The sequence below is a fragment of the Lissotriton vulgaris genome, chromosome 1_1 (genome assembly GCF_964263255.1).
Source record: "Lissotriton vulgaris chromosome 1_1, aLisVul1.2, whole genome shotgun sequence".
NCBI classification, from domain to species: domain Eukaryota; kingdom Metazoa; phylum Chordata; class Amphibia; order Caudata; family Salamandridae; genus Lissotriton; species Lissotriton vulgaris.
The window spans coordinates 1,979,357,189-1,979,429,277 of record NC_141685.1 but is presented as its reverse complement, the minus strand read 5'-3'; positions in this window follow the sequence as shown (position 1 = coordinate 1,979,429,277).

The window sequence follows — 72,089 nt, the reverse complement described above, 5'->3', positions numbered from 1 at the left end:
AAATAAAAAATAAAAAAAAGGATTCTAGGGGCATATTTATGAGCCCCTTGTTTGGCTGTTGTATCAATTTTTTGACACAAGTGCGGTGCAAATCACCAAATCATGTTTATGAGGTCAGGTAAAGTCACTTTGTGTGTCTTTGAATGACCTCATAGATATGGAGTAAGGAAAGGCAGCGCAAATCGCTGGGTTGCCCTACTCTGTGTTCGGAAGGTGTTCCATGGGCATTGAATGGGTGTTCTCAAGCCACACCCAAGGTTATTGATGCATCCCCAGATATGCAAGACACGTAAACCTGTGGATGAGCCAAAATCTTATGCCTCCCCAGGGATGGCGCAACAAGGAGAAACAACTTTATTTCTCCTTGTTATTTCCTCTTTCTATGTATGCTGCATTCTGCAGCACCCACACAGAAAGAGAAACAAGCCTTCCAGGATTCTTTTTGAGCAGATAGGTTCTCCTTTCTGCACAAAAACTATTGTGCGTGCAACATAGGCCCCCTTACACCATAGTGCAATGTTGCCTGCATTCGTGCTAGGCTGCTGAAACAAAGCCAATGTAGGAGGAAAGGAGAGGGATGAACCATATGCCAAAGATACGGCACATTCTTGCCTTTTACTTTGATGCAGGGTAGTGCAGCACAGTAACTTGCTGTGTTGCCCTGGACCTAATCTCCATAAATTTGTCTCCTAACTTGATATAATTCAGACTGCATCTAGGGCCATACTTATAGACTGGTTAGAGTTTCTCTTGCACCACGCAACATGGTACACGAGTAACGTAAACCTTAAGTCAGATTTTGTAAACCACCCAAAAACACTTTGCATGGCTCCGAGTGGCCTAAAAAATCTGGAGTAACGCAACGCAGTGCAGCGCACATCACTGCATTGCATTACTCTGCCCTGGGAAGGCAGTCTATGGTCATTGTTTGGGTGTTCGCCCATGGAAGGCTTTCACAGGAGAGGTGTAAAGAGGAGAAATAGTTTTATTTCTCCTCATTATTTCCTCTATCTGTGTGTGCTGTGCTGCACACATAGAAAGATGAATATGTCTCTCCGGATTGTTTTTGTACAGGAAGGTGTCCCTTCCTGTACAAAAACAATCCTGCATGCAATGCAGGAACCCTTGGGCCTCATTTATGAGGCTGTGCGTCACTTTTACGCCGCCGGTGCGTCACTTTTTGTGACGCACCAGTGGCGTAAAAATGAGCCTTGTTGCGCCATATTTACAAAGTGACGCATCTAGGTAGATGTGTCACTTTGTAAACCCCTGAGCCACATTATACCTGCACCAGGTATAATGTATGCAAGGGGGGCGTATTGACGCACGAAAGGTCGTAGAAGTGACGCAGTGATATCCATGAGATTTCACCGCGTCACTTCTAGGACGCCGTTGCGTCAAAATCTTGCGCGTGCCTCACAGCAGGCGTAAGACTGACGCAGGCCCTTTCACATGGGGCTTGCCCCATGTGAAAGGACGCATTGCTGGAGTTGCGTCACTTTTGTGACACACTCCAGCAATGCGTCACTTTTGTGATTACAGATACATCAGAAATACTGACGTATCTGTAAATCCTTGCGCAATGATGCGTCATATTGAAAATATGACGCATCATTGGGGTCGCAAGGAGGGCGCAATGAAAAGTGACGCATCGCTAACAGCGATGCGTCACTTTTCATAAATGAGGCCCCCTTTTGCCTATTTTGGCACTTGGCAGCCCATTCTGCTCCAGCGCAGGGAAAAAAGTCAGGAATGTGCTGTATGCCGTAAATACAGTGCATTCCTGCCCTTTCCCAGTGACGCAGTGCTATGCAGCAAGTCAAGGTGACTTGCTGAGCTGCACTGCTCCCCAATTTCATAAATATGCCCCTTAGTTGTTCAAAGAAAAGTATATATAACCATATATCATATTTCTATTTCACTTGGATCTATGATTAATTTCTCCTAATTTAGGGAGCTAAAGCAATACAGGATGTGTGACATTTAGCTGAATATGCACATTTTAATTATCACACATTTATTACATTCTTAGCTTGATTCTAAACTCATCTGTTTTAATCAGACCCTTTTACAACATCTCTAAAAGTAAAGAGCAAATTAATAAAAAAAATAACCATGGACATTACTTTCTTCCGTGAGGCTCGCTGCTATATGTTTTTATCTGTGTGCACACAGTACCATCTAGTGGTTGACATTTACAGATGCTCAATATTACGTGATAAGACAGTGGCAGCTGAAATATGTTAAATATATTTGTTATTTGTTTAGTATTTCCAGAAATGCCCTATCCACAGGAGATGTGCAACATTGTCAATACATCAAAACCATCGCCCGATGATACCAGTTTAACATTATGTTTTTTCATATGGATTTTTCCGCTACCTAGGAGGAAATGGCTTATTGTGTTATGTTGGTGTTTTATTTATAAGCAATGAACTTGTCTTTACAATATAAATATTGTAACCATATTCAAATGTTAAAATGTAGGGGCATATCATCAAGGCCCAGCGATAAAATTATCGCGGCTTTAGCCTCCGTTTTCGGGCGAAAAGTGGCAATCATTTTATCGCACTATCAGCAAAGACACACTAACGCATGTTCCTATGCCTCTGCACCGGTTTCCCTAACGCCCATCTTTGCAACGCCAATGATATGCAAAGTGAGCGTACCATGCTTAACTAACTTGGAGAATGTCGCTAACAGACATTTCTCCAATTATCAAGCTAATCGCTAACCTGTATAGCGACGAGAAAAGTAGGGTTAGCCGCGCTTATCGCAGGTTTGCTTACGCCTGCTTGTAAACTGACAAAGCCATTATAGTCTATGGGTGGTGAATCATAATGATGAGGCCACCCTGCCCTATTATCAACGTATCGCATGTCGCTGTGCGATTATCGCTGGATTTCCAGCGATAATCGCACATTTTGCAGCTATTGCTGGATTTATTATCTCATTGGAGATAAGCACTGCTGATAGCGCGCTATATATAGCGCCCTAAAATACACTGTTAAATGTTCAATTTATGGTTCAGATGGATTACTAGTTTCTTTGGTGGAGCTGTGCAGAGTGTACTGGATCTGTAAAAATCAATTTTTTCTTGGCTGTTTGTTGCTATAAATCTTTATTAAACCTCATACCAAATCAAACAACATTTGTAAAGCGCAACACTGTCACCCTTAGGGGTATCTGAGTGCTGTGTCTCCTTTGAAGAAGCAGGTCTTGAGTGTCTTTCTGAAATTGCCAGCGAGGGGGCTGTGTGGAGCTGAAGGGGCTGGTAGTTCCTGGTCTTGGCAGTGCTGTAAGAGAAGAAGCGGCCACAGCTGTGACTGCGGCAGATTGTGTGTGCAAAGAACAGTGCAGGTATCCAGATGTTTGGTGGAAGTTTAGTCGAAGGCTGATGTAGGCAGGTTTGAAGTAGTGAAAGGCTTTGTAGGTGTGTATGAGGATATTGAACTGGCATCTTTTCTGGATGGGGAGCCAGTGGAGTTCTCACAGGTGTGGGGCAATGTGGGTTTATTTAGGGAGGTGCAGGATGAGTCTGGCAGCAGCGTTCTGTATAGTCTGGTGACTTCTGAGGAGCTGGGTGGAGGTGCCGGCGTAGAGGGCATTGATGTAGTCGGGGCAGCTGGTCACGAGGGCCTGAGGGATGGTCTTTCTGGTGTTGGTTTGGATCCATCTGAAGATTTTGCAGAGCATGTGAAGTTTGTGGAAGCAGGAGGAGGCGACTGCTTTGTCTATCATTTCATGGTCAGCTGGCTGTCGAGGATGATGTCGCAGGTTGCGTGCATGGTCAATCTGTATGGTTGTGGGTCCAAGTTCTGCAGGCCAGCATCTGTGGTCCCATGCAGAGGTGTTCGTCCCAAAGATCAGTACTTCCGTCTTGTCACAGTTGTGTTGGAGGCAGTAGTATCTCATCCTTTTGGCTATGTTGGTTATGGCATTACAGAAGTTGTTTCTGGTGTTGGAGGGGTCTTCGGTGAGTGAGAGGACCCGTTCAGTGTCGTCTGCATAGGGGAGTATGTTGAGTCCATGAGATCTGAAGACATCTATAAGGGGGCCCTGTAGATGTTGAACAGGGTGGGGTTGAGGGATAATCCTTGTGGAACACCACATATGATGCCTGTCGGTGCTGAGGTGAAGTGAAGCAGTCGGATGCTCTGTGTGCATCCTGTAAGGAAGGAGGCGATCCTCTCTGGGGTGTCTTGCTGTAAGCCTATGTTGTAGAGTCTGTACATAAAGGTGTTGTGGGAGACAGTGTTGAATGCCGCGGAGAAGTCGAGGAGGATCAGGGTCACAGTTTCTCTGCAGTCGAGGAGTGTTCGGATGCCGCCTGTCTGTGCCTTATGTGATATAATACGTAACTTAAAGTAGAACTTTTATATGAGAGGCAGGTGCCCTTTTCCCATCTGGTCATCGTAAGGCATAACACCCACATCTTCAAATAGCACTGTACATGAAATTCCATAATCAACAACGGAGCTTACTCTGAGCCCCTAATATCAGAATTACAGTAATCCCAGGAAGGTTTCCTTCCATGGGGCCTTTTCCGCTCCGGGGCCTCCGTCGAGTATTCTCCCCGTGTTGCGCAGGTGAACCAAGCTATGCCCCGAAAAGTGATATGGCTGCTGCCCGCAATCCGTGGCGCATCTGCCAAGAAAAATGGTGGAGGCCCCGGCCACGCTGCTCCGGCAAATGGGACCAGCCGTTACTCTGTAATGACAAGAACGCAATACCCCTACGTAGTAGTGGCCCTCAAATAGGCAGCCCATGCTCAGACAGTGCCATGGAGGTGACTTTTCTTCATCCTCACGGACAGGGAAGTGGCTAAGGTGGCTGACTGCAGGCATGCAGTGCAGCCACCGAACCCAGATGCAGGGATACCAGGCAACAACAAAAAGAGAATTCCCCAGTGGCATGTGTGCAGCTAGGAGGGGCTGGCAGCCTGCAAGCGTGCAGCACCGTTGTTGCAGGTAGGGCGACTCTGCCTGAGGCCATCAAGGCAATGTGGGTGGGGATCCTTTCCTGTCACATGGGAAGCGTCTTGGACCACTGGGAATTATTCTGCACAATCTGGTACAACTCTTACTGCAATGGGCCCACTGCCTACAACGTCGTCCTCACTTTGGTTTCCTGGTAGGTTGCTGGGCAACACCAGGATCTTCCGGGCAGTGCATCGGCTGCCAGTAAATGCTGGGAATTCACCCGGGTCAGCTGCGCTGCCGCAAAGAGAGCTGCCCAGCACTGCATTGCTGGCAGTACAGTTTCCCTGGGGGCTTGTCCAGCATGCGGCCAAGTAAGCAGTGCCCGGCTGTAAATTACTGCAAGGCCACATACCAACAGCCGGAGAGACCACTTCCTGTGCCCCAGCTCTCCCCTTCCTTCCCTCAAACACACAAGGCAAATGCAGCACTGCACTTGCTAGTCCAGGGATGTCAGAACAGCACTTCCAAATGCTGGAATGGAAACTGACAGCTGAGTGGAAATCAAAAGCGCTCCTTAGGTGTTTTACTTTCCAAATGAAAGAAAGGAAGAACAGTCCAGTACCTTGCCTGCCCTGTTTGAAAATAATTATTGCAGGCTGTCCTACCCCACATCTATTAGGGCATGCGCTCCTCACACAGTTTCTCCAGCTGTCCTCCCAGGCAGGTTCTTTTCAAGCATAGCAAGTATCCTCCTTGAAGTCTTTTGCATCCCTGACACTTCCAACAGGAGGCAAGCACACACAAGTCCTTGGCAATTCTTCCCATGCAGGATACCACAGCAGGGCAAAAAGTGCCAGTCCTTTTCTTCCACCACAGACAGAAGCAGCAACAGCCAACCCACCTCCCACTCAGAAAAGGCAGTGCTCCTCACACAGTTCTTCCACTCTTCTTCTTGGCAGAGTCCTCTTGGTCCTTGAAGTGATTAATCTAAAGTCCTGGGGTTTTAGATGTAATACTTATACATCAAAATATCTTTGTTCTCGTTGTGGCAAGGGTCTCCGATCCCAGTCCAAACCAGTCCTGTCCTCCCTGGTGCAGCATGACCACAGGGGGCGGAGACAGCATTGTGCAAAAGGAAACACAGTCTATTCAGGGGAAGCAAAACTTCTCTCACCACTCTAAATGCAGACCCAGTCTATTTAGCCCTGCGATGAGTCACTCAGGCAAGGCAGGGCTCACCTCAACTCCCCCCCAGTGATTGTCTAGAATTAATGCACATCTCAGCTCCAGTCACTCACACACCAGATGCTGAATACACAAACATCCAGAGGCACACGGAATGGTAAAGTAAGCAAATGTCCTCTTTCTAAAAGTGGCAATTTTAAACAAAGGATTTTGAAACCACCTTTAACAAAAGCTGCGTTAATAAATTCTGAGCTTAGAGAGTCCAACCTCTATTTTACCATCTTGTCCCAATTGCAAGTTACACTTGTAAAAATGGTTCAGTGCAATCACAATTATAAGCCTATGGGACAGATAGTCTTTCAATAGTGAAAAATGAAATCCACAGTATTTCACTACCAGGACATCTCACACACGTCCTACCTTTCACACACACTGCACTCTGCCCATGGGGGTACCTTAGGCCTACCTTAGGGGTGCTTCACATGTAAGGAAAGGGCCAGATTTCAGCCTGGCAAGTGGTTGCACTTTCCACGACAACATAGTAGTTCACAACTGTGCACGCAGACGTTACCGTGGTAGGCCTGAGATACATTTACAGGGCTACTCATGTGGGTGGCACAATCAGTGCTCCAAGCCCACTAATAGCATTTGATTTACAGGACCTACCAGTAAATCAAATATGTCAATCATGGATAAGAAATCATTGTCACAATTAATACAGAGAATATAAGCACTTTAGCACTGATCAGCAGTGATAAAGAGCCCTGAATCCTATAGCCAAAAAAAACATGGTCAGAAAAATAGGAGTCAAAGGGCAAACTGTTTGGGGATGCACCTGTCAAAAGGGCCAGGTCTAACAGTGGTTGTTTTGTTTATTTAGGTAACCACTTTAAAGTCAAACCACACCACCATAGAATAACACACAATATACAGAATGATAGAGCTCTATCCTTTATGTCCATGTATTCCACAGGAGATACCTGTGGCACTCAGGGAACTTAATAGGTAAATAGAATAGTAATCTTTAAATAAATGGAAGTTATTGTGCGCCTATGGCAGGCAATGTGGTCCGGGGGACTGGAATAATCATCATCATTACACAAATGAAGGAGGCTAATATGTCTACTTTAAAGTGCACCACATTCAGGGATACCAGGAGGAAGTGAAATGATATACCTAAGAAAATTAATGCTGTTGTGTGGCTTTGTGTCTGTGGTTGATGAATGAATGGATGGATGCTAGATTAACCTAGGGAAAACAGAAAAAAATCATTTAAAATAAAATTAATTAAAAAAAGATTCAAATAAAATTTTTCCTAAATAAACTACAATTAAAAAATAACGAATTTACAAGCATTTAAAATCAATCAATCAATCAAAGCATTTGTATAGCGCGCTACTCACCCGGAGGGTCTCAAGGCGCTTGGGGTAGAGGGGTCCGCTACTGCTCGAACAGCCAGGTCTTGAGTTGCTTCCTGAAGGCGAGGTGCTCTTCGGTCAGGCGGAGGTGGGTGGGGAGGGAGTTCCACGTCTTGGCGGCCAGGTAGGAGAAGGATCTTCCTCCCGTTGTGGCTCTTCGGATGCGGGGGACGACGGCGAGGGCGTGGCTGGTCGATCGAAGCTGGCGGGTGGGAGTGTAGAAGTTCAGGCGGTCGTTGAGGTATCTTGGGCCTTGGTTGTGGAGAGCTTTGTGTGCTTGGGTGAGGAGTCAGAACGTGATTTTCTTGTTGACGGGGAGCCGGTGCAGGTTTCTCAGGTGTGCGGAGATGTGGCTGTGTCGGGGGATGTCCAGGATGAGTCGTGCTGAGGCGTTCTGAATGCGCTGGAGTCTTTTCTGGAGTTTTGCGGTGGTTCCGGCGTAGAGAGAGTTGCCATAGTCCAGTCGGCTGGTGATGAGGGCCTGGGTGCCCGTCTTCCTGGTTTCGTTGGGAATCCACCGGAAGATCTTACATAGCATGCGTAGGATGCTGAAGGATGACGAGGAAACGGCATTGACTTGTCTGGTCATGGAGAGGGAGGAGTCCAGGATGAAGCCCAGGGTGCGTGCGTGGTCTGTTGGTTTGGGTGCGCTGCCCAGGGCAGGGGGCCACCAGGAGTCGTCCCAGGTGGATGGCGACGATCCCAGGATGAGGACTTCCGTCTTATCTGAGTTCAGTTTCAGGCAGCTGTGCATCATCCACTCGGCTACGTCTTTCATCCCTTCGTGTAGGTTGGTTCTGGTGGTGGGAGGGTCGTTGGTGAGGGAGAGGATCAGCTAAGTGTCGTCGGCGTAGGAGATGATGTTGAGGTTGTGTTGGCGTGTGATGGCCGCGAGGGGGCTCATGTAGATGTTGAACAGCGTGGGGCTGAGTGAAGATCCTTGTGGTACGCCGCAGATGACTTCGGTGGCTTCTGATCTGAAGGGGGGAGGCGGACTCTCTGTGTTCTTCCGGTGAGGAAGGAGATGATCCATTCCAGTGCCTTCTCCTGGATTCCGATGTTGTTGAGGCGCTGCACTAGGGTGTGGTGGCAGACCGTGTCGAATGCCGCGGACAGGTCCAAGAGGATGAGGGCCGCTGTTTCCCCGTTGTCGAGCAGGGTTCGGATGTCGTCGGTGGCTGCAATGAGGGCGGTCTCGGCACTGTGGTAGGCCCGGAAGCCGGACTGCGAGTGGTCGAGAGATCCATTCGTCTCGAGGAAGGCGGCCAGCTGTCTGTTGACAGTCTTCTCGATGACTTTGGCCGGAAACGGAGCGAGATGGGGTGGTATTTTTTGAGGTCGGTGGGGTCCGCTGATGGTGTCTTCAGTAGGGCGCTGAGTTCGGCATGCTTCCAGCTCTCTGGGAAGGTTGCAGTGTCGAAAGAGGTGTTGATGATGTCCCGTAGATGGGGAGCGATGATGGAGTCGGCCTTGTTGAAGACGTGGTGAGGGCAGGGGTCGGTTGGTGATCCGGAGTGGATGGAGTTCATCGTGCGTATGGTGTCTTCGGTGTTGATCGGGGTCCAGGCCCGCCGAGTGGGGGTTGGGGGGCGCTGCTGCGGTCGGCTGTGTGCTGAAGCTCTTAGGTATGTCTGCGATCTTGCTGTGGAAGAACGAGGCGAGCGAGTTGCAGAGGTCTTGCAATGGGGTGATGTCGTTGTTTCCGGCGCTGGGGTTGGAGAGCTCTTTGACGATGTTGAAGAGTTCCTTGCTGTTGTGGGCGTTGTTGTCCAGTCGTTCCTTGAATGCGTTTTTCTTGGTGGCGTGGATAAGTTGGTGGTGTTTTCGAGTGGCGAACTTGAGGGAGGTCATGTTGTCTGGTGTCGGGTCTCTGCGCCAGGCTTTCTCGAGGGCTCGGCAGATCTTCTTGGAGCTCTTGAGTTCGTCGGTGAACCAGGATGCCTTCTTCTTGCCGGGTCTGCTGGGGGGGGTCTTCAGTGGAGCGAGGTCGTCTGCGCAGTTGCTGATCCACCTCGTGAGGTTGTTGGCGGCTTGGTTGAGGTTCACTGAGCTGGCGGGGGAGTTGTGGCTCAGGGATGCGGCGAGCTGGTCGGCTGTGATTTTGTTCCAGCTTCTGCGGGGACCCTGTTGCTGGTGGAGCGTGGTCCCTCTGAAGCTGAAGTGGACGCAGCTGTGGTCCATCCAGTGGAGTCCGGTGGCGTGGCTGAAGGAGATGTCCTTGCTGGAGGATGAATCGGGGTCGAGCGTGTGGCCGGCGTAGTGGGCGGGGGTGGTCACCAGTTGCTTGAGTCTGAGGTTGGAGAGGTTGTCTAGCAGGGTGGTGGTGTTGCGGTCGTTGTTGTTCTCTAGGTGGAATTTGAGGTCCCAGAGGAGGATGTAGTCAGTGGAGGGGAGGGCGTGCGGGCTGATGAAGTCGGCAAAGACTTCGCTGAATTGTGTGCGTGGTCCCGGGGGTCTGTAGATGAGGGTGCCTCTGAGGGTGGTCTTGGGGTCGGTGTGGATTTGGAAGTGCAGGTGTTCGGCGGCTGTGAGGGTGTCGGAGTTGGTCGTGATGCGAATGGTGTTCTTGTGGACGATGGCGATGCCTCCTCCAGTCTGGTTGACGCGGTCCTTCCGGGTGATCTTGTAACCGTCCGGGATGGCGATGGCGATGTCGGGTGCTGAGGAGGCGTTCATCCAGGTTTCCGTGAGGAAGGCGATGTCTGGAGATGTGGTGTCGAGGAGATTCCAGAGTTCCACGGCGTGTCTGTGGACGGGGCGGGTGTTGAGCAGGATGCACTTCAGGTGGTTGTATGTAAATAAAAATCAAAAACAAATTAAAATTATAAAAATTAAAATTATAAAATGTAAATTAACAAAATACGTCAAATAAAAATATTTAAATAAAGAATAAAAAAGAAAATAAAAAAACTAACAAAGATAAAATAAAATTCTAATTAAAATAAACCAATCATTGCTGATGTTTACATGGGAGGATGAGAAGAAATCTATTGAAGGTGGAAAATAAAATAAATGCAAAAAATGCATGTAATATATATAAGCACTGTTTATCAATATCACATTCTAATATACATACAACAATGATCCTCAATCATATTATTAAACTAATATCTCATCCATCCATGCAGAACCACATGGTCAATAACAACACTGAGCAATAAGGCATGGGGAACATGCAGGCCTATGACAAAAGCACATTGGCTGGCTACAGAAAATGTCTCGAGACACATGGTGAACAACTACAACAACCAGCAAGGCTGCGTAACCACAACACAGAACACATGAAGGCTTATACTGAAAACACTCTGGATGGTTAAACAAAATGGATGCTAGCCACATGGTCAAATAACAAGCAGGAGGCATGGAAAACAAAGAACACATGCAGGCCTATGGCAAAAGCATTCTGACTGGCTACACAAAATAGCCACCAGGCACATGGTTACAATAACAAGCAGGAGGCAAGGAAAACAAAGAACACATGCTGGCCTATGGCAAAATCACACTGTCTGCCTACACTAAATGGCCACCAGTCACATGGTCAAACAACAACAAGCAGAGGCATTGAAAACAAAGCACACATACAGGCCTATGGACACTGACTATACAAAAATAAATGGCCCCTGGCCACATGGCATGGGGAACAGAGACAAATGGTGGCCTATAGAAAACACACTCACACACATGCAAAACAAAGGAAGAAGGTATGGTAATTGGTAACACAGAAGAAAACAGCATTAATTCAGCAATGACAAAAAAACAAAATTAACTCAGCTAAAATTCTTAACAACCACGAAAATCCTTCAAAGGCTTCACATATATCACCCCTCCTATACACTGTTTGCAGAAATAAAAGGTAAATAGCCTCCAAAAAAATCAAATTTTGTAATTTAATTCAATGCCATCCACAGCCTAAATTATGTTTCAATTGAACAGACACCACAGAAACAGTTGTTTCATGCACCTCGGACTAGTAGGCCTTCTGGCTGGAAGGCCCATTGGCAGACTAGGTCACATAGTAAATTAGATGAATATTGCAAATGTATTAAAAATATGGATAAACTGTACTAAAGTATGCAACATTATTCCTGTACAAAGGAAGAAGAAAAATTACTTGTAAAAATAATAACCCGACCCTTACTGAAACTGCAGGCCACCACAATACATGTAAAAAATTGAATAAAAGTATAAATTAAAACCAGTTGCATGATCCCAATAAAACAAACAACACCCTTATACAACAGTATTTGAACTTACTTGTGAAATCTAAAATAAAAGTCCTTAAACCAATAGTATAAATGCAACAGACAAAATGCGAAGTGACCAGGAGATGGACAAAGCACTGGGCGGACCCTGTTGGAGTCTCTGGGGTATTGCCTTCCAATTGGAAAAAAGAAGTTTAAAAAAAGGCTTCCTCACAAAAAGAAAACAACTCCAATGGCCCGTTGGAGAAGAAAATCTACTTGAAAAGCCTCTCACCTGTTTCTCGAGCACAAAAGTGTTCATGATCGGCACTACATTGGCAGCATCGAAACCGTGCAAGCAAGGACGAAGTATCGTGTGTGCTTGCTAGCAGCCTGAATTAATTGTGGTGCTCACAAGCGAGCGGTGCAACAAATCTTGAGCATGCAAATGGAAAAAATGTCCGCTTCGCAACCGGGAAGGTGGTATTCAGGAACTCCACGCGCCTCCGTGAAGTGCGGATTGCCCGAATTCCACAAACTCCGTGAGAGAAGTGGAGTTCTACACCCAGGCGTAGTGAACATGTGGGGCTCACCAGAGCTTAGCATTGTTGGTCACTGTGGGTGGCAAGGACACAGCGTAAACTGACCCATTTGCACTCATGAAGAGCCTCAAACTTCAGGATTTCATCTTTTCTTGTAGACGAGGGCACTCTAATGCCAGCCACAAAATGTTTAAAGCAAATGTCCAGGAGAAGGTATTGTTCAGCGGGTGGAGCAGAAAGCTGTGTCAGAGGAGAAGTTGTCATCATCAGGGAACCACTGGATGACATATCAGTGAATCCCTCGACGATGGTGGGAAATAGCCCCAAGTGGGAGAAGCTAGAATTTCATTCTGAGGAGGTCATCGACATCTGTCGGGAACCTGTTGCCGTTGAGTCCAGTGAAGAATTTTACCTTTGGACTTAGACAAGTTTTTGTAAGGTGAAAACCTCCAGCGGGATAAAGCTTCTAGATGTAGTTGAGGAGGGATCCACAAAGATGGATACCAGCACTGGGAGGTCCAGCTGAACAGGATTTACCCCTGCAGAGAAGAACATAGTGATAATTACAGCAAAGTCGGGCCAACCAGCAATGCACCTTATGCAGGTTGGCTGACAGGTATATAATAATCTTCAGTTGGGTCTTCTGTCACTGTTTGGTGAAATGTATTCTAAGTCCTAACTTTTAGGCAGAAGCAGCACTTTTAACTCCGCTTTCCATGTCCATGGAGCTCACACAAGAGGCCAGAACACCAGTCCCTGGAGTCAGTTCTGGTGCTCCTGGCTTCAAGCCCCGGAGTACACCTCCCTGGGGCTATATAATTGATATGCAGGAGGGCACGCTGCCCTCCTGTAGCCCTGTGTGGGGGGGCTCGAGTCCCCCCACATGCCCTGGGGACTGCCACCTCGGGTGCTTTTCTAAAATATATGTGGGGGGCACATATATTTTAGTAACAGCCCCCGGGACCACCATCCCCCTGGGACATTTTTTTTTAAAATAAACCTGCCCTCCACATGCCCTGGGGACCTCCTGGGGTACTAAAATGCAAATGCAGGGTCCGTTATGGACCCCCGAGCCCGAGGGACCACCACCTCCCTGGAGCTTTCTAATTATAGGGAGGGGGGCACGCACCCCCCCCTCCTTGAGCCCTTGATGGCTCTGTGGAACGTCACCTGCCAGGGCCAGGTCCTGCAGTGTCCCGGGGTGCCCATCCTGGTACACTGCTGTTTGCTATGGCAAAGTAGGAGCACAGCTCCCACCCTGCCATTGCAAAATCTGCTGTGGATTTTGGAAGCGAGAGCAGGTTTCCTGCCCTCGCTTCCAAAATCCAAAGCAGATTGCTTTTCCACACTGGGAGCTGCATGCCAGCAGCTCCCCCTGTGGAAACTCAATTCTGTCTCCCGCAGGAGGCAGGGAGCCGGCAGGGATCGTGGGGGAATTGGGTCTCCACCCACAGTCGCCAACGAAGAGGCCAGATCCAGGGGATGAGGGCTGTATGGGGCACGTTTGCACTCTTGTCACCTCGGCCCCATCCCGTCCCTTCACCACTGTGCAAACTGACCCTCTGGCATGTTGTAAGTTGGGGGATTAAGTCCCCTTGAATCCTGAGGGTCCCTTGGGTCCAACTAGCCCACCAGGTACCTCCAGCAAATGTCACAGTGCCAGTTGCAGAGAGCTGTAAAAACAGGCTTGGCCTTGGACCCCCTCTTTGCAAAGCAGCTCTGTGGAACTTACTGGAGGTACCTGGTGGGCTAGTTGGACCCCAGGGACCCTCAGGATTCAAGGGGAATTAATCCCCCAACTTAAAACCCACCAGGGGGCGCGTTTGTACAGTGGTGAAGGGAGGGGCGGGTCTGATGAGACATGTATGTACTTATCCAATCACTCTGCCAAAACCCAAGCGCTTAAAAATTCACCATGCACTCTCCTTGTAGTACTCTAATCACACAGTCAGTACCTATACACTCATGCAATGACCCATGCACTAACTCATGCAATACCCTGAGCACTACCCATCCAGTCCAGCCATAGCCCTGTCACTACCCATGCACCCCTCAAATCACCCAATGAGCACAATGTACTTATCCAATCACTCCGCCAGAACTCAACCACTTACAAATTTACCATGAACTGTCCTTGCAGCACTCTAATCATTCAGTCACTATCCATGTACTCAGGCAATGACCCAGGTGCTAACACATGCACTTCTACAATCCCCTGAGCACTACTGATGCAGACCAGCCATCTCATTGTCACTACCCATGCACTCCTCCAATCACCCAGCCAGTAGTTATAAAATCACCATGCACTGTCCTTGCAGCACTCTAATCATCCAGTCACTACCCATGTACTCATGCAATGACCCAGGCACTAACTCATGGCAAACACAAAGGAGGTCATGCTAATGACAGGGGTACCCCAGCCCATAGTGTTCCCTAGTGTATGTAGGTGTTTACACTGTATTCTAAGTGTCTTTTAGCATAGCACTGGCTCTAGGCCTTGTTAGTCAGAGTCAGTTACCACCAGGACCCATCAGCAAAAAGTTGGTGTGACAGGAGGACTTTCTGCTCTTCTGTTGATTTTTTCTGCACATCTGTTGATTCTTCCTGTACTTTTCTTCCTCTTTCTAGAATTCTGTTGCCTCTTTCTGCATTTGTCTTGCTTCTTTCTTCACTTTTCTTCTTCTTTATTCTCATGTCCTACCTTTCTAGGCATAGTTAGAAATAAGCATTCAAAAATCCTTTCAAATTCACTGAAAAAACCATAGGTTTCAGGGACGTTACAGTTCAAAATTAGCATTTAAAAAACCTTTGAAATTCCCTGAAAAAACCATAGGTTTCAGGGACGTGATAGTTAAAAATTAGCATTTAAAAAACCTTAGAAATTCACTGAAAAAAACACAGGTTTCATGGACGTTATAGTTAGTTGGACATTCTGCAGTTATAGTTATTTCAGCTAACTGTAACTCGTGCCCCCCTCAATGCACTTCTGATGACGTCACATATTACATAATTCATGACATTGCCAGTGACATAACTGATTACATCTCAAATGGCATCACTGATTTCATCACTAATGACATCATCCACGTGATATTCTGATGCCCCTCCTCATACCCCAATATAACCTTTGATACACCCACTTTAAAATACAGACTACCATTTTTGAAACAATAGATACACCAATATCAGTTAGTACATACCCACGAACTAATTCCTAGGTCTACATGCACATCCACTCATTCACCCATACAGTCACTCATACATGCAGTCAACCATCAATACAGCATTATCATATGAACTCACATATCTATAAAGACACTCACACACCGCCACTCATCCATAGAGTTACTCACACACCTACTCAGTCATGCAAACGATCAATCACACTCCCATTTACTCACCTATACAATTATACACACACCACCTCACTTATTCAAACATATACTAACACATACTTACACTCTTATAAAATAACTAATACAAGCACAAACTGATCCATACAGCTACTCTCACAATCACTCAGTTTCACATATAGTCATTTATACACTCCAACACTTACGTATACGGCCTTTCACATATGCTGTTACTCACACATGTACCACTGAGGCATCCATTCGCTCACACCCATACATACACTCACCACCCATACAGCACTTCACAGATGCACTCTTGAACCCTTACACTCAGTGAATCATCCACTCACACATCTATGCACAGAGTCACAACCCCACCCACCCACAGAGACACCCAGGCACCCGTGCAAATACTCAGACAACCAATCAATAGCCCATATAGATCCTCAATAAGCTACTCACCAACCCATGCAACTTCTTACACACCAACTGACAAACTAAACTGTGTGAATGTCTGTATCAGTTACTAACTCATGCATAAAGTAAGACATATTTATTCACTCACATATACAGTCAGTCACGCACCTACTAAATCATCCATCCAGACACTTATACACCCATTTATTCTTCAATACACCATGGCATATACACACAACATATTTCACTTCACAGAAACACACATTCACTGAATGATGTCATTTGGGATGTCATCAGTGATGTCATCAGTGATGTCACTGATCATATCATAAATGATGTAATATGTGACATCATCAGCAGTGCATTGCGGGGGAGCGAGTTATAGTTAGCTGAACGAACTATAACCACAAAATTTCTCTGGTTTTGTACTAGTGAAATGTCCAACTAACTATAACGTCCCTGAAACCTGTGTTTTTTTCAGTGAATATATATATATATATATATATATATATATATATATATATATATATATATTCACTGAAAAAACCATAGGTTATAGGCCATATATAGTTAGGAATTTGCATTTACAAAACCTTGAAAATTCAATGAAAAAACCATTGGTTATAGAACATATATAGTTAGGAATTTGCATTTACAAAACCTTATTTTACTCGCATAAAACCATTGAAATTCCATATATAGTTAGATGCGCTAACTATATATCGCGCACCCGCAATCCACTGCTGATGATGTCACATATTACATCATTCATGACATGGTCAGTGACATCACTGATGACATCACTGATGACATCTCAAATGACATCACTGATGACATCACTGATGACATATCAAATGACATCACTGATGATATCATTCATGTGATAATACGATGAACCTCTTCAGACTCTAATATAACCTTAGATACAATCAGTGTAAACAGACACTCACAGACTGTCACTCATTCATGGAGTTACTCACACAACTAGTCAGTCATGCAAACAATCAATCACACCTCCATTTCCTCAACTATACAGTTATACAAACTTTACTTATTCAAACATATACTAACACATATTTTCTCTCTTATACAATCACTGATACAAGTTGTCAATGATCCATGCAACCACTGACACATTCACTAGCTCTTATACAGTTATTTATATATGTCAACTCTCACATGTACTGTGTTTTACATATGTACTTACTTTGACATGTAGCACTGAGATATCCATTCACTCACCAATACACTCATGCACACAGTCAACCACCCATACAGCTGTTTCCACATGCAATTTTGAACCCATACATCTAGTGAATCAGCTGTTCACACATCTATGCACAGAGTCACACACCTCCCAGCCACTCACACACATACTCAGTCTCCCATACAAATACTTGGGCAACCAATCAATAACCCATATAGTTACTCATATAGCTACTGATCAACACATGCAGCAGTTTACAGAACAACAGATATAATGATGCACAAATTAATACAGTTTAATCACTAACCCATGCACTCAGTGAGACACATTTAATCACTCCCTCATACAATCAGTCATGCACCTACTAAATCCTTCATTCAGACATTTATACATCCACTCATTCTTCAATATGTAAGACATATTTTAACTTTACAGAAACATACAGTCACTGGATGTTGTCATCAGTGATGTCATTTGAGATGTCATCAGTGATGTCATCAGTGATGTCACTGACCATGTCATGAATGATGTAATATGTGACATCATCAGCAGTGGATTGCGGGTGCGCGATATATAGTTAGCGCATCTAACTATATATGGAATTTCAATGGTTTTATGCGAGTAAAATAAGGTTTTGTAAATGCAAATTCCTAACTAAATATGTTCTATAACCAATGGTTTTTTCATTGAATTTTCAAGGTTTTGTAAATGCAAATTCCTAACTATATATGGCCTATAACCTATGGTTTTTTCAGTGAATTTCATTGGTTTTTTAATAGCAAATATCAAAAGCTGTAAAATGTCAAGTACGTGATAGGTAAAAACGTTTTCGTGTTTATGCACGCTGATGTGCTTTGAACGCTGCCCCCCTCCCCTCTTTTCTCTTAGTAGTACTCTCTCTTTGCAGATAGTGAAGAGTAGTTAACGCAGGCCTTTACCCCCGTTGTAATCCGTCCTGCCTGCTTGTCTCTCCATTTGATTGATTGTTATCCAAGCATTTACTGTTTTACAATTGATTCTCTTTGGTTCATTCTCTATTTACAAACAAGCACAAAGTCACAATACTCTGTTTAGTCTTTGCAGATAGTGAAAAATCGTGTAAAAAAATAAAAGTAATCGAGCAAAATCAGTAGGCCACTAATTGGATCTCTTTTTGACCTCGCTAAATTAGAAATATTAGGAACAACCCTTCATGAGAAATACGAAAATAGTGAGATGAACTGAGCTCCACACCATGAGGGATGCAAGACAGCTCGGCTCCGCCACCCACCCCGCCCAAAATAACGACAAACCCTATGCAAATATTAAAAATATAGACAACACACCAGCAAAGAAACAGGGTAAAACATTTTATTAAATAACTATTTACATAACTATTTTATACTTTTTATTGCCCGATCCGGCTAGCTCAATCGATCGAGCATGAAACTCATGCACTCTGATAGCAAGCGTTGCTACTGATGCTATACAGACCAAAACTGGTTTTCAGTTTGTACATTTTTCTAGATTTTTCCATCCAAGGTTGGTTGACTTTGTAGAACGATGGCTTCAGATTTTCAACATACGGTGTGGTGGCGCGGACTGGGAGGGGGCGCTTCGCTCCTGCCCCCTCCCCAAGTAAGATTTTCATACGTGAAAGTACGTTAATGGTTTTGGTCCCTGAGTTGCTTCAATGTCACTGCCATTCTCAAATGGCATAAGTTCTGGATGTTGGGTGCCATAGTTCAGAGTTCTGAGCAGCGCTTGTAACACTGTCTGAAGCTTATTTCCACCTACTGCAGCTTCACTATTCTCAAAGTAAGTGAGTGTCGTTTGTGGACCTGACTGCATTTGAAAACAATGTGATATGTTACCTTCCTAAACCGCTTGACGGAGGCCCCCGAGGGGCGGTGTGATGGCCATGGACTCGGAGAAGACGCTTGGCTCCGACCCCCTCCCCAAGTCTTATAGCACCGTGTAGCCTGAGATCGCCCCCGACATAGGCGGCCGGCTCCCGGGGTCCGGCGGAACTTTTTGCCTTTTGATGACTCTTCTATTCTGGACCTTGTCCCACAATCCGTTTGACCTGAAGACACGCTGTAGTGGGGCGCCCCTTTACCGTTTTAGTTGCCATTCCGCCCGCTTTTGCTACACTGTGCCTCTTCCGCCATTCAGCTGTTTACCGCCCGCTCTTGCAACTACAGCGTCTCGCTCACCATGTAGTTGAGTTGCTCCCGCTCTTGCGATGCAACGATAAGCGACTGCCACAGGACTCTCAAAATGGCGGCCGTCTCTTCAGATTTGGCCGTGGTCCACTAAAATGGCCCTGGGACACCTTGGAACTCGGACGCTTCCCTGATAGGGCTTGGGTCCCATTCTCGAAAGCGTCCCCTCAGCCGTGAAGATTCTACAAAAGTCTTGGGGGCCCCCGACTCCCGCAGGCTTCTGGTGGGGAGCGGCTGCCATGTTTGCTCGTGGAATGGCCACGACGGACCTACGAGATGGTAGTGCTCTCATGCTGACGCCAGCTTTAGTCTGAAACATCCAGAAACACTGTAGACTACCAATTCGATTCGTTCCGGTAGCGCCCCAACATGACCCGGTAGAGAAGAACTTGCCCTCCCCTCTTTGACTGATGGTTCTTGTTGCCTGTCCCCTCTGTTGTCATTTTACAGAACTTTTTGGACTGCGGAAAGGGGTTGTGTTCCGAACGCTGGTTGGTGGAGACATTTTGACTATATTCTTGACCTACGTTGTCGCGTAATGCGTTATATGACACGCCGCGTTAGCGCACCCAGAAGTAATCCGGGGCGCGGCGCGCAGCGCGTAACGTAAGCATAACAGGTCATGTGACTTGTTAATAAAACTTTTTATTGGTTCATTTTACTTTTGTTATTTTAATAATGAAAAGCTTGGTCATATGACCTAAAAAATACGCTTTTTATTGATTTCGAACTTTTTTTTTTAAAACATATATGTTATAATATTCCAGGCTAATGTACTTTCCCCGAAAATTTACAACTGTCCTGCAAGTAAAATATATTCCTTTTTCGAGAAAAAGGGCGTTTCTTCGTTCCATGACGGAGCCGTTGAGTAAAAGAGACTCGGCCTGCTGTCTTAGTCGCCGATACGCCTGATTATCAGATTCTTATCGATCACTTTATGTTGCAGGAGAGGAAAACACAACTGCCCTTGACCATTTATCTTTACTGCGTTCCTACATATTATACCTTTTATCCGTCATGTAATTGGACTGCTTTATTTCACTTGCCTTTTACTGATTCGAAAACAGTGACTAAAAGTAAAAACTTTACCAATGTAAATACTACTACCATGTTTTGTTTTAAAAACCTTTATTGTGAAAATGTCAGCATACAAATACGGGCCTATAACCACGTGGGCCGGCCACGGAGCAAACTGAAATTCGAACTTTCAATAGTACAGTAATCAATAACACATCAGAACTTAATATCAATAGGGATGTCGAAATATTCAATCAATTCTCGTCCCCGCCCGCCATGAGCATCAAAACTGCATTCATATCTCGTGATATCAAGGTTGTTCAACCAGTACACAACAATGAGTTACGAGTCCCATTTATACCGGCGCCATTTTGGGCGAGGCCGGGCAGGTCCAAGATATAGTCAAAATGTCTCCACCAACAATCGGCCAGACCAGAACCCCTTTCGGCCTTTTATGCTACAAGATGGTGTCTTCCATTCAGAAAATATTGTTGGCAGCATTTTGAAAGGAAACATAAACAGCCGTTCTCCTAGTGAGTCTCACATTGTTACATTTAGGAAGAATGTTGAAGAGTAGTATGTGGAAAATCTGAAGCCATTTTTCTACAAACTCTCAATCAGCCTTGGATGGAAAAAAAAATCCTGAAGAATGTACAAACTGAAAACCAATTTTTGTCTGTATAGCATCAACAGCAACGCTTGAGTCAGCTTTGTGTCAAGCCGCCATTTTGATTCAATCAATAACGTCCCCCTGCACACATTCAGGGACCTGGTCATGTCTTCAGATGAAACGGATTGTGGGACAAGAAGCAAAAAGGAAAAGGAAAAAAGTTCCGTCGGACCTCGGGAGCCGGCCGCCTATGTCATGTGCGACCTTTGGCCACACCAGGGCAATAGTGAAGCTGCAGCAGGTGCAAATAAGCTTCAGACAGTCTTCAACTTAGTCTGATTCTTATAATAAGTGCGTCGACAACACACACAAGTGAAATTAGGCCTCTCACTTGAATTCATTTGACTTTCGGCGCCGCATTGTAGGATGGCCACACCAGTGCGGCAACTTGCTGGACACCACCTCGGTGCCATCCGGATCTCGGCGCGTTCGAGTCACTGTTCTGCAAGAGTGACCGGAACTCAGCTGGACACGCCGTCTTTCGGCGCAGCATTGTAGGATGGCCACACCAGTGCGGCAACTTGCTGGACACCACCTCAGTGCCATCCGGATCTCGGCGCGTTCGAGTCACTGTACCGCAAGAGTGACCGCAACTCAGCTGGACACGCCGTCTTTCGGCGCAGCATTGTAGGATGGCCACACCAGTGCGGCAATTTGCTGGACACCACCTCGGTGCCATCCGGATCTCGGCGCGTTGTGCTGCCTTTGGCCTACTGTAGCCGCAAGTGCGGACGCAACTCAGTTGGACGGCGAGTGAAACGCTAAGGGGCGCCGCACTGCAGCCGAGGAGCCTCCATCTTGGGGGAGACGCACAGCCCCCACTGACTGACGCAACCTCACAGGCCAACGGGGCGCCCCACGCCGACTTTCGGCGCAGCATTGTAGGATAGCCACACCAGTGCAGCAACTTGCTGGACACTAACTAAGTGCCATCCGGATCTCGGCGCGTTGTGCTGCCTTCGGCCTATTCGCACATCGGTCCGCTACTGACGCCGCCTCACGTGCCAACGGATTTTCTATGCTTTTTGTAGCCCTATGCCGCATAACAGGTCATGTGACTTGTTTATAAAACTTTTCATTGGTTCATTTTACTTTTGGTTTCCTAAAGATGGAAGGCTTGGTCATATGACCTAAAAATAACACTTTTCATTGGTTTAGAACATTTTTTTTTCCCAAACGATGAAAGCCCCACCTTGTTTCTGGATGATTCAGACTGAAGCTGGCGTCAGCATGAGAGCACCACCATCTCGTGGCTCCGTCGTGGTCATTCCGCGAGCAATCATGGCAGCCGCTCCCCACGGGAAGCCTGCAGGAGTCGAGGGCCCCCAAGACTTTTGTAGAATCTTCACGGCTGAGGGGACGCTTTCGAGAATGGAGCCCAAGCCCTAGCAGGCAAGCGTCCGAGTTCCAAGGTGTCCCAGGGCCATTTTAGTGGACCAGGCCCAAAACCGAAGAGCCGTCCGCCATTTTAAGAGTCATGTGGCAGCCGCCTATCGCTGCACCGCAAGAGTGGGAGCAACTCAACAACATGGTGAGCGAGACGCTGTAGCCGCAAGAGCGGGCGCAACTCAGCTGGATGGCCGCCACCTGGGGAGGCCCGTTCACGCCGCCTGGAAGTTGCTGGCAGTGCCCCCCCCCCCCGCCCGCTCCTGAAAGAGGACACACACACACCACCGCCCGAGTACTTCACAGATCTTTAAAAGACCATGCGCTTGTTCATGAGGCTTAAATGGGTTATCACCCCTTCTAGAACCCCTGCATCGACCCTCTGACGTTTCCTGGAAGAATTACCACGTAACACAATACCAAGCCTTGTCAACTGAAACCCCCGAGGAATCGTGGGGCATATTATCAAGGGGGTTTATCTCCGCTTTTTTGGCTTTAAAAGCAAAGAAAGCAGAGATAAAATTATCTCCCTATTACCAAGCTTGCGCTAACACCAGTTAGTGACAGCTAAAAGGAGATAGCGACCATCTTGGGCCCCGCTTTGCATGCCAGTGATATTTATCACTAATGACATGCAAAGTGGGCGTGCCAAGATGTTAGCGACTGGAAACAGTCCCTAACATCGCTATCTCCTATTACCAACTTTTGGAGATATTCGCGCTAAGCGCGAATATCTCTAAAAGCTAACACCTGACCTGAGCAGTTCTTAGCCATGTTATCCAATGGGAGGTGGATAACATGGCTAAGAGCATTTGCTCGATAATACATGAATATCGCGGACTTTTCTGCGATATTCATGCATTGCGGCCGTTTTTTATCGCATTTGCGATAAACCTTGCTAATAGCAAGGTTTATCTGCGATAAAAATCGCCGATGTGCTGCGATAATTTTTGTCTCTAAACAAGTTAGAGACAAAAATTATCGCTAGTTGTTGGTAATATGCCCCCGGGTTTTTGCTTGCAGAAATCGGGAGGCGGGAGACTAGCACTGAAATCAGTAGTCTCACGCCTGAATCGGGAGGGTTGGCATGTCTGGATTCTCTACAGCTGGGGCCATAAACTACATCTGCAGGGGTAGGTGATAGCCTGGGACCAGCCTGGCATCTAAAATGGCTGCCGTGCACGACAAAATTGTGGCATTGGAAAAAAGGCAAGATGGCGCAGACAATGTTTATCAATAAGGATTCATTAATAACAAAATATTTTATCGCAGTGACAAATTGGCGGTCAACACTTCCTGATTTCTATCGAATCGAACGTTAACAGACGTCACGCAGCAAAAAAAAAAAAGCTCACGCACAGCCGCTGGAAGAGATGTATCAACATATATGAGCCTCCTCAGCCACCCTCAGGAAACATAGGGGATTAGGATACGTCTCCCGCACCCCCTTATACCTAGTAATTTAATTAAAACGAAGCACAAAATGGCGAATTCCCGTTTCGCTACCAGTTTGCGGCCCAATTCGCGGCCCGTGAAGCGCTTCTACCGTGAAAAATCATTTTTTTTTATTTTCCCCACGGGACCCTTTAATAACCCCAACAACATTCCTAGGGGGTCAAGAGGGGTATACCTTGCCCCCTTTCATTAAATTCCCCCTTCGTTTTTCACCTCTTCTTCTCTCTCGATCCTACCGAGAGATAAGATGGCGGCCGCTCCGGACTGTTTAGAATGTTGACAGACACCGGAGAGCCAATCAGCTTCGCTTCGCAAAGTTCCGTTTCGCGAAAAGTAAGCGGACCGGAGCGCAGCCCGGAGCGCTGTTACAGACATATATCTTGTTTTGAACGTTAATTTCTCAAAATCCACTGGAGCACATATACTGAGACCTAGCAAAGGCACATCGGGCTAACAGTCCCTACAATTTTGCCAAGTTTCGTGCAAATCCATTCAGCCGTTCGAGCTAAAAGTGAGGCCAAAGGCCCTATGGAAATTAACATGGGAAAAACGCATTTTGGGACCCCCCTTTTTTCTCGGCCCCCCCTCGACAAAACCCCCCCAAATTTTCAAGGGCTGCTCAGAAACAAAATGTGCCATTTTCCAGAAAATTTCAGCCAATTCCGTCCACAAACGCCAAAGTTATTAGACATAGAATTTTCAGAAATCCCATAGGGAAAAAATCCTAACTATATATACCTACTGGCGACCACCAGTAGGTAATATATATATATATATATATATATTTTTTTTTTTGGATCAATGTGGTCTTGTAGCAGGATCGCTCTTCAGCGGGTGCCTGCGTTGGGCCAGACCAATGGCCAGAAAACAATTTTTGATACAAAGGACGCTGCACACAGCAACTTCTGTTCACAGATTTATTTCAGTGCCCAGTCTAACACCAACGCGTTTCAGCCTGACGGCCTTGCTCACGGTAAGTGCAATTACTCTCATGCAACTGTTTATACTTCCTTAAGTTTCTACTGCTCTTATAGACTTCTGGGATATGTAGTTCTAAATTACAGATTGAAAAAATTGAAATGGAGGGAAGAGGAAGAATAGGGTCCATTCATTTCCCCTTTCTAAGTAACTAGTAATCAAAGGAGAATGGACACTGGTATCCGCAAAAAAACCAATAGTTTTTTGTATCGCAAACCCTCATAGACTTCCTGGGAAGTGTCAAAGCGGTATATCTTTTCTCCGCCCCATCAGGAGTCTTGGCATAGTCATCGGGTCTACGATTAACGTGCAAATGCCTGCCTCACCCGAGGCTACTTCTGGTATTCTGCAGAAGTGTCCAGAGATGAAAAAGGGGAAAAAAAATTTTTTTAAAAAAAGTAATGGCTAGATCAAAAAAATGAAAAATTTAATAAGTACAAAGAAAATAGCCACTCTTAGTAAAAAATCAATGTTGATATGTAAGTAGCTGAGTTATGAGGCTACTATATCTTTCCAGAGGTGTCGACATGTTTCAGCTCTCAGGGCCCACAGGGGTCAGGGGAGCTTTCGTCAGGACAAATAACAAACATAAAACAAAAAAGAGAGAATCGCTATGTCTAACGCACACCCCTTATGTGTGAGTTACATTACAGAAAAGCTGGAATTTCCAAACTGTAAAGAAAGAAAAAAGCCGACAGATACTACTATCAGATGATGCAGTGGTCAAGCTTAGCAAGCATAAGCACACAATAATCAAGCATTCATTATTTGCTAATAAGGACTAACCTAAGTTTTAAGGCTAATCCATGTTTATTTTTTAAAAAACAGAGAGGGAATGGGAGAAACAAAGGAGGGCTGGTCAGGGAGTGGTCATATGGTACTGCCCATGATGTTATATGTCCAGATTCGATAATGAATAAATATAGAAGCTCTAGGTAATGGATGGATTTTCCTATGAACTATCGATAGAAGTATTATCTTAGAAACTGAAGGTAACAATATAGCTGTTGTTGCCACCGAGAACTCTCGTGCTCATTGTTATGAAAGCCGAACTGCGAGAGCTGAATACTCATCTAATGCCCATTTTCAGAAATGCAGCTGCGTGCCTTGACATTACAAGCGTCAATAGTTTGTCATATGCATACACATATATCGCTCGATTACACGTATTTATCACAGGCTATCAATGTGGCAATGGTGTAAACGCCATTCTTACTCATGCGGCGTGTCTCTGAAGCCTTGTGCTGACTCTGCTTTCATAACAATGAGCACGAGAGTTCTCGGTGGCAACAACAGCTATATTGTTACCTTCAGTTTCTAAGATAATACTTCTATCGATAGTTCATAGGAAAATCCATCCATTACCTAGAGCTTCTATATTTATTCATTATCGAATCTGGACATATAACATCATGGGCAGTACCATATGACCACTCCCTGACCAGCCCTCCTTTGTTTCTCCCATTCCCTCTCTGTTTTTTAAAAAATAAACATGGATTAGCCTTAAAACTTAGGTTAGTCCTTATTAGCAAATAATGAATGCTTGATTATTGTGTGCTTATGCTTGCTAAGCTTGACCACTGCATCATCTGATAGTAGTATCTGTCGGCTTTTTTCTTTCTTTACAGTTTGGAAATTCCAGCTTTTCTGTAATGTAACTCACACATAAGGGGTGTGCGTTAGACATAGCGATTCTCTCTTTTTTGTTTTATGTTTGTTATTTGTCCTGACGAAAGCTCCCCTGACCCCTGTGGGCCCTGAGAGCTGAAACATGTCGACACCTCTGGAAAGATATAGTAGCCTCATAACTCAGCTACTTACATATCAACATTGAATTTTTACTAAGAGTGGCTATTTTCTTTGTACTTATTAAATTTTTCATTTTTTTGATCTAGCCATTACTTTTTAAAAAAAAAAAATGTTTCCCCTTTTTCATCTCTGGACACTTCTGCAGAATACCAGAAGTAGCCTCGGGTGAGGCAGGCATTTGCACGTTAATCGTAGACCCGATGACTATGACAAGACTCCTGATGGGGCGGAGAAAAGATATACCGCTTTGACACTTCCCAGGAAGTCTATGAGGGTTTGCGATACAAAAAACTATTGGTTTTTTTGCGGATACCAGTGTCCATTTTCCTTTGATTACTAGTTCTAAATTACATACAAGAATCCACTTTTGTTAGACAGTGTGCTGCATGTTCTCAAAATTCAAAATATTCTCATTATTTTAGGATCATATTAAGTGTATTCAACTTTACATTTTAACATAAAACATTTTTTTTTAAAGTTCCGTGCAGAGAATCTTTGACGTTTCTGTATATGTGTCCTTTTTCATGGTATAGCACCCATATTGTTTCAATTATATACATTTATATTATAGTTCCATGCTGCGTTTTCTTATCTTTTTCGAGAGCGTTTGTCATTGGGGCCCCATGACTCTAGTTTTTACTCCAAGTACATATAAAGTTCTTCATCGAAGTTCATGCCTCTTGGAATTTTGGTCCTTAGTCTTATGATGTATCTCGATTCCAGTTGTCGGAGTTTCTTTTTTCGATCTCCCATTCTCTCATGTTCTTCCACACAGTCGATTGCAAAATAGGTCATTTTTCGCCAATCTCCATCTTGACAAGTTAAAAGGTGTTTGGCTGTGGCATATGCCATGTCTTTATTTTTGACTGCCCTGATGTGCTCCAGGATTCGTTTTTTTCAAATTGCAGATTGTACTGCCTATATAGAGCATTCCGCAGTTGCATTGAATGGCATATACCACAAATTGCGTCAAGCATGTAATCTTTTTCTGAATTTCAATTAATCTTCCCTCCGGGTCTCTAATGTTCCTCTTGTTTACGCCAATCTTGCATGCCTTACATACATGACATTTAATAAAGCCACTTTGTTGTTTGTCTAGCCAGTTTAGATTTTAGTTTTTTTGGCTGAAATGGCTTTGGATTATAGTATCCTTTATTTATGGTGCTTTCCTGGAGGTAATTTGCGGATTTGGACCTATCAGATTGGCCATGTCTGTATCTTGTTTGAGAATGGGCCAGTATTTTTGTACTGCCTGACGTATTTTGTGAGACTCCTTGCTGTATGACAAAATTAATCTTGGAGTTTGATTAGTTTTTTCTTCTTCTTTTTGCTTCCTTGTTTTGGTTATTAGGATTTCCGTTCGTGATATTTTATCAAATTTGTTTGTACATCGTTTTAGATCTCGCTCCCTCTTCCTCTTAATCTTTTGGTGCTTTCTGCAATTTCTTTTTCAACATTCTTTTCTTCCGAACAGTTACGTTTCATCCTTACAAATTCCCATATGGAATGCTCTGAATTACTGATTGGGGATGAAAACTTTTGGCATGTAGGATGCTGTTTGTCACTGATTTTTTCCTACACAAGGTTGTTTGGATTTGGTCTTGCTCTATGTAGACACAGATATCAAGGAAATCAATTTTTTGGCGGCTCATCTTGTACGTGAAGGAAAACCCAATATTGTTGTTATTTAGTTGATCAAAATAATTGACAAAGTCCTCCTTAGTTCCATTCCAAATCAGGAACAGATCGTCTATGTATCTGGTCCATAATACGATTTTGTCCAAAGCGTCGCGATGTTCTGTGTTCCACGCTATCTCCTTCTCCCACCACCCCATGGTTAAATTAGCGTAGTTGGGTGAGAAAGCCATGCCCATGGCACATCCGCATAATTGATGGTAAATCTCATGATTAAAGAAAAAAATGTTGTTGTTTAAGCACATTTTTATCATGGTTAAAAGCATAGCAGAATGTTCCAATTCAGTGATGTTCCTTTGCTTTAGGAAATATGCATATGCATTTAGGCCAATTGAATGTTCTATGGACGTATATAATGAAACTACGTCAAATGTGACCATTAAGTACGATGGATTCCATGATGCATTTGAAAGAGTTCGTAGGAAGTCTCCTGTGTCTTGAATGTACGAACTGAGCATTGCCACTATAGGAGCCAGATAGTGATCAATATAGGAAGCAATATTTTCATATGCTGAATCGCATGAGGACAAAATCGGTCTTCCTGGTGTATTTATCATAGTCTTGTGCACTTTCGGCAAGAAGTATATCGTTGGAATGGTTGGATTCTCCTTGAGCAGAAATTTATATTCGTCTGTGTTGAGTGATTTGTGATTGTGCCATTCATCCAAATTTTTCCGAATGTCAAATAGCATCTTATGTATTGGGTTAGATGTCATTTTTTAATATTTTTTTTCGTCTTGGAGTTGATGGTAGGCCTCTTTTTTGTAGTCCTCTATATTTTGTATCACAATATTACCGCCCTTATTCGCAGGCTTTATTATGATTTTGATGTTATCCGCAAGATCTTGAAGTGCTTGGTTTTCACAGGTCGATAAATTTTCCCTGATTTTATTGGAGTTCCTCACTTTTTCCATTTTGCTTATCTCATCCATGACTGCGTCGGAAAAAGAATCAATTTTATTTCCTGGGTTGAGTTGTGGACAATATTTTGATTTCCTTTTATGTCCACTGCTTGTGTGTTTTTTAGTATTTATGCCTTGATCCTCCAATACAGTAATTGCTGTGCTCTCATCATCCGATAGATCATTTGCTAAATCATACAGATTTTTTAGATGTGGTATCATTTCTATTGTGAGAATCGTATTTTCATTTGTTGGTCCCTTTTCAACTGTTTCTAATTCTGTACTTGATGTTTTTTTATTTTTGTTGGCATATATTTTAGCAAGTTTTAGTCTGCGAACATATTTGTAGATGTCAATTTTGGTGTCCACATAGTTGAAATGTTTTTGTGGGCAGAAAGAGAGGCCTTTATTTACTACTCGATGTTCTGATGCTGTTAGCAAGTAGTCTGATAGGTTTATTACCAGATCCTCATTCATTAGGTCCTCTTGGTGCGATTTCTCAGAGGGTAAAATCTTTTTGCGCTTTGATCTTCGGGTTTTCCGGTGGCTTCTGAAGATTTTGTAGCGTTTGTTCCGAACCCTCTGCCTCTGCCCCTGCCTCTGTTTTGTCCCCGGTTTCGTAACATATTCTGCCCCAGATTGACCAGGTGCATCTCCTTTAAAAAAGAACAAGGAGACGTTGGAATTGATGTTCCTCTCTTTTGGCTTTTGGCAGTGTCGCCATCTATTACACTTACATCCGATTCACTTCCAGATTCAGTTTGAGGTTGTCCCTTTGCATAGTTTCTTTTAAGGGCATCGAATCTCCTTACGAAGGTTAGCATTTGGCCGTTTTTATAATCTGCTTCATCCCTTAAGAATTTTCGCTGTTTCCGCTGTTGAATTTCATCTTCATACTTTTCTAAACGGTCTTCCATTTCCTTGCGTAATTTATCTGAATCATTTTTTTCTTTTTTGGATGTTATTTTTTCTTCTATTTCTTTTATTAGAGTATGTATTTCTTCCAAGTCCTTCTCTGAGTGTTTTATTAAGATACGCATCATATTCTTGCTGCACTCTATGTTATTTGTTCCCCATTCCTCCAATAGGTCCATTCTTGTATCTGGGTGTGTTGGCATTATAAATATTCGCAGTCCACGTGGGACTCTATCCACTTCTAAATATTTTTGTAAGGTCAAAATTTCCCAGCTTTTGTTTATTTCCCGTTTGTATTGTTTTTCCACCTGGAAATATAACTGTTTTAGGCTTGGATCTGAGGTTAATTGTTCCACACTTTCTGTATTTTTCACTGCCCGACTCTCACTTCCTGGCAGGAACATCGATGCAGCCTTCTGTGCATGTTTCACTTCACAAGCCTCCATTGTTCTTATGGTCTCAGCTCTTGTTTGCCCTCATTTACACTCGTAAATGTTAAATGCAAAGGTCCATAATTGTTATCCCACACAAAACAGAGGGCACACTGTAATCATTCGTAAGTTGGAAGTTGCTACTTTCGCAGAATGAGAACCGGCAATTAACCCGCTCTTGCTTTATGCGGCGTTCGAAATACTCGGTTCCCTGATTTCCACACAAGCCGCTTCGAGGAGAGTTTTAGTGCCAAGAGAAAATCACAACATGTAGGTACACACGCCGTAGTCTCGCACTTACCCGGAGGGGAGACTCCTGTACGGGCGGCGCTCTCTGCCCCGACCTCCAGCGCTCGACCCTAAACGGATGTCAGCACTCGTTTATTCTCACTCGGGCGCTTCCTGCATGCGATTCAATTTGGTTCAATGTGGTCTTGTAGCAGGATCGCTCTTCAGCGGGTGCCGGCGTTGGGCCAGAAAAATGGCCAGAAAACAATTTTTGATACAAAGGACGCCACATACAGCAACTTCTGTTCACAGATTTGTTTCAGTGCCCAGTCTAACACCAACGCGTTTCAGCCTGACGGCCTTGCTCACGGTAAGTGCAGTTACTCTCTTGCAACTGTTTATGCTTCCTTTAGTTTCTACTGCTCCCATAGACTTCTGGGATATGTAGTTCTAAATTACATACAAGAATCCACATTTGTTAGACAGTGTTCTAACTCACTTATGGGATACATTTTATAACGATATGTTTCATTTTATGCATTTTTTAGAGTGTGCTGCATGTTCTCAAAATTCAATATATTCTCATTATTTTAGGATCATATTAAGTGTATTCAACTTTACATTTTCACATAAAACTCTTTTTTTTTTTTTTTTAAAGTTCCGTACAGAGAATCTTTGACGTACTGGCGGTCGCCAGTTGGTACTTATAGTTAGGACCTAGTTTCCATAGGAAATCCACAACATTCTATTTGGAATAACTTTAACGCCGGTGGACGAATCTTCATGAATTTCTCCAAGAAAATGCCCTGCTTGGTTCCGCTCCTTCCCTGAAAGTTTGGGGGTGATTGGTCAAGTGGGGGCCAAGAAAAAAGGGGGGTCCCAACACATGGTTTCCCCGTGCAATTTTCCATAGGGACCTTTAGCCAGGTCTACAGCCCGAACGGCTGAACGGAATTACACTAAATTTGGCAGAGAGGTAGAGTTTGGTTCGCAGATTTTCTTTTTGTTAGATGGTGTAAATCCGTTCCGTAGTTTCTGAGAAAATTAAAAGTAAAATCATAGCAATATCTAGAGACGAAGTACAGCACGCATACGGAAATCTGTACAATTACGAGCACGAGCTGCATGCTGATTGGCTGCTAACTGTCTGTCAACACTCCAAACCAGGAAGTGTTGGCAGCCATCTTGTTTGTCGCTAGAACCGAGTCACAAGAAAATACTAAACAAAGTTGAGAACTAAGGAAAGGGGGCAGGCTAGAAACATCCTGACCTTCTAGGCTTGCTCAGGGGGTCGTACATGGATCTTTAGGCCCAACATTTTTTATTTTTTTTTAAATAAAAAAATCGCCGGGTACGCATATAGTACTCGTACGCAGTGGAAAAGGGGAAAAAAAATACAAGACCGTTTTATTCATTAGGTTCTGGGGGGGGGCAAATTCCGGGGGCAATTTTTTTCCATAATGGGGGGCTTGTAAGGTGCCCCAAGCACCAGGGAATGCCACCCCTCCTCCCCTCAGTCTCGGGGACCGGCACCCCGTCTGGGCTTTTTCTTAAAATATATATTTTTTTAATATATGTTTTCAGCTCTCCCTCCCTGTCTCCCAGTACACGTCGCGGGGACTGCCATCTTCCTGGGGCAGTAATATGTAAAATGACCTTCCAGTACTGGGTACCTGCACTCCCAGTGGTTTTTTAATGTTGGGAGGGGGTCGCGTGGCTCCCTTACTGGAACCCTTGATGGCCCTGGGGACCACCATCTCCCAGGGCCGGCTCTTGCAGTGTCTCGGGGTGCGTACTCCCGGGACACCGCTGTTTGGTAAGGTAGGGCGGTATCGTCGCTGCTCCCACTTTACCATAGCAAACCGCTTACCTATTTGAAAAAGAGAGCAAGTTAATTGGTTCTCTCTTTCAAGAAAGAAAGCAGATTGTTTTTCGTCAGAGAGAGCAGCATATAAGCTGCTGTCTCTTACAAAGCAATGCGGGCTCACGAAGGATGCGGGGAGCCGTCTGCGATCGTTGGGGCATTGGGGCTAAAAAAAAACAAAAAAGAGTACTTTTTGAGAACTAACTTTACTGGTCAAAAAAAAGAGCTATATTTCTATGATAGTATGTAAAACTTTCCGGGATTTTTTTGTGTACCTGTTTCCGTTCCCGTTTCCAAGCCCACGTTTTTTTCTTTTTCTTCAAGTTCGGCAAGCAAACCTCTCCTCATTTCAGGTATTAAATTTGCCACTTTCTTTTCCCGGGCGGTGTGTGTCATCCGCTGCTATACTTTTGTAATATATTAATAAACATATTGTATCTATTTATTTGAAATGTAGTGTCGAGGCGTTGATTACATACTCCATCCACCGCCATTTTTAGTAGTTTTCCTCTGTTATTTTTATTATATCTGTTACTTTCATTTTACCCTCTGCTTATTTTCTGTGTGATCGATGAGATTTCCTGCCACAGACAACACTGTGTTTGTCCTTGGCCTCTGATGTTATCAGACTTGGTCACACATATACCTAAAAACTAATTTGAAGCACGTAAGCCACAGCCATTACAACGCGTGTTCGTCAACACAAAGACATTATTATGATTATGTGTTTATCATGCGTGGTAAATGTTTACTAGTTGTAAAAGCATGCATGGTAAAGGCATGCATGGTAAAGTCATATGCGTGCTAATGGCTTTGTGGTGACGATCACGTGCGGTTATGACCGCGTTGTAATGGCTGTTCCCCCAGGACACTCCAGCAACCGGGTCTGGGCATGGCGGACTCCAGGGCACCAGGCGGAGGGTACGCAGCCCCTCTCATACAATATAGAAATCTTTGTGGGGTGATTGTTTCTGTGGTTTGAGGGGTTGAACTGCCCGTTCCCCAAACCTATCCTTGCCTTTTAAAAAAAAACGCAGTATTGGAGATGAACTTATTCGCGCTGACATTGTCATTCAAAAGCCCAAAAGTGATTTATTGGCGCAATGGGACCTTAAGGCGATTGCAGGGCACCACAAGTGTGGCAATTGCGTTGCTTGTTCCAGCACAATTGAAGGTGACGAGTTCATTCACCTCGGCTCAAAGTGAAGACATAAAGATTTCTCCAATTGTAGAACTAAAAATGTTGTATACGTGGTGCGATGTCCATGCCATCTGATTTATGTAGGAAAAACTTGCCAACAAGTAAACCAAAGAATCAGCCAGCACAGATCTCGTATTAAGAAGAAGGTCATGTCTGCACCCATGGTAGAACATTCTTGTTAGAAAGGCCACAATGAACAGGAATTTAAATGGTCTGTTCTGTATACCATAAATTCCAAGTCTAAATGCCATGACGTTGAGCGTGTTCTGTTACAGAAAGAGGCTAACCTCATTCTTAAGTTCAACAGCGCGCAGACCGGTCTGAATAACCTGTCTGAGATAGCGCATATATAAGCACCGTGAGTGCGCTGACTTGCATCGGTTTGACACCCCTGGCAGGCACTAGGTCTCTGTTGATCTATTCCAGTATTCACAAATTGGCATGGTCCATGGCCTTTAGATGTCTTCAGTATGATAAATTAAGTACATATTTTAAGAGTACCAATACGCTCAACCTTAAATTAATAGGCAATGCAGTACCAACGCGCTTTTGAATTGATTAGCGCTTACATCCACCAAACCATCAACTTACTATATATACTTGAGCGCAACATCACAATAATTAACAATAATCGGATTGTGCCCATACTATGCGCTTTGTCGGCTTCCTGAATACAAGTCCCACAATGCATCTAGGCAAGTTTGAACATAAAACAAACAAAAAATTGCGGCGGCCATCTTCATTGAGAGAAAACAGATCCCAGTAACGGCGTGCGGTGTCAAAGGAGCAGGTAAGTGTAGACACCGCTCCAACACCCCTCTAACTCGCACCCATGCATTTGTAGATAGTGGCCCTAAGTACAACGTTTTGTTTCGTTACAGGACGGAGACTTCGGCCCTCCATTCTACAGCTTTAAGACTACTATATTCCAATAAGGTAGGCTTAAGCGCTTTTGTAGGAGATCGCATCCATTAGTATAATTCCTTTTTGAAATCGCCACGCAAACTAAATAACTTGCCTTATTGTTTTAGAAAACGAACTTGATGGTTACGTTGTACGAGCGAACCCGCCGTGCTTCGGCACTTTAGTATTATCAAGGTACGCACTCATTCCTTCTATTTTGGTTCCCAATCATGTTAAATTAAGAACCGAACGGGTCAAATTTATATACAATTTCTAATTCTTTTAGACATCCTAATTTGGCCACCACAATAAATAGTGAACTGGACTATTAGAAGAGTCATCGCCTCGACCTCCCTTAAACGAAATTGGTTTGTAGCCTAAATTTTCCTTTAGCCATGAATGAAAAAGGAACCCCTTGTAAATAAACCTGATAAAGCAAAACAATGTTTTTGCATTTTTCAGAGATTAAAAATCCACAACCCTGATGAAAGACCAGTGACGCCACGCCTGGTCTAGAAACGCGTTGACAGTTTTGTTTGGGTGGAATAAATTGCCAACTTGAAACACAATAGGACCGGACGGTCCAGTATTTAAACGCTTACAAGTCATTAAGTTGTTTATATTCCCCCTCAAAATTTGTTTTTCTCATGTTTTGAATGTAAAATTTTCTTGTCTGTGTATTAATGTTTGATGCAAAAATGTTTTAGATTTTGTAAATAATGTCTGTGTTTAAAGCTTGTACAAAGTGCATTTAGTCTTGTAAATATTGTGTATGTATTGTCCTTTGTTCTGTTACGATTTTTGAAAAAGATAAAAAGTATAAAATAATGGACAAATAAATAAGGTTGTTTTAGGGAAGTTACAATAAATTGGTTTCTTATCCTTTCTAAGCATTGATTTAGTAATTGTGGTGTGGGCACTGTGTGTGTTTGCGACTTTTCCCATGAGGCACAGGGTCAGACTGATTTGCATATGGCCATGTCTGAACTGGGGTGGCAGAGTGGGCTAAAGAACGGTGATGGATTAAACCCAGATCTGTTGACTGGTTGTGAGTGTTTGATTGGTTCAGATGCTCTGTCCATCACCACCGCCTTTTGTACCGCTTTGTTTGCCATAAGTTGGCAGGGTATGCTCAGACGTGAGCCACTTGCTCACTTTGCCACTGGATTCAAGCAAGCCTGGCTGAAATGCCAGAAACCGGTCCTAGGAAGCTTGTTTCCGGTCCAGGGAAGGCATGGCTTGGCAGTTCCGGCTGGACTGTTCCCATGAGGCATAGGATCAGACTGATATGCATATGGCCATGTCAGAACTGGTGTGGCAGAGTGGGCTAAAGAACGGTGATGAATTAAACCCAGATCTGCTGACTGGGTGTGAGTGTTTGATTGGTTCAGATGCTCTGTCCATCACCACCCCCTTTTGTACGGCTTTGTTCGCCATAAGTTGGCAGGGTATGCTCAGACGTGAGTCCCTTGCTCACTTTACCACTGGATTCAAGCAAGCCTGGCTGAAGACTTTTGTTTTCCTCTCCTCTCATCAGTGACTATCAGCATGGTCATGTCTGCCCAGTCAAAGTGGGTCTTCAGACCATTGCCAAGGACTACCGTGTGGGTAGGGAGGTGCCTGGCGGCTCCAAGGTCCATCAGGAAGGTAACCTTACCCATCAATTCCAGTACAGTCTTCTGCCCAGTATTTTCATCCTGGAGAATCTTTGGAGCCACATGATCCACAATCCATGCTTCATGACCTGGCTGTACTATTAGAAAATAGTAAAAATACTCTGTATGTGCCAACTCTGAGTTTTTACAAATGAAGAATGCATCTTACTACTGCACCTGTTTTGTGTTATAGAAAATCTAAGGCTTACCATTTGCCAAGGGAGGGGGTGTAATTAATAACCAAATACAATCATTTAGGCAAAAATCTACACCAAATATATTATAGTACATTTTATGATAATCAACAGATACAAATGTTGCACATATCAGAGGCCTGCCACATGAGTGACAAATAGAGACTTGATCATCAAAGTGTATTCAGTCAGAGTATTCTGTTCAGCTTGACCAACATGTTCTTAGTTCCAGGTATACCTGTGCACAGCCGTGCCAGGACCCACACATATGGGGTTGGACTAACGCATTTTAGTGTGGTGATCCACATCATGGATCTCAAATACACAGTCACACATTATAATAACTTCTTAACACCACCTGAGGGGGCTTCCTGGGCCAAGACACGAGGCACTTGACCGTGATTATGCCGTGGGCGAGTGATGTGGCCTGCGATGTGTGCACTGAAAACTGTGGTGTGGACAAGTCTTGTTGAGACCCGCACACTTGCTATGTTAGTAAATTTGACACTCTCTTACATACAGGGATGGGATCAGTTGATTGATGATTCAATCTGAGACCCCACTGCCCCATCCTCAGAGGCCGTACCAAGTCACGTTCCCTGCCTACATCCTATCCAGAGTCTGCCGCAGTTTGAGAATTATTTCCAGCTGTGCCTACATAAATCCCTGGGGCCTTATTTATGACTTTTTGTGACGCACCAGCGGTGTAAAAAATGCGCCTCGTTGCGCCATATTTAAAAAGTGACGCATCTAGGTAGATGCGTCACGTTTTTAACCCCTGCGCCACATTATACCTGCGTCAGGTATAATGTATGCAGAGGGGGCGTTCCCCCGCAAAAAGCCTGGTAATAGTGACGCAGTGAAATCTATAAGATTTCACGGCGTCAGTTTTAGGACGCTGTTGCGTCAAAATCTTGCGCCTGCCTCACAGCAGGCGTAAGACTGACGCAACCCCTTTCACATGGGGCTTTCCCGATGTGAAAGGACGCATTGCTGGAGTTGCGTCACTTTTGTGACACACTCCAGCAATGCGTCACTTTTGCATTTACAGATACGTCAGAAATACTGACGTATCTGTAACTCCTTGCGACATGATGCGTCATACATTAAATATGACGCATCAGGAATGTCGCAAGGAGGGCGCAGTGAAAAGTGACGCATCGCTGTTTTCACGCAGCGATGCGTCACTTTTCATAAATGAGGCCCATGGGGAGGTGCCTTAAGTTGCCTGTTGCTCGCCAGTAGTGTTACTGTGGCCTTTTCTGTGTGACATTAATGAGCAGATCATTTTGGGGAAAAATCTGCAGTTTTTTTAATCGTGGATTAGTATGAATTATGTATTTTATAGAGGCAGTAATACATGTTTGTATTTAAAAAAAATCACAATAAATTTCTATTGAATATACATAGAGGAAACAATATTCTGTTTGTCTATTAGACTCAGATGTATATAATTGTTTGGTACAATTTCGGTTCAGTGCACGCTGTTTGATTATAGGTGACCTCGTAGCATACAGCACAAAAGGGGTCCTTTTGTTTTGATTTTGCAAAGAAAGTGTACATGCATTTCAAAGAACTGTCTTCAGTGTGGATGGCTCCGTGGGTTACAGCGTTTATCACCGGGTACTAGGTTAGAACTCTTCCATTTCAACTATTTTTCAACAGTTTCAAGATCTTCTTAGAGTTTCTCATTGCGCAAATGGCTTTAGTTTCTGATATATATCTATTTCCATTTACTTCATTGCTTGATTTTGCTACGAAAATGTGTCACTTTGAGTGTCACACATTTGCTCTTTAATGTCACTAATAGACACTGAAACCATGAAACGGTCCCACATAAGCGATCTGAAACCTTAGCAGCTATGTGTGCATCATTTACAAAGGTGCCACAGTGACATTAGAAGGGATAAATTCGAGCATTTTTTGCAAAGGCAACACAATAAATTTAAATCAGTAAATATGTTAATAATTGTGTTCATGCTTAATCTCGCCGCACTGTACAAAACTACAAACTCAAACAATACTCTCTCCTTGCACAAATATTTCATCTAACCTTCTCTGTATTGATCGCATCCCTTTCTAGTCTCAGTTACAAACGTTTCACTTCTGCTCCACATGAGGACAGTATTGTTCCATTAAATGTCATTACGTTCTTAGGCGTAATGTAGATATGCAACTGTCCAGTCGTGTATCAGGATTAAGGAACTATGGGGCATATTATCAAGCCTGTGCGCTAAAATTATCGCCGCTTTATCGGCCGAAAACGGCCGATAAAGCGGCGATAATTTTAGCGCACAGGCTTGATAATATGCCCCTATTTTCCAAATATCTCTGTAGGTGTAACATTCCGTGTCTTATCTTTTTTCACAATTCCAATTCTGCCTACATTCCTCGTACTGCAATGTTTCCACATTTATGTAAATATCGTCAACTGATGAATCCTCTATGTAAAAAACTGGGGGGCATATTATCAAGGGGGTTTACCTCCGCTTTTTTGGCTTTAAAAGCCAAGAAAGCGGAGATAAAATTATCTCCCTATTACCAAGCTGTCGCTAACACCAGTTAGTGACAGCTAATAGGAGATAGCGACCATCTTGGGCCCCGCTTTGCATGTCAGTGATATTTATCACTAATGACATGCAAAGTGGGCGTGCCAAGATGTTAGAGACTGGAAACAGTCCCTAACATCGCTATCTCCTATTACCAACTTTTGGAGATATTCGCGCTAAGCGCGAATATCTCCAAAAGCTAACACCTGCCCTGAGCAGTTCTTAGCCATGTTATCCAATGGGAGGTGGATAACATGGCTAAGAGCATTTGCTCGATAATGCATGAATATCGCTGACTTTTCAGCGATATTTATGCATTGCGGCCGTTTTTTATCGCATTTGCGATAAACCTTGTTAATAGCAAGGTTTATCTGCGATAAAAATCGCCGATGTGCGGCGATAATTTTTGTCTCTAAACAAGTTAGAGACAAAAATGATCGCTAGTTGTTGGTAATATGCCCCTGGAGTTTTAGTTGACAGGGATAAATACACACTTAGACTAATAATTACGGGGCATATTACCAACAACTAGCGATAATTTTTGTCTCTAACTTGTTTAGAGACAAAAATTATCGCCGCACATCGGCGATTTTTATCGCAGATAAACCTTGCTATTAACAAGGTTTATCGCAAATGCGATAAAAAACGGCCGAAATGCATGAATATCGCTGAAAAGTCAGCGATATTCATGCATTATCGAGCAAATGCTCTTAGCCATGTTATCCACCTCCCATTGGATAACATGGCTAAGAACTGCTCAGGGCAGGTGTTAGCTTTTGGAGATATTCCCGCTTAGCGCGAATATCTCCAAAAGTTGGTAATAGGAGATAGCGATGTTAGCGACTGTTTTCAGTCTCTAACATCTTGGCACGCCCACTTTGCATCTCATTAGTGATAAATATCACTGACATGCAAAGTGGGGCCCAAGATGGTCGCTATCTCCTACTAGCTGTCGCTAACTGGTGTTAGCGACAGCTTGGTAATAGGGAGATAATTTTATCTCCGCTTTCTTGGCTCTTAAAACCAAAAAAGCGGAGATAAACCCCCTTGATAATATGCCCCTACAATCCTTGTCAGAGTGAGCCCCTAGAGGCACTAAATAAATCTGAGCTTAAAGCCCCTGGTAAATATGACTCAGAGCAGACAGGCTTAGTTTAGAGGCAATGTGTCAAATATTTATGCAGTAGGAAAACCTTAATAAAGTCAAAAGACAACACAAGAAAAACCCCAAAACAATTTTGAAAAATAGAGTACATTTTACTAAATAAAATGACATCAAAACAACAATCCTACAGTAAGGGATACCGGAGAAATATATTTTTGTAAGTTTAAGGTTAAAAATGGTACCAAAAATCATTAAGCGCTAAATTTGCTTAATTGGTCGTAGTAGTGCTGGACGATTGAGGCTGACCTCGATGGAGCGCATGTCGGAAGTTTTAGCTTCAGGCTTAATTTCTGATATGCAAGTCAAAAATCCTCAGTAGGGCAAGGCAACAGGTTACGACTAAGGAGAGCTCCATGAAATTCAATAGCCCTTGGGCGAGGTCCCAGCAAAGCTGTTGACTTTTGGCTGGAAATCTCCATGAGGGAGAAATCGAAGGTTCCATGCTGGATACTTTTGGTGCCTTCACCCAGGGAACATTTCATGTTCAGACTTAGACACTATGTTAGAGCTGAGATTTTATCAGCATGGCAAGACTGCAGACTGTAGCCAAAAGGACTCCATGAAGGCCGAATACCTTCTCTGCAAGGTCCTTCTGAATTGAATTTGCTGCTGCTGAAAAGATACAATTGGAAGCAACCTGAATCTTCAGCCCAACGGCAATGCACGTTCATCGTATCGACTTGGCAGAAGAGAAGAGAATCCACCAGCAAGGCAAGGTGCTGGTCCAGCACCGGGGACTGGTCCGCTGGGCAGTTGCACGAAAGGCCTCCTGTAGCTTGTTGTGTCCCTGTAGCTCCACATGTCCAGTAGCGTTCTGAGGAGGGTACTGGGGTTGTCACATTCATGTCTCTGGGTGGGGGAGATTCCCGACCCCTGCCCTATCAATCGGGTAGATGTTCCCAGGGCTGACCTTATGTACTTTTGCTGCATTTCCTGTATGCCCCCCTCCAAACAATCCCACTGTGCCCTTCACTACCCAAGTCCAAGATGGCAGACACTTTCTTCCTCTGCGCAGAGTTTGCTTTCTCACTCCAGAGGTGTGGCCATGGAAATGAGCAATCCCTCTTCTGTGGTCAATCTAAACAAGTATGAGAACAGCTCCTCTACCACTGGGATTGGTGCCTGCCTGACTGAGGGGATGCAGTAAGGCACTATGAAAGGGTCACTGTCCTTTGCCTGTGACAGGGTAGGCCTCTTTGAACTTAATCAAGTTCCTGGGCTCAGCCCACTGGTCATCTTGCCCAGAGAATACCACCTCTCCAAACCCAAGGCAGTTTTTCATGCTCTGGGAGCAGTTTTGACATCTCAATAAGGGATCTATTCGGTTGCCAGGTGACAGTTGGTGCTGATGCATATGGATAGCTAACTGTGGTTTTTGCATTTGTCACCCCGAATGGGATGGGTATGCTCAGACGTGAGTCCCATGCTCTCCTCACCACTGGAGTCAAGCTATCCTGGCTGAAGGCAGCTGATAGCCAGAAACCGGTTCTAGGATGCTTGATTCCGGTCCAGGAAAGACATGGCTTGGCAGTTCGGGCTGGACTGTTCCCATGAGGCACAGGGTCAAGGCTGATTTGCATATGGCCATGTCTGGATTGGTGTGGTGTGGAGTGCAAAAAAACGATGGATTTAGGCCCAGATCTCTGTACTGGGGTGAATGTATGACATTGTTCTGCATTCTGTCCATCAACTGTGGTTTTTGCAATGGATAGCTAGAAGCACCAGGCAGGAAAAAAGTAACTTTCACATACCTTTTGCTTAATAAGTATCACAAAATTAACTTTGACATTAAATTGGATTTGGAATAACTATTAACATAGTCTTTGAATTACATTTCTAGCTGTTTTGGAATCAATTCTAGCATTATTAGATGTAAAAATGAAACTTTTTCGATGGAACAGCCAGCTTTGCTCCTCATTCCTGGCTTTCCTGCCATTGTTGATCGATGTGCAAGCTGCAGGTGTGTGGTGCAGGTGTTCCCCTATTAGGTGCAGAAGCAGGCAGCAGCAGTGTCTGGAGATAGGAGCGCAAGGCAGCTATTTTCAGGTGGCTGTCTTCTTCTGTGCGGGTCGTCGTCTGTCGTGGATGGTTGTGTCTTGGCCTCATTCTGGAGAGGGTGAGTAAGTCAAGTCAGGGGCTTGGTTCTCCCTGGTTCATACGGCAATGTGTTGCACTTCTGGATGCAGGCTGGGGATAGCTGCAAGCCTGCAGAGTCAATTTAAGGCACTGAAACATCAGTGGTTAAGTTTCAATCAGGTGGCCGTACAGTCACACAGACACACACTGGCAAGTGTCTTAAGTCCGCAGCTCCTTTATTGTGGTATTGTCAAGGGACTAGCTACAAAAAATCCAGTAGATCCGAGTGCAGTCTGGCACACCTACTGCACCTTCCAAGGGCTTACTAGGGACTCTTTTTCAGTGGTGCAGACAGCTTGAGCACACTGAGGAACAAATGCCCTTGCCTATGGCATTCAGCAATGGGACAGATCACAATGAACCTGAGCAAAAGGGGCTTAGGCTGAAAGATTTTGGTGGGCAAATTATAAAAAAATGCCATTAGTCAGATGAGGTAGTTCCAATACACTTCCAGCTCCCCTACTGAAAACAGCAAATGGACCATTTTCCTCTATAGAAAAACTATGTGATGAATCAAATGCAGAAAATGAATTCTATCCCTTGAAATATTAGCATCAAAGAAGGTGAGAGGCAAAGAATCAACCTCAATAAAGTACTACACTTAAGAAGTATCTGGACTGGTGATGCTGGATCTTGGAATTGACTCTGCTGTGTCATTGGCAATGGAACAACATCAATCCAGAGCTTCTTCAGAGGAGGGTATACATGACCTAACACCAGTGACGGAGTTAGCAGACTCCCAGCGGTGTCAGCCACAGCCAGGGTAGGGCCTGCCGACAAAGCTGCGACTAGAGGTTCTGATGATTCTGTTGGTATGGGAGATGCACCAGAAGGGACCGGTTAAATAACGAATGGGGTAGACCCAGTATCCCTATGAACCTGGGCAATTAATCAATGTTATCAACAATTGGTTCATCGGAGAGCACAACATTTCTTTTACTTTCTCATAAATTATGTAGAATTTCGAACAAAAAACAGAATCTAAAAACCATCTAAGTATTTATGTACTATTTTATAAATTATAGTAATTCATAAATACTGGTATCGTATATGAATTGAAAGATAGGCTGTACAACAGGTGAATTGTGCAAATAGTGACTTACGGTGCTCAGTGCTTATGGCGCAAGGGTGACCAAAAAACTGTACAAATATTATATACAAGGGGGAATACAAAAAATGATTTAGTGTGGCCTATGCATTTTATACATTATCAGACTGTACACTGCATTTGTCAGTACTAAGTACAGGATATCTATGCAACCAATCCACTTATTCGTCGACGTTTCGACCCTCAACAAGCGTACATAGGGAGTCAACAACGGGTCTTCATCAGGACCGTGGGGGACAGCAAACAGCCTTCATTCAAACCCATCCGGGTTAAGGTGCGAGTTGAGCTGTATTTATCTGTTCTGTCGGCGTGGCAGTGAATTGCGCCCCGACTGTTGTTCTAATTTGCGACTCACCAGTATTGAAAGCCAAACTGGGTAAGGACATAGTTATTCTACCCAGTGAGATTCGAGGGTGGTTCGGGACATGAGTTCCCAAATACGCAATGACGTCTGGGCAATTTCCACTTCTCATAGAGGTTTGTTTGGGCAAAACGGATGCTTGGCGCCGAGGAGAGTAATCTTCCTGGACGGCGCGGCTCCAAAACAAACCGTGTCCCGAACCACCCTCGAATCCCACTGGGTAGAATAACTACGTCCTTACCCAGTTTGGCTTTCAATACTGGTGAGCCGCAAATTAGAACAACAGTTGGGGCGCAATTCACTGCCACGCCGACAGAACAGATAAATACAGCTCAACTCGCACCTTAACCCGGCTGGGTTTGAATGAAGGCTGTTTGCTGTCCCCCACAGTCCTTATGAAGACCCGTTGTTAACTCCCTATGTACGCTTGTTGAGGTTCGAAACATTGACGAATAAGTGGATTGGTTGCATAGATATCCTGTACTTAGTACTGACAAATGCAGTGTACAGTCTGATAATGTATAAAATGCATAGACCACACTAAATCATTTTTTGTATTCCCCCTTGTATATAATATTTCTACAGTTTTTTGGTCACCCTTGCGCCGTAAGCACTGAGCACTATAAGTCACTATTTGCACTATTCACCTTTTGTACAGCCTATCTTTCAATTCATATACGATACCAGTATTTATGAATGACTATAATTTATAAAATAGTACATAAATACTTAGATGGTTTTTGGATTCTGTTTTTTTGTTCGAAATTCTACATAATTTATGAGAAAGTAAAAGAAATGTTGTGCTCCCCGATGAACCAGAAGGGACCGGGGCAAAGTTGAATTTCTGCAATATTTCATCTTTAAAGGCTGCTACATGCCCTAGAGCTGAGGATGGCCCAAGAAACGTGAGGTGAATCAGCTCTAGATTCATAATAGTCTCCAAGGAGGAAGCAACAGCCAGAGGGTTATGTGAATACTATGAAAACTCCCAAAGAATGAGAGTATCTTGAAGTCAAAGACTTCTCTTACGTTTCTTGCTCATTTGCTTTGAGTTGTCTTTCTACATCAACTTACTTGAAGAGGATGACACGGATACGGACTGACCTTGTTCCTTTATGATCATCAATGCAAAGTTTGACTTACCAGCTCCTAACCACACCTCCAATAGCATTTGTCACATGATTTAGAGTGGTACTTAGCCCCCAGACATCAACATCTGTTTTTAACAATTATGGTATGGTTTGAGGCTTGTAGCCTTCGGTGGTGTAATCCCGTGAAACACTATCAGATTAATTTAGATGAATGCAGAAATTCTGAACAAAACCATTTAAATTGGTCAGAGAACAATCCCAGATCCTCGTCAAAGGGAGTATAGAAAATTGAGCTGATATCAATGCCCAGGCGTCTGTGCTAGCCCTTTCTATGGTAAGCTGGCTCATTGAAAAGACAGATCTCAGCTTCTAGTAGAATTCAAAAAGAGAGGAAGAAGCTCGGATGTGGAGTAAAATACCATTTCATGCTTTAGAAGCAATGTAAGAGAACACCAGACCCCCGATCTGGTTATGTACAAGTGTGGGACACGTGCGAGTAGGAGTCTTAAACAGTGGATATGGTATGGGAAGATTGATATCCCCAACCTCCGAAGATGACCTGTGGCCAATATTCTCTCTAATTATTTGTCAATGCATGCGTCAAAACAAAGTTTGTATCCGTCCTTATTGTGGCTCTGAGCAGAAGAATGAGCCATAATGTACAAGATCATAGGTTTGAGGATGGGGTGGCCTTCTTTTTAAATCACCAACAACACTGAGGTTGTTTTGTCAACTTTGGCTTGCAAAATTGAGCCATTTGTACAGTGTAAATGCTTTTTTTAGGCTAATAGAAGAGACTGTAAAAGCATTACAGCTAATACATGTTAGCACGGAACACATAATTGCAACACCAGTGGTTCTGGTCGCAATGATGAGTTTATTTTATCCAAGACGAGTGGCTGTCAGCACAGATCACGTGTGGCAGTGCGGGGGTTTAGGTAGACAGAAAATAAGAAAACTTTGTTTTTATAAACTTCCTCCTATTCCCTCCGCACTGCCGGAACAGAACGGGAAGCACACCCAGCCTCCCTAAGCCAATCACAATGCTGCTATGCTGTGTTGTGTTGTGATTGGTCTGAGCACTGCGGTTCGCCTGGGACTGGGGGTCTGGGCATTTACTCCACCCAGGTTGTAGAGCAGCCCGGGTGGCGAACATGCTAAGTGCACAAGAATGTTTGGCTGGCCCCAGAGGGCCGGCCAAACATTCATGCGCACTTACAAAGTATGCTCACCACTGCCCCTGCTCTTGTGTTAGAGCAGCCTCGCCATGTCCTGCAAAGCTGCCGCAGCAGGACCAAAGAAAATTATAATAGCCCCGAGTTACTATCATTTTATTTTTCCTTTATTTCACTGCTGTACAGCAGGGGGGGCTGATGCTCCTCCGCCTTATCGGAGGAGCCATCACTGTGCAGGACTGTTCAACTGAATAGAAAGGGAGAGAGAAACAACACACAGAAAATCAGTTCTAGTTATACAAAAAATATTAAATATTTGAAGTGTCAAACAGTGATTGCTATGGTCACTTAGCGCCTCATTACGATGTGGGAGGAGTTTCCTCTGCCCGACATCGTCTTGGTCAAGGGACCGACTGACAACTGGTTGGGGGTCCCGACCGACTGATTAGGATGCGACCGAACATTGTCCGGTCGCATGCCTATACTTTACAAGTATGCTGCTAAAAACTTTTAAAACTTGTTATAGTTGTGTATTTTACTTGTGTGCACCTCCCTGCCAGCGCGCAACGGACCCTCATTGAGAAAACAAGCACCACGCCGACATTACCGGCGAGTTGCTGGCCACGCCCTCTTCTCAGGCCACGCCCCTAGCGTTGTACCCTGACCATATAAAAATGTGTAGTCCTAGGAAGCGCAGCGGACGAGCTCAGCGGGCGCGCCGTTTGCACGCCGAAGGCGCTCCTAAGGCAAGCCCGTCTGGCCCGTCCGTGACGGGCCGGGACCAGGGGCCACAACCCCTACATCTCCCGTCACGCAAACTCAGTATTACACCTCCGAGGAACTCCGAACCATCAACTCTCAGGTAACTCTGACCTGCGCTCATAAATACGGCCCACTCGACCTACCTCCTCAATGCAATGATTGCAAGACTCACCTCAAGCTTAAACCCCACACGTCAAATCAACAAATGCTTAGACTGTTCCTGTTGAATTGCAGGTCCCTTCCAAGACACTGCACAGAGCTTTCTCTGTTAATTGACGAGAAAAAAACGGACGCTCTCTTTTTAACTGAGACATGGCTAACCCCTCACTCCGATCCTGAGTTGGTTCAAATCCTGGGGCAGGAATACCAAATTGTAAGGCAGGACCGGGAAGGTGAAAGAGGGGGTGGTTTAGCCATCATCTTCAGAGACTGTTTCACCTGTCGCTGCACCCCCAACCCTTTCCCGGAATGCGAAAGCATGTCTTTCACCCTGGAATTCTCCCCCAATACAAGTTTCTCCGGAGCACTTATATACCGCCCACCAGGCACCCCCAAACAGTTCTACGAATCTCTGCCCCCGTCAGTCGCCGATTTGGCCCTATCGCCTTCTAACTTTACGTTATTGAGTGATCTCAATATACATTTTGATGACCCCAATAATTCCATTGCCAATAAACTAAGCGAGGACCTATCCGCTTTGCAGCTGCTCCAGCTGGTCTCATCTCCTACGCACACGAAAGGCCACTTGCTGGATCCAGTTTTCAGCAACTGTCCACATTTGAATGCCTGTCCCCCTATAACGCTTCCTTGGACAGACTATGCTTTAGTCCCGCTGCTTTGGACAACTGAGAAATCCACATCCCCTACACCTATTGTCCAAGAAACCCGAAATTGGTCTAAAATACCGCTGGCCCAGTGGACCCAGGAATTGCAAAAAACTATTCCCCTAGTCGGTCAGACCCCTTCACAGGCCAATGAAACTTTTAATGAATGGATACAGAACTCTCTCAACGCCACGCTCCCCCTGAAGAAAACAGTTTTCAAAAGATCCAGAATCTCAGCTCCCTGGTACTCCACTGAACTAAGGGAGAAAAAGCGCTTCTGTAAGAGACTGGAACGCAAATGGCGACTGGAATATGCGGAAGCAGACAAAACTATCTATAGAGACGCCATCAGGACATACAAAAAAGACATAAAAAGTGCGCAATCTTTATACTATTCAAACCAGATCGCAGAGGCCAGCTCCAGCTCGAAAGAGATTTACAAAATAGTAAAAAGCCTCACCATCCTCCCCACACCCCCTCCCATAACTGAGAATCCTCAGCTCCGCTGCGAAGATCTGGCTAACTTCTTTTCCCAGAAAATCAATCTTATTTACTCCTCCTTTCCATCCACAGAACAGACCGTTTTGAATAAAGCAGCTCCATGCCCCCCTCAAGAACATGCATCCAACCACCCTCCGGTGCTGCCGGAATTCCCCCAGTTGCAGGTGGATCACCTCACCTCCCTCATGCACCAAGTGAAGTCAGGCTCCCCTAGAGACCCAGCACCCCCACATGTCCTAGTCTCTGCTATTCAAACCATTCTTCCCACACTGCTTAGAGTACTTAACACCTCGATCTCTACCAGCATAGTACCAGTAATGTGGAAGCAGGCTATGGTGAGGGCTCTGGTCAAAAAACCTAACCTTGACACCAAGAACCTCAACAACTACCGCCCGATCTCCTTGTTGCCTTGGGCAGCCAAAATCTTGGAGAAACACATAAACAGCATACTAACAACCTTTCTCGAGCAACACCATCTGCTCGATCCCTCCCAGACTGGCTTCCGCCCCAAGCATGGGACCGAGACGGCACTGCTGGCAGTCACAGAGGAGTCCAGGAGAATCTTAGATCGGGGAGGATCGGTGGCAATCATCCTCCTCGATCTGAGCGCGGCATTTGATACCGTCAACCACGGTATCCTCCTGCAGCGTCTCCTGGACACCGGAATATCTGACAGAGCTCTGGAGTGGTTCAGGTCCTACCTGAGTGACAGATCCTTCCAGGTGTATGAAGGCAATGTCACCTCCTCTAGCAAGCCTCTGGGGTGCGGAGTCCCGCAGGGATCATCGTTAAGCCCGACGTTATTTAACGTCTACATGAGGCCACTGGCTGAGATCGTCCGCCCGTATGGTATTAAGATCGTTACCTACGTGGACGATACCCAGCTGGTGGTCTCCTTGGCACAGGCAGGCGGACCCTCAGCTAATGTAGATCTCGCTGGCTGCCTGGAGATGGTCAAGAGCTGGATGACCAAGTCTTGTCTTCAACATAATGGAGACAAGACCGAGCTCATGCTCCTGGGTCATACCATACCATCTACCATAGACACTCTCTGGCCTTCCAGTTTAGGTCCTGCCCCAGTTCCCAAAGACGCCATCAAGAGCCTGGGTGTCTGGCTCGACAGGTCCCTGTCTTTCGATCAACAGGCAACAAAACTTTCTGCCACTTGCTTCGGCATCCTGAGAGTCATCAGGAAGATCTTGCCTCTTCTCCCCTTTGAAGCAAGAAAAACCGTGGTTCTGGGCCTGATTCAATCGCGGCTGGACTATGGAAATGCCTTGTATCTCGGAGCCCCTGACTTCACCTTGCGCAAACTGCAACTAATACAGAACTGCTCAGCCAGAATGCTCTTACAAATCCCCCACAGATCATCAGCAAAACCCGGACTGAGGAAACTGCACTGGCTCCCTATAAAGGAAAGAGTAAACTTTAAATCACTCTGCATTGCTCACCAGACCTTCTGGTCTCTAGGCCCGGCAATCAATCTCCCTCTCATCACACCCTATCTCCCCACAAGACAGCTGCGCTCCACCTCTGCAAATCTAGCCATTGTGGCGCTAATAAAGAAATCAAGGTTTGGAGGACGCTCCTTCTCCTACAATGTAGCCAAGAGGTGGAACGCTCTGCCTCAGCATTTAAGATCTAATCCTGATATTCTCTCCTTCCGCAAACAGCTGAAAACGCTCCTGTTCACTACATAACTGTGGAGCTGAATCTGCCTTTTCCTAACCCAAAACCTCAGTTGGTATGCTTAGCGCTTGGACGCCTCAGGGCAGCTTCGTGCGCTCTAAAAATCTGAGTTCATTCATTCATTCACAATGGGAGCAGGAAATCCTGCCGGAATACATGCTCCTATTCTAAAATGGGAGGTGCAGTTCATCCCAGCACCCCGTGGCACGCACCTCAAGGGGCCTGCCATGGGGTGCAGGCCTCAAACCTTAAACCAGAGGCTGTGCACCCATGGGGGCTCTGCTGGGGGCCCCTAAAGTCGAATTCCAATAGCCTTTCTTAGTCAGAAAGGCTGGCACAGAAAGGCCGCTGAAATCCGACATCGTAATCCCGTGGGCGGAAAGAGCCGCTCTTGAGATTACTGACAGCATTGCGACTGCGGGATGGGCTTTCTGAGCCTGTCGGAAGCCAGTTAGAATGACCGACCAGATTCCTTTCCAACCACCTCCATCGTAATGAGGCGGTCTGAAAGGGATCATATTACGATGCAGTCGGAAAGGCTCCGACTTTCCGACCGCATCATGATCAGGCCCTTAATACTAAATTCATTTGAAGTGCTTGCTCTCTCTTTATATCTAGCTCACCCTAAAATACGGATGGATTTCTGTCACAAACAAATGAAGGAGGGCAATGAGTAGGCGATAAAGTGTGAGGCAAAAGAACGTGTAGGATTGGGTAGTGAAGAGCTAAAAGCAAATGTGACAAAGAACAGAGGAAAGGAAGAGTAAGAGAAGAGGGGCAAGGGAGATCAAGGTAAAACAAGAGGAAGATAAGAAGAGAAGACATAACAGCACAACAACTTGCATGTTGAGATTTGTAAGCAACATACTAATTATGGAAAAAATGACAAGTTCCTGCGCACAAAATGCAGTTAGTAAAAGCTGGCTGTCTGAATGTGTCACACGCGGAATGGGCTCACATAGTTGGACTAGTGCTCCATTTTATTTTGGCCTTCGAACCGACACTCAGTGTTAGAAGTGGATTACATCAATCGGTATAATTTAAAATACAGAGGAGGGTTCAGTTTGTAATTTTCTACCATTTGTCTTTGAGGCTATTAAAGGTTAATCAGACAATTTGGGAGAATGCAGAAATTGCCTTTTAAGTGCAGCTGCTTGTTAGCACCCAGCGCTAGTGGCCAAACATCGACAATCATCTCCTTCCAAAGGATATATTAACAAGTCTTCTTGCTGAGGAAAATGAGAAATACTGCTGTGGCTGAGATGCTGAATATAATCAATGAACAAAACGCTTATCAAGGGGTTTCAGCCTTGAAATAAAGCGAGCCTCATGCAAGCCCCGACCTACTGTGGTCATTTGTACAGCACAAGCAGTGCTGTACAAATGTTGAAGGTTCCTGCCTTTTTCTTGGCCTTCACATGCATCTGATGCTAGCTCACCCCAATTTTTGGCAATAGTTGCCAATATTTCAGGGCATACCTTCTCCCGCACCCCTGCCTCACCCATTCTGTCTTAAAAAGTTGTGATACTGGTGGCAGGTTCAGCACAGCACTGTTCAGGTTGTCAGTGTTAAATTACAATTCAGAGGCAAGTGGCTAAGAAATGTAATGGTGCATTTGGGACTTTGAGACAACATCTGAAACCCATAGTCATTTATAGATGTATTTGCTTCTCACATGTATGAAACTGTCCATGAGCGTTTGCACTTACAGATATTTCCCTGTTCTTTTAGAGAAGAATATGTTGCTTGCACATCTGCATATTTCCAGCTATTCTTTCGGCACGCCAGAGTTATTTGATTGCGCAGCATTTGATAGAAATGTGCGCGGGCGCGCAACAATGCGGCCAAGAGGGGACATAGATAGTAACCACCATTTTCGTGCACACCTGAGGGGCTCTGGTGAGATCAAATGAACTGAACTAACTGAAACTGTTCTTGGCATACCTTGAATCACAGGTAATATCTGTGGGATTGCGGGACAGGTATATGAAAATACATGTCCTGCAGGTTGAAGGACACCTTCCAGGCGCAGGGGTTCAGGAAAAACAGAATTTGGGCCTATAGGCGCATTCCGAATTTGTCCTTCCACAGGAAGACATTCAGAGGACATAGATCTAAGGTGAACCAAAGAGCCCCATCCTTTAAAGTACGAAGAAATAGAGTAGCAACCCCATATTATTTACAAGTCTGGTATCCTCTTCTTGGCTGCTTTGTAGAATAAAACTCACACCTCTTGCAACAGTATGGACAGATTTTTCTCTGAGATTTACTGGGGGGGGGGGGGAGATTAGGTGGAGAAGACACAAAGGGTAGGGCATTGCCATGATAAAGGATGTGAAGAAGCTACGTGTCAGGCATGATGGGTTGCCATCCCGGATGAAAGCACTGGATCCTTTCTCCCACAGGGTAGGCTTGCTCCAAAAATGGCAAAACTAAAGCTGCTTGGTGACAGCTGCTGCAGTGAAAGGAGACAACTGTGTCCTGCACACTCCACCCTACTCTCCGTCCCTAGCTTGGAATTGACTGGAATGATTGCACCTACAGAAACTGATGTTGTATTATTTTTAGCCCCTAGATTAATCTTGGAATTTCCAAAACTAGTGAGGAAACTGACAGGGGTCAAAAGCCCCAGAGACCATGCCATGGACACACTCAGGTGTGAGCCATCAAAAAGCATGTCCATGAGAGAGAACTGATAGTCTGGGTACTGTCTGGGCTGCAGATCCTTAGTGCAGCATATCTGTATTGTTAGAAATTGGATTTCTAGTTGGCAGAAGTATGCACCCTCTCCAAGCAGGAACCACAATCCTAGTCAGGGTAAGTCACAACACAACCTAAAGTATCCTGTGCTCACCCTCTCGTACCATGGTACAGAGCATTCAGGATTAAGTAAAGAGGCAATGTGTAAAGTATTTGTGCTTCAGGCAATAACACAGTGAAAATACCACAAAAAAACTCCACACCAAATTAGAAAAATAGAATATTATTTTATAAATAACACAAGATCAAAATGACAAAAAACCCAATGTTTAGAAGTCAAGGAATAAATGTATAAATAGCGCTTATAAGGAATAAGTGCTTAAATAGGTTATCTGGTAACGCTAGAAATGGGCAAAGTTAAACATTCAGGCTGACTGCAATGGAGAGCTGGACAGATAAATGTCCCATTTGGGCCCGCTGAACCAAAGTGCCTTGATCCGGGATGCATTGTCATTGATGATGATGCGAAGTGCCGCCCAGGAGATGCATCAGTGTTGAGCCATGCAATGGACGAGATGCGTCAATTTTCTTCACACAACTGTGGCGATGCACCATTTCCGAATGTGAGCGCTGGTTCTGGATTCAATACATGGTTGCTGCTCCCACATAGGCAATGTGTTAGTGCCGAAGGCAATGCACTAGTTCCAAGTGCGATGCACCAGGGCCACTCCACGCAATGACAAGGATGAGCTGCTTCCAAGGGCAATGCGTTAGGTCCATTCCCTGAAGTGACAAGATCACTGGTTCCGAGTCACGCAAAGTCGACGATGCACCAGTTCCGATGAGGATGCATGGGTTCTGGATGAAGAAGCACCTTAGGCCTCACTTCCAAAGGTCTATGACTGGGGTGGCATTACCTGGACGGGCAAACTCACACCTTGCAGAGTCCAAGTGCAGATGCAGATGGTTCAAAGTCTTTGACATCAAAAGAGACTTGGAACGGGAGCCAAGTCACCAAGCCCTTGGAGTCATTCTGGGTTCAGGTGATGCAGGTCCAGTCCTTCTCACTCATGCAAGAGAACAGCAGGCAGCATGGCAGCTCAACAAGACGAGAGCACAGCCCAGCAGAGGTAAACAAAGCAGCAGTTCAGCAGAGTGACAGTCTTTTCAGCAGAACAGCAGTTCTTCTTCCTGACAGAGTAGTCACTGGTCCAGCAGTGTCCTAAAGTCATGGTATCAGAAGTCTAGTACTTATACCCAGTGGTGCCCTTTGCAGGAGGGGAGACTTCAAAGAAAGCTTTAAAGTGCACAGATGTTTTCCCTTCCTACCCTGGCTCCAGGCACACTAGAGGGGGTAATCAATCCTTTGTATGGAGACAGGACGCAGCTCTTTCAGGTAAGTCTCCAATTCTCCTTCCCATCCTGCACAGGATTGCTCATTTGCATACAGATGACCACTCAGTCATATCTACCCTTCACTTGGTGGCTGTCTAGAAGCATTGCAGGAAGCCAGCTATCACTCACCCCAGATGTGAATGTTAGAGGTGGGTGTAATGCAAAAAGAACAATTGATGGACAGAATGCAGAACAATGTCATCAATTCACCCCAATTCAGAGATCTGGGCCTAGATTCATCGTTTTTTTGCTCACCATGCCTTTACAGTTTGGACCCAGCCATATGCAAATCAGTCTTGACCCTTTGCCAAATGGGAGCAGTGCAGCCCTAACTGCCAGGTCAGGTCCTCCCTGGACTGGAGACAAGCATCCTAGGACTGGTTTCGGACATAAGGCACCAAATGGTTAAAGTAAGTAAATGCAAACATTCTAAAAGGGAGGGGTCGCAGGAAGAATTAAAAAGCTTCCATATATGGTTAAACAAACAAGATCAGAATTTGCAGTTTACATTGGAAAGCAATCAATGTTCTATCAGCTTTCTGGACCTTACCATCATGAATGACGAGGGTGTCTTATCCATGAGTTTGTATACTAAACCCACGGCCAGGAACACTATGTTAAAGTACAATAGCCACCACCCACGTAGTTTACGTGATAATCTCCCTTTTGGGCAGTTTTTACGTATCAGGTGTAACTGTACAAAAAAAGGAAGATTATTTCAGGGAAGCCAAAATTCTACAATCAAAACTAGTCATGAGAACATATCCGTATAGACTTGTCAAAAATGCCATGAAGCGGGCATGGTATTAAGACCGGCAGGCACTGTTACACAAAGACGGACAGCAATCTGAAACTAAGAACAAAGTACAACCAATAACCTGTGTAATGGCTTTTGGGACTGAGTCCAACTACATAAAGAAACTAATTAAGCAGAACTGGCACCTCATTAGGAAGGTCGAACCACAGTTGGAATTACCACGTTTTGCCTTTAAAAGGTCCAGGAATCTACAAGACCATCCAGTGAGGGCTTACAATGAACAAGCACCTGGCACAATACAAAATGTGTGGGGCTTATTATCAGTGACAGGACACTACCCCTTTGGTAATTGTGCAGCTTGTGCAACTGCCAATACAGTGAAAAGCTGCAATTTGAATGGTAGAGAACTGATATTGCGCCAACATTCTAACTGTCTAACTAAAAATGTGATCTACTGTATACAGTGTCCTTGCTCTCTAACATACATTGGTAATACTACTCAAGAAATTAAAAAACGTATCTTACAACATCAGTCACGTATACATTGTAACATCACTACTGCTCCCCTTGTTGAACATTATCAACAAAAGTCACACATGCCATCTGAAATGAAATGGTTTGTTCTGGAAGTTGTAAAGAATACAAAGAGGCGACAGAATGTCGATCAGCTTCTCACATAAAAAGAAAACAAATGGATTCGGTCCTGTAACACAGTTGAAAAAGTATTGAATTCTATGATTGAATGGCACATTCTGGTGACACTGTAATGATCTCTCGGTGGGTTTTTGTAAGTAGTACTATATACTCCGTTAGGTTTTTTGTTTCTGTGTTAGCGCCTGACCTCATCTTACAGACATGGTATCCAGATATAACACACTTGGGACAGTTTCCTTTCTAGCGCTTGTCTTCCTGCTACTGACATGGTACCCAACTAGAACACTCTGGGACCATGTCCCACCATTGATATGTGTCATGATTGTACCCCTTAACCCCTTGCCTGCTGCCGCGATTCTGCGCCTGTGCGGCACATTCCGATCGTGGGGGCGGTCATGACGGCCGGGAGCAGTCATCAGCACACGAGTACTGTGTGCCATGTTGGCTCCCGGTCGTCGTCAGCATGCAGGGGTTAAGTGAGTGACACACCTTAGTGAAATTACAGAGGTGTTTGAGGATATATTTCGCAATCTTGTCTATTCCCACCTATTTTTAATATCATACCAATATTGGGTAGGTGTGCATTTATCATTTTACTAATTGTTTGAGCTTATTCCAGGTTTAGATAAGGATCTATGATCTTACAATGACGGGTCAATAGGTTAAAATTCTTTTTGAGCTCGACTATTATATTTGTTCTGTCCTTCTTTATGTGCTCAATAAAGTTTTGACTTTTTCGATTTTTTTCTGTTTTGGGCTTTGAAAATATTTTAAGGCCGCAGATCCTTATACTCTTTAGGGTCCGTTCACAATCGTCGTGAAGATGGTCCCAAGGATCTTTTAGACCAACTGGGGACCGAAACGTCGACGCCTAGCATCGTTTTGCTTATATGTTGATTACACAGATTGTAAATTTGATGAAATGTTGTGTTTAATTTCCGTCAACATGGTGTTTGGATTATCCATAGTTTAAGCAAAAGGTGTTTTATATACTACTGTTAACCAATGTATGAACCTTAGTATTATGTCCATTGCCAGGGATTAAGTGACAAAAATCTGAGTTGAATAAAATATACCTTTTTGATACACTCTGGTATATATGCATATATTTCCCTGTATAATTTGATTAATGATCATGAATGAGACAATATTATAAATTACAAATGATCTGAAAATGTTTCCTCTAGGGACAATGAGATTTTGTTATTGATTATACCCAGTCCCGAAGGGATTATTGGGTGGCTCTATTGTATTTAGTAACATTCTAAAAGTGGCATTTGCTAAACTGCAAATTAAAATCCAACTTCACCATAGGTTGTGATTTTAAATTGAGAATACAGTGACACCAAACATGAAAAGTCCATCTCTTCACACGTGGGAATCACACTTAAGAGATGTAATAAGGTCATCCGGATGTTATCCTATGGGGGAGATAGGCCTTGCAGCAGTGAAAAACAAGATGAGGAGTTATTCACTACTAGAACACGTAAAACTTAAAAGTACTACATGGCACCCCGACCTGTGGGTAGACATGACCTACCTTATGGGTGACTATATGTACCAACAGGGAAGGTTTAGGCTTGGCACGAGGTTTATCTTGGCAGGTAAAAGTGGCAGAGTAACTTCACACACAGGCACTGCAGTGGCATAGTTAGAGGGTTACTTAATTGGGTGGCACAAGCAGTGCTGCTGGCTCACTAGTAGACTTTAGCTGACAGACCCTAGTTACATGTAGTGCACTTTACTATGGAGTAAATTAAATATGCCATTTGGATATTTGTCAATGTTACCATGTTCAGGGGAGACAGAACATGCACTTAAGCACTACTTATCAGTGGTCAAATACTTAGAGTTCTAATGTCAGGGAAAGCATGGTCAGAAAAAGAGGAGTAAAAAGGCATAACGTTTTTGGTGACCTTGCAGAAACTCAAATTGCAAAACATATGATATCTGCTCCACAAACAAACTGCATTGGTTAATGTCAGTGCTAAGATAGGATAAAGAACAGTTTTCCAAATGAGTCAATTCTCTTAGACTCAATATCCATGAGAGTTGTGATGATTAAGTTGGTTTATTTCCGGGGGAGTCATCAGGAATAAGTTAGGGTACACCTTGTTGGTGGAAGACTGAACAATCAGTATCTCAGAAGTAAGATGCTTAATGAGAAAATCAGGGCCACTAGCTGGCAACCTGAGATGTGTGACCACCTCCCTATTCCCCAACAAGGCTTTGACCCAGTGACCATTAAGGTGTCAATGGGGGCCTCACTGAATGTAAGCAAGGGCTCAGAGGTGGCTGGTCCAGGCTGTACATTTCCCTTAGGGACATTTGCCTTAACCTCAGGGGAGGTCTAGGTCCAAGACCTCATCTTTGCATTAAATGACCATTGCAAAGAAAACACTGTCCTTCTTTGGAGTTCCCTGAAACCCTGTTACCCGTGTGGTAAATTCATGTAAAAACTGTCATCATCATAACGAGGGGGTCAATTGTCTCCATCCCTATTATCCTCTCTGGGTGGTACTAAGCTTTGTTCAAAATCAGAGCCAATAGATAATGAAGCATTTGATGGTGCATCCACACCAATAATGCCATTGGATTAAAAATAGAGCCATGTTGTATGGTGACTGGGTCCATTTTAACCATTTTGTACCACAACATCGGTCGAAATAGTGCTGAAGTTGGACTGGAGTCAGACATCGAAACTAACACAAGATCCTTCTCTGTTTTCATCCATTTTGAGGAAATTACTGATGCAGGTTTTGCAACTGGGGTAGAATTCTGTACTTGAGTAGTTATGGAGCCCGTAACAGGGCCAGGCGGCTCAACATGGATCTGTCAGCGCTACCAAACTGAAGGCCCCTGCAGATACTTGGGACCCTGAGGCACAACAGATAGAGCCGGTAGATTGGGAAATACCTTCAACATGGCATCCTTAAAGGATTCAGCTTCCTGTGCATTGCTGATGGCCCGAGAAATTCAAGGCATTCCTGTTGGACTTGGCCCATTTAGCAGGGTCATCCCAGAACTTTTTGCCTTCCGATAGATGGTATTCCCACAAAGTCATTTGCCGGGCCTGCGTGGCAGTGATGTGTTTTTGTTCTAACCGGCTGCATAGCCAGGCACCAATGTAATGATTTATGTCTTATATCCTACAGTTTATGCCCTGAGGTTATGATGTATGCTGTTCCATGCCTTGCTATAACAAAATAGTGAATATCATCTCAGGATTTGCTTATATGGTTAGTGATGGTGGATTTATGATGTGTGCACTCTACAAATATTTACTTTAGTGCACCACTAATGTTGTTACGACGATTGCCTGATTGCAATGTGATTTTGTAATCTGTGTGACTTCATGCTAAGTGCCCAGTGACACAGTGGTTTATGTGAATATTGTCCCAAGTGTTTTGTGTATAATACAAAGGATATTTTTATATATCCTGGTGTGGAGTTTTTTTTGTTGTGCACTAGTGTGCCACTGGTGTGTGTCTGTGTTGTGCAAACACTTTACACATTGCCTCTGGGATAAGCCTGACTGCTCTTCCAAGCTACCAAGGGAGTGATCAGGTGTTATCTTATGTGTGTAACTCCCTTACCCTGACTAGAATGGTGGGTTCTGTCTGGCTTAGGTTTATACCCCAGCCAACATTTCGAACAATTCCAGAACAAACTGAGTATTCGGCTCCACAAGAGGAGATCTAGAGGGAGAATGCCTGACTTTGTGATTGCTTTACACCTTCTCTTTAGTTAGAGAATGGTGGCATGGGTATGAGTACTGCTTCACTTTCTTGTGTTTTTATTTGGATTACAATTTACTTGAGGATTTGATCATGAAGTAGATCTTTCATCTGAACGTCATAAGGAGTGGGAGCAGGTTCACACCATTGACTTGCAGTGGGAGCAGGACTTACCAGAGGCTTGTGAATTTTTCTGTTTGGCGATTTGCAGCTTTATTTCTTGGTCCTGGATCACATTTGGGTGCACTTGTTGCACCACTTCGAGTCATTTGTGAGCTCAAAGACTAGAGAAACATCTTGTGCGGTATCCATGACCAGCAACTGTTTCCTGCAGTGGCAGCATAGTTTGAAATCTGTAGTCTTAGCTCCTTAGCACACTGAAGTTTGCTTTAGGAGTAACTGGAGGCCGAAATTGGAAGTAGAGCTTCCGATCTGCATCAGAAGTCACTGAAAGAAAGGACTGACATCAGCACACAGGAGTGGTGCTAGTGTGCAACACCGTACAGTGGCACAGAGTGAAGTGGGGTAGAGTGGTGTGAATTCAAGTAGCACTGAGTGAAGTGGGGAAGAGTGAAGTGGGGGGGAAGTGAAGTGGGGGAGAGTACAGTTGGGTAGAGTAGAGTGGGGTTAGTAGAGTGGTGTACAGTAGTATGGTGTGGAGTGAAGTAGGGATGAGCAGAGTGGTGTAAAGTAGAGTGGCATACAGTAGAGTGGGATAAAGTGAAGTAGTGCAGAGTAGAGTGCAGTGATGTAGAGTGTCGTAGAGTAAAGTACAGTGGAATAGTGTGGCTTGGAGTGGCAAACAGTACAGTGGCCTTAGAAGATCATGAATGTGAAGCTTAGTTACTGACGCTGAGATGAAGAGGAAACCATATGTCATAGGGCTGCGAGCCACACCAGAACCATAGCTGCTGCTGCTCATTAAAGTCCCGTATCTAGCGGACTCAGCACTTCCAACTAGCTCTGAGCATCCTGAATGCTCCCCCGTGTGCCGGACTGCAGCAAGGGGCAGGTAGCAACAAGCATCAATGAGCATGGGGGGCTACACAGACCCTGCTGTGACTGAAACCATGGCCCCCAGGCCCTTGCCTAGAGCCCCGCATATGGCCACCAAACATACTAGAGCACCATCAACCCTACCACCCACAAACCACCACTGAGAGGCATAGCAGGTGGTGAGACAGGGCAAGATAAGGCAGTGTAAACAGCGGGCCTGGCTGAGCAACCCAAGTGGACATCACAGATCCTGCTGGGGATGTACTGCACCAGGCAATAGAAAACAAGTCCTGAAAAACAGCTGTGGATTGCAGATTGCAACTGCTTGGCCTGCCGCTTTTGCAGCATTTAGGTTTCTCTATACACCTACACCAATACCAACACCATCAACACAGCTGAGAGCATTGAACATTGAGTATTAGGCATCAAGGAATATCAAGTGGTTATAGGAATCACGAAGACATACAAAGTAACAGAGGGGGTACAATAGGCGTTGAGGAGGTGAGAAGGTAGCAGCAAACCAGCAAGTGCCAGCAAGGGCAAGCAATGCGGAGCAAAACTTGCGCGACCGCTTGAAATAAAACACTGTGCCATTAACTGCCCAGGCGGGCACCACATAAAACAAAACAAGAAACAGATTGCTAAACATACATACAAGACTGCGCCCTTCCACATCATTTGAAAAAAGTGCTGCAGATAAGGAAGATGGGCAAGAAAGGCTGGGTGCGGTGGGTAGGTGCCACTAGGGCTTCCTACCTGGAGGAGTCTGGGGCTCAAGATACGCCCAAAGGCCCAAAGGCTGCTGATACAGGTATCATTGATGCTTGCATAACCCGAGCCTCCCCATCACCATTGGGAAGAGAGCCCCTGCCCCTCCTGCACACTTAGCAGAAGCCCAAGCATTGAGGAAAAGCATCGCCAACAATGAGAACTGGAAGTCTCAGATCAGCTCCACCAGTGACTGCAACAAGGAGAAGGAGAAATTATGCCCAGGAGAAACACCCTAAATCAGGCCTTTAACAAACTAAGCAGTCCCAAGTACAAATCCATAGATTTACAAGCAGCCTCCCCTCTCCTACGGTGTTTGACTACACCTTATCTAGTGAGGCCTCACCAAGCAGCATCACCATTGACCAAAATGGCACAGGTAAGGGGTCTGAGGAGGACGGAAATGTATTCCTTAATCATTGCATGAACTCACCAGATTTTAAACGCAAAGGTATGGGTCTATAGAATTCGCTGTCCCAACCATCATACCCTGCTATGTTTGGCTCACTAACAACACAATCCCAATAGGCGGAAGACCTGCTGGCATTATATTCCCTATAAACCCACCTTCCCGTCACGGTGTAAAAGCCAGCAATAAAAGAATCTGAAAGGAGCAACTTGCCCCCCCCCCCTCCTTCATCAAACCTGGGCCCTTAATCTCATACTAAAGAACAAGCATTAGCCGGAACTAAAATAATCACAACCGGGGAAACACAATCTACCCCCAACCTTTTCTGGCCAGGGGCCAAAATTCAACAACAAGCAAACAGACTTTCACACTTCATAGCTATTCACCAGCCAAGGGTGTTGTAAGTATACAAAACAGTGATGGATAGAATCTTTGAATTAATTTCAGCTACCCTGAGTGCTGGGCCCCACTTTTAGACACAAGTTAGAACTGCAAATCAAGGTGCTAAACATGATCTCAACATTCAGCGCAGGAATAGATGCAAAATTGGAGGACCAAAACAAATTAATCTCCAGAGTCCAGAGAGTTCCAGAGGTCACATTCACTACATGCCATTGTGAAAACATTTTTGAAAAACTATGTACATTACCACAGTTATTTAACTAGCCCCATTGAGGAACTAAAGTAAAACACAACCTGGATGCACACGGTAACCAGTACCAAAGACAAAGAAATCATCTAACCATTCACACATGCTGTTCTTAAAAGACCACAGGATGTGCAAGTCTAAAATCACACTGAGTGTGATACCTGCCTGTGAAGCCATTTACCCACACCAAAGTACTTACTTAGGGGGGCAAGCACAAATCAAAAACTCATTACAATCATGCAAGTGTCTACTCCAAATCCACCAACCCTCACACCCCGACAACCTCCTCACAAGCAAATTGCTATGGTATGGCCCCAGGATGCTTGTTTCCGGTCCAAGGAGGACCTGGCCTGGCAGTTCGGGCTGGACTGTTCCTATGGGAAGCACGGTCAATCAATCAATCAATCAATCAATCAATCAATCAATTTATATAGCGCTCTACTCACCCGCTAGGGTCTCAAGGCGCTGGGGGGGGGGGTTCCGTTACTGCTCAAAAAGCCAGGTCTTGAGTTGCTTCCTGAAGGAGAGATGGTCCTGGGTCAGCCGTAGATGGATGGGGAGGGAGTTCCATGTTTTGGCCGCCAGGTAGGAGAAGGATCTTCCTCCGGCGGTGGCTCTGCGAATGCGTAGTACGGTGCCGAGGGCGAGGCTGGATGATCGCTGCTGGTGGGTGGACATGTAGAAAGTGAGGCGGTTGTTGAGGTACTTGGGGCCCAGGTCGTGGTGAGGAGTCTGAACGTGATCCTCTTGCTGACGGGGAGCCAGTGCAGGTCTCTGAGGTGGGCCGAGATGTGGTTGTGGCGGGGGATGTCCAGAAAGAGTCGTGTGGAGGCGTTCTGTATGTGCTGGAGTCTTTTCTGTAGTTTGGCTGTGGTTCCTGCATAGAGGGTGTTCCCGTAGTCCAGTTGGCTGGTGACAAGTGCCTGGGTGACCGTCTTCCTGGTTTCGGTGGGGATCCATCGAAAGATCTTTCGGAGCATGCGCAGGGAGTTGAAACAGGATGACGAGACAGCGTTGACTTGTTTGGTCATCGAGAGGGAGGAGTCCAGGATGAAGCCCAGGTTTTGTGCATGGTCCGTTGGCTTGGGGGTGGTGCCCAGAGCAGGGGGCCACCAGGAGCCGTCCCAGGCGGAGGGGGATGATCCCAGGATGAGGACTTCCGTCTTGTCTGAATTCAGTTTCAGGCAGCTGTTCTTCATCCACTCGGCGACTTCCTTCATTCCTTCGTGTAGGCTGGCTCTGGCGGTGGCGGGGTCATTGGTGAGAGAGAGGATCAGCTGGGTGTCGTCGGCGTAGGAAATGATGTTAAGGTTGTGTGGGCGTGCGATGGCCATGAGGGGGCTAATGTAGATGTTGAAGAGGGTGGGGCTGAGCGAGGTTCCTTGAGGTACACCGCAGATGACTTCAGTGGCTGCGGATTGGAACGGGGGAGGCGGACTCTCTGGGTTCTTCCGGCGAGGACGAAGATGATCCACTCCAGTGCCTTCTCTTGGATTCGGGTGTTGCTGAGGCGCTGTATTAGTGTGCGGTGGCAAACTGTGTCAACACTGCAGAGAGGTCCAGGAGGATGATTGCAGCTGTTTCCCCGTTGTCGAGCAGGGATCTGATGTCGTCGGTGGCTGCGATGAGGGCGGTCTCGGTGCTGTGGTTGGCTCGGAAACCAGACTGTGAGGGTTCGAGGGATCCGTTCATCTCGAGGAAGGTGGCGAGCTATTTGTTGACGGTCGAGCTAGATGGGGCGGAAGTTCTTGAGGTCGGTGGGGTCCGCTGTCGGTTTCTTCAGGAGGGCGCTGAGCTCTGCATGCTTCCAGCTCTCCGGGAAGGTGGCAGTGGTGAAAGAGATGTTGATGATGTCCCGGAGTTGGGGTGCGATGATGGAGTCGGCCTTGTTGAAGACATGGTGGGGGCAGGGGTCGGTAGGGGATCCGGAGTGGATGGTGTTCATCGTGCGGGACACATAGATCCGCACTTCTGGTAGAGGTTTGACACAGGCATCATTAAGTACATGGCACCCCTGAAGGTTCCCCCTTCAAGATCAATATCAGGCCATTTAAAAAAAAAGATTGTCCGCCCACAAGTGAAGAGAACCACACAGGACACCTTCCCTCCCCAGGAACCTGACACCACAGTAACACGCAACACCCTCCAAGCGTAGAGTACAGTTTCAGAGGACTCGCGGAAAATACGATATGTTACTTGCACACAGTACAAAGAACAGTCCGATACTACTCCACCCACGAGATTGCCTGGATACAATAACAGTCACAATAAACCCAGAAACGCGGCGAGCGTCCTGTATCACAGCAACGCGTTCACTAACCAACTGGAAAGCGGCTTCTACACCATATAGGCGCCTGACCAATAAGAACGCAGATGTGCGAAAACAAGTTTTTAAACAGCCAATGACCGGGACCTCTGTTCCAACCTTGAAATAGACAAGACCGGTACCGAGGGAACGCCGCGAAACGAGGAGACGCCATCCCACAACTGCCGGAGAAAGCAATAATACGTGGCAGGATGGACAATAAAGACAAACAGGTATGACATGTCCGCCAACATGAAACGCAACCCCGCGAAGCATGCTCCCCCGGTGGGCCCCCCGCGCATTGGATAAACTATGAACAAATTTAACCAACATCACAGCAGCGCTACACATGACCAGGGACACAACAATCCACCAGTCCCCCTTGAACACTTTCCCAACAATGTGAACTCAAAACGGGCATTTAAACATGACCCACCAGTATAAAAAAGGAAAACAATCATTCCGTTTTTCTTTTCCTTTCTTCCCTTTGGCCAGCGCACCTCTGATCAATCCAGGTGAAGACTCTACCACGCAGACTAACTTATAGAAACGTCACGACGCTGGGCTCAGTGATTGATGTAATATAAAGACAAGATCAAGACAAGAGAAACTATGTTTCTATCACATGGGTACGTGACCCTCACTTTTATTTTATAATTTTTTTAACAATTGCACATAAGACTCCTGACCCCAAAACTAAAACATGCCCATTACACTTCCACAGGTGTAGCATGATGTCCTACAACAAACAACAGTGAGCCCTGATGAAGACCTTCCCCAATTTATCTCCTGTCATCCTATAGAAGGTCGAAACGCGTAGGCTTATCATTCAGGCCAGGAGAATTGGATGCCTTATGACCAAACATACCAACAGGACATATAGTGAGAGATGTATCTCACACCAAGGCCAAAAAACGCTTAAAAAATTCTCTGACCTTATACAGCACTACATTTATTGTTTCTTTAAGGAAAATAATTATGCCTCAAAGATAGTCAAGTTATTGATCTAAAGTAGGACCGTTCTTTCTTCCTCCAGCTAAATTGGAAGAGTAGCAAATTTGAAAGTTTTTGTGCGCTTAGGAGCAAAAACACTAGTACTATAGGTTTCTTTATTTTTTGTTTATATGTAGAGTATTGTCTAATGTTGTGTAGAGGAATGTTACAATGTTTATGTAATGAATTTACTTATATTGTTTGAAACATGTTGAATATTTTTCTATCAAAGGAGATGATCTAAACAAATGTGCTAACACCCTATTGTGTACCACTGAATAATTTTGAAGAAAACGCAAAAGTATAATTTGCTGACAATGTCAATAAATTAGGACATTGGACAAAAATCAAATGTAAAATTCAGGGTGTCAGAGGCATTTGTTATTTGCTACATCATGCGGGTGGTGGCTTCGGTGTTGACCGGGGTCCAGTTGCAGAGGGTGGTGGTGGCGGGCATTGGTTGGGTGCGTGGTCTGTGCGCCTAAGCTGTTGTGTATGTCAGCGATCTTGCGGTGGAAGAATGAGGCGAGTGAGTCGCAGAAGTCTTGCGAGGGTGTGATGTCGTTGTTTTCGGCATTGGGGTTGGAGAGCTCTTTGACGATGCTGAAGAGTTCCTTGCTGTTGTGGGTGTTGTTGTCCAGTCGTTCTTTGAATGTTCTTTTGGTGGTGCGGATCAGCTGGTGGTGTATGCGGGTAGCGTTCTTGAGGGCTGTCATGTTTTCTGTAGTCTGGTCGTGGCGCCAGGCTTTTTCGAGGGTGCAGCAGTTTTTCTTGGATGTTTTGAGTTCGTTGGTGAACCACAAGGCTTTCTTGCTGCCGGGTCTGCTGGATGGGTTCTTCAGAGGTGCGAGGTCATCGGTGCAGTTGGTGAGCCACTGTGTGAAGTTGGGGCAGCTTCGTTGGGGTCGGTTGCACTGGTGGGAGGATTCTGGCTGAGGGAGGTGGTGAGCAGGTCAGCGGTGATCTTGTTCCAGCTCCTGCGGGGAGCCTGTTGCGGGTGGTGGTGGGTTGTGGTTCTCCTGAAGTTGAAGTGGACGCAGCTGTGATCAGTCCAATGAAGTCCGGTGGAGTGGCTGAAGGAGATGTGCTTGCTGGATAAGAAGACGGGGTCAAGCGAGTGGCCGGCGTAGTGGGTGGGGGTGTTCACCAGTTGCTTGAGTCTGAGGTTGGCGAGGTTGTCCAGCAGGGTGGTGGTGTTGCTGTCATTGTTGTTTTCCAAGTGGAAGTTGAGGTCCCCTAGGAGGATGTAGTCAGAGGAGGTGAGGGCGTGCGGGCTGATGAAGTCTGCGAAAGCTTCGCTGAATTGTGTGCGTGGTCCCGGGGGTCTATAGATGAGAGTGCCTCTGAGGGTGGTCTTGGGGTCAGTGTGTATTTGGAAGTGGAGGGGCTCCGCAGCGGTGAGGGTGTCGTCGGAGTTGGTCGTGATGCGGATGGTGTTCCTGTGGACGATGGCGATGCCTCCTCCGGTCTGGTTGACGCGATCCCTCCGGGTGATCTTGTATCCGTCCGGGATGGCTATGGTGATGTCAGGGGCTGAGGAGGTGGTCATCCAGGTTTCCATGTGGAAGGCGACATCTGGTGATGTGGTGTTGAGCAGGTTCCAGAGTTTGACGGCGTGTCTGTGGATGGAGCGGGTGTTCAGCAGGATGCACTTGAGGTGGTTGTTATCCACAAGTATAAGCAAAGTAAAGAGAAGCACATCAATTCAGCAGGTTCTGGTTTCTTTGTTTCTGTATTTTGAAGATTTTTCATTAAAAAACGACCGTAGCCAACGCGTTTTGACCTAGAATGTCTTCTTCAGCGCTACAAATAAGCATACAATATATACGATATACAAGACATTTATAATTTAAAACAAGTGCTTATAATCAACCCACAAAGAGAAGAGTGAAAAAACCAAAAATCTGTGTTTTCACAATTCATCACAGAAGGCAATATAAACAAATATTTACATGAAAAACATTTCATTTTTGTTTTTTTACAACGTTTCTGCATACGTGAAACCTGCTGAGAAACTTTTTTGCAGATAAAGGGAGATAATAATCACACCAACAATATTTAATTCAAACGATATTCATGTGTGTTACATTGCTAATATGTATTATACATGTGTTCTTATGTTAGCAGGGTTCCAGTTCCATTGGAACCCTGATTAAGAATGTTAAAGTAGCTTGGGCAGATGCGCTGGCTATCCTGCTGGCTGCAGTCTTGTTGCTGTGCTGCTGTAATTATATCTTAAATAAATTAATATAATATTATTATTTAGTATTATTACTTTTTTTCATTGGCGACGAGGACCAGGACACCTCTCTCAACAAAGGAGTTGTGGCAGCACAGAGGATTTGGTTCTGGAAAGGATTTCACAGAGTGAAAATTCAGCATAAAGCATTTTTTGTGCTGTTTATACTAGAAGAGTCTCTTTGGATAATTTTTTTAAATTATTATTATAAACTGATTTTGGCAAGAAAAGAAGAAGAATCTACAAATTAAAAAAGAAAGATATTCAAAATGTAAGGATTCGGTTGGAAAACGGTGCAGCAAAAGCAAATTTAAATACAGATTATTGAGGATAACACCGGAAGGAACTGGCAAACAAATACTAAAGGTACTGTGTTTTATTTTTTCATTAACAGACGGAGGCGTTAGGAACGAGTCAGGTATCTTAACTGCCGGTATTTTGCAGCGGCGTCATTCAAATCAGCTTACCGGTGAGTGTATTGTTTGAAGCATCTACGCGAGACTGCACAGCGACTTTGTGTTGGGAGCAAGGCCATTAAGCATGGGCGGATTTCGCGGATCCACGATCCGCGAATTTGCAGATTTGCGTATTCGCGGATCCGAAAAATCCGCAAATTTGCAGATTCGCGGATTTGGATTGCGCTCGTGAAAGTCAAGGATACAAAGGCCTCTATCCAGCATCACAGCTGATTTTCGACTGTAGATTTGGGAAGAAGGCACACCTGCCCAGCCTCGACGACGCTCACAATTGTTTTTGGGCTGATGAATGAGTCACTGAATTTGAGCTTCAACTAGTTCCAGCGACCATGTGTGTGTTACTATGCAATCACCCCTAAGGGCGCAGGGGTCCCTTGAGTAAGCTATCATAGTGGGTAAATGGCGGGAAGACGGTGCACACTGCGAGTGTGTCAGTGGGACCAAACGTGCGGGGCTTCCATGCGAGTTCATGCCTTTTGCGTGTATAAAAGGTCAGAGACGGATCAGGAAGCGCTAATAGATAAAATAAAGCAGGTGCTCGAGCACCTGCTTTATTTGATCTATTAGTGCTTCCTGTAGAAGCTAACTTAGTAACTATTTTAGGATGGCGCTGGCAGCTTGCCGGCGCCATCCTAAAATAGTTACAACTTCAAGCTTGAAGGCTTGAACTTTTGCCCCCCGAGATCCGCCGCTCGCGGATTCGCGGATTTTCTGTAAATTCGCGGGAGTTCGCAGATTGCGGATTTACCGAAAATCCACGAAATCCGCGAGCGGAATGGATTTTGCGCTCACGCTTAAACGCCATTCATTTTCCGATCTGCAGTCGGAACCGCGTAGAGCTAGAATGAAGCATTCTGGCAGGAAATGACGTCGGCACGTTGCACGTGGCGGACCTTTGGTTTGTCCTAGTTACAACCTTAGCAACCATTACGCTATTGCTATGAGGACAGATTATCGGACGCTCGTTTATTTTGTACTGCTGGTAAAAGAAAGGAATTCTTGCCGTTTTCAAAAGAATTACACTAGTAAGTGCATTTTATATAATCTGTGCACTTGGATGTAAGGAGAATTATACTGAATTTACCAAAACTATATGTCACTTTTGTATTGTGAGTCAACCAAAGGAACAACAGAAGGGGAACATTTACCTTTACTATTTTTTCATACAATTTTACAAAAATGCTGTTTAGAGGAGAGTTAATAGGAAAACCTTGAGACTCAAAAGATTCTGTGGAATATTAGAATTTAGTTTATTCCGCCGTTTGTCAAAAATGCAGTTTGATCCACCCGCAAAGATTTACAAAGCAATGGAGAACCACCATTGCCGTGGTCAAGATGGAAAGAAGAATTTGTGAATTATATGAAGGCGATTGATGGAGAAAGAATGGAAGCAGAGAGGAAGAAAAGTATTTTATTGCACTGTCTGGGATCTGAAGAACAGATGGTTTTTAGATTGCTCCCTCAGTTAACTGTTACAGAGAATGCAGAAGCAACTAATGTATATAATGAGGCATTACTGAGAATGGAAAAAATGTTTAAGCCCACTAGTATTATTGTGTTGAACAGGTTTAAATTTTATAATAGGAGAAAGGAAAAGAGTGAATCATTTGATGATTTTTTGACTGCTTTATGTACGTAGCTTGCATTGTAATTTTGGCAACATTGCAGATGAAATGATCCGGGATCAGATTGTAGTTCACACTAAATGTAAAAAAACACAGGAACAGTTATGGGTCATGGGTGATCAAAAGTTATCAGAAGCTATATCTACGGCAAAAGCTTTTGAACAGACTGAAAAATGGATGCATACAGTAAAAAATATTAGTAATAAGACGGAGAAAATAGAGGTAGTTGCTGTTATTAAATTAGAAGAAGAGTTAAAGTATGATTATCAATACTTGAATGCTGTTCAGGGTAACGCTCCTAATCCAAATGTCAATAGGAGGTTTGAGAGGAATGCAAAGAACATATTTTGTTTCGGGTGTGGAAACAGAAACCATGTGCCTTCTTTTAGTGGGTTTCCGGCTATAAGAAGAGACTGCAAGAATTGTGGAAAAGTAGGACATTTTGCAAATATGTGCCGTGAACAAAAGAAATTGCCACAACAATATAGGCCAAGAGTTTCATCAGTGTTGGGGGTTTCAGGGAATTCTGTACGGTCTGAAGTTGTTTGTAATTCACTACCTAAAGAGAATATGCCTGGGTTTGTTGTCACACTTACTAATAGTGTTGCTAATCTTGATGATCAAAATGACATATCTCTTGAAAATTCTCCTATGTGTTTAGTGTCAGTGGCAAATGTGGAATTAAGGCTCATGGCTGATTCCGGTTCGCCATGGACCATAATTTCTAAACAATATTTTTTGGAAAGACTTGAGTCGGTTTTTAATATAGTGGATATTATTCCATCTGACATTAATCCAGTGAGTTACGATGGATCATGCATTGACTTGATTGGCTATTTAGAGACAACTGTGATATTTAAAGGGAGAACTGCTAATATCAAATTGTATGTGTCAGTTAAAGGTATAAATGTCCTTGGTTGGAAGGATCAGTTTAAATTAGGGATAATGTTGAATCCCAGGCTGAAGGATCCTGTTATTTTGGGTGATATGTTTAGTTCTAATCACATTTCATTTACAGGTGAGGAAGACATGGAGTCTTTTATAAAAATCTCATATAAAGAAGTTTTCTCTGACTCTTCGGGGAAACTCAAAAATTATTTGCATTTGATCAAACTCAAAGCTGGTGCCAAACCTGTTAGACAAAAAATAAGACCTGTACCTATTAATGTAAGGGAGGAGCTCAAGGAGATGTTAGCAGATCTTGTTAATGAAAAAAGTATAGAACCTATACATTCTTCTGAGTGGGTTTCTCCAATTGTTTTGGTCCAGAAACCGGATAAAAGTTTAAGGTTATGTGTAGACTTAAGAGCATTGAATTCTGAGATAGTGGTGGATTGTCACCCACTACCTAATATTAACAAGGTAGTTTCCAAGCTGGAAGGTGCCAAAGTATTTTCTACGCTGAACTTAAGGTCCGCGTATCATCGGGTACCTTTGACAGATGATTCAAAAATTTTAACAGCGTTCATCACACCTCAGGGGTTATACCAATATACGAGGATGCCTTTTGGATTAGCCTCAGCGGCGTTGGCATTCCAGAGGATTATGTTTAGCATTTTTAGGGATGTAGTTTCGTTTGTAAAAATTTTCCAGGACGATATTTTGATTTTTTCTTGTAACAATCAGGATCATTTAAAACACCTATCTGAGGTTTGTAGTAAATTGGAAAATAATAGGTTAACACTTAAGGCTCACAAGTGCAAAATGTTCAAGAAAAGTGTAGAATATTTAGGGCATACTCTCACAGGTGACGGTGTGATTGCAAAGAAATCAAATGTGGAGGGCATTATGAAAGCTCCATCTCCAAAGAACAAAGACCAGTTGCTATCTTTTGCGGGAATGTGTGAGTATTATTCCAAGTTTGTGACTAACTTTGCAACTAGGAAGGAGCCTTTGAGAGGTTTATTAGGACAGTTTGAATGGACTGATTCACAGGAAAAGGCTTTTAATGAGATCAAACAAGATATTATGAATGCACCCACTCTAAGAACTTTTTGTCAAAGAAACAATGCATAATAACGGTTGATGCTAGTCTATATGGTATTGAAGGTGTTTTGTCTCAAAAGAGTGGGCTTGAAGAGTGGAATGTATGCTTTGCGTCAAGGACTTTGAATGAGACAGAGAGGCGTTACGCGGTCATAGAGAGGGAACTTCTTGCTTGTGTCTGGGCTATAGAGCATTACAGGAACTATATCTGGGGAACAAAGTTTATTTTAAGGATGGATCACAAGCCTTTAGTTAATATTCTGTCACCTGGTGGTGGTTGGAATTCCAGCACAAGAATTGCTAGGC